At 44.4% G+C, this 71,541-nt stretch overlaps 3 protein-coding genes and 1 non-coding gene across 4 annotated transcripts; 2 read left to right on the top strand and 2 right to left on the bottom strand.

Moving 5' to 3' along the window:
• Positions 1–7,619: 7,619 nt before the first annotated feature.
• TRNAK-UUU (transfer RNA lysine (anticodon UUU)) lies at positions 7,620–7,692 on the bottom strand. The gene has a single exon. It is a non-coding gene; the product is annotated as a tRNA-Lys (tRNA).
• Positions 7,693–19,503: 11,811 nt separating this feature from the next.
• PLA2G2F (phospholipase A2 group IIF) lies at positions 19,504–25,510 on the top strand. Its single transcript, XM_049772517.1, has 4 exons — positions 19,504–19,543; positions 21,490–21,631; positions 22,464–22,570; positions 25,272–25,510. The coding sequence occupies exons 1-4, from the start codon at positions 19,504–19,506 to the stop codon at positions 25,508–25,510; spliced, it is 528 nt and encodes a 175-aa protein (XP_049628474.1).
• Positions 25,511–36,949: 11,439 nt separating this feature from the next.
• Positions 36,950–59,706, bottom strand: PLA2G2C (phospholipase A2 group IIC). Its single transcript, XM_049772516.1, has 5 exons — positions 59,643–59,706; positions 47,808–47,952; positions 45,984–46,008; positions 44,886–44,964; positions 36,950–37,116 (listed from the first exon to the last, which is right to left on the bottom strand). Exons 1-5 carry the CDS (start codon positions 59,704–59,706, stop codon positions 36,950–36,952), a joined length of 480 nt encoding a protein of 159 aa, XP_049628473.1.
• Positions 59,707–63,233: 3,527 nt separating this feature from the next.
• On the top strand, positions 63,234–64,070 carry UBXN10 (UBX domain protein 10). Its single transcript, XM_049772102.1, has one exon. The coding sequence runs from the start codon at positions 63,234–63,236 to the stop codon at positions 64,068–64,070; it is 837 nt and encodes a 278-aa protein (XP_049628059.1).
• Positions 64,071–71,541: the final 7,471 nt, after the last annotated feature.

Below are 71,541 nucleotides of genomic sequence, written 5' to 3'. Positions count from 1 at the left end.
ACAGAAGGCAGTGGAGTAAAAAGCCAAGAAAACTTGAGTGGAAGTCAGAATGAGATGCAGTCAACTCCAGAGTGGAAATCATCAAATGAGGAAAATTTCACCCCAGAATAGAAGAGTATGGGAGATTCCAACATTGAGAACACTAGACTTTGCTTTGGAAAGATGACTATATAGGTATTTTCTATTTCTTTTGTTGTTTTTTGAGTTTTGGGCCACATCTGAAGGTGGTCCGGATTTACTCCTAACTGCAGTCAGGAACATTCCTGTCAGTGCCTGGATTCAAACTGATTTTGGCAGCATACAAGCCTTTAAACCTCTGTTTTCCTCTCTGGCGTTCTGCAGGTCTTTTCCAAGCTGCATGAGTCTGGGACTCTCTGAGCAGATAAGAGTTCAAGGTTAGATCTTTGTCAAGGTCTTTGAAGTCTAGTGTCTTGTTTCCATTCAGCAGAATTTCAGTCTGTGGATTAGGGCTGGGTCAGTCACAGGCTGGTCTTAAATCCAGGACAGGTTGTTTTACCTTATTCCCAGGTTTGAAGAAAATTTGGATAATGCGGGGCCAGAGACATAGCACGGAGGTAAGGCATTTGCCTCGCATGCAGAAGGATGGTGGTTCGAATCCCAATATTCCATATGGTCTCCCGAGCCTGCCAGGAGCGATTTCTGAGTGTAGAGCCAGAAGTAACTTCTGAGCGTTGCCATGGAAGGAGAGAAATGGCAGGGGAAGCAAGCAGAGGCAGTCTGGAAGTTACATGGGGGCAATGATCAGTGGCTTTGTATTTAATTGTGAAATAAAAGTAGTTGTATCTGTATATAGCAAAGCCAGTAGACACACAAATATTGTAAGCACAACGCCTAAACTACAAAAATTAAACTTAACTATGTGTCTTTCAAAAAACATGTCAGGATATAGGAGGGAACCTTGGGTCATTGGTGGAATGATGCAGTTACTGATGGTGGTATTTGAGTTGCTATTGTATGCTGAAGTTCTATTGTCAATATCTTTGTAAAGCACAGTGTTTAAATAAAAATATGATAAAGAAAAAATGAAAATTAGGATAATGATTTTTTTCTCTTTCTAAAATTCATCGCCGTTGGGTCCTCCCTGACTGCCTATTTCATGAGACAAAATTTCAAAATTCTAAATATTGATGAATTTTGGGCCTGGAGAGATAGCATGGAGGTAAGGCATTTGCCTTGCATGCAGAAGGACAGTGTTTCAAATCCTGGCATCCATATGGTTCCCCGAGCTTGCCAGGAGCGATTTCTGAACATAAAGCCAAGAGTAACCCCTGAGTGCTGCCGGGTGTGACCCAAAAACCAATAAATAACTAAATAAATATTGATAAATTTTAATTTGCCATTTTACAAAAAATCATCACTTGAGCTTTTATTGTAGTTTTTAACTTATCACCTTCCCCAACATCTCAAAGATTTACTCTAACATCATTTGGGGAGGGCTTGTGGGGGTCACATCCAGCTATGCTCAGAATTACTCTTGGGGGTACTTGGGGGACCATATGGATGCCAAGGATCAAACCCAGGTTGGTTGCATGCAAGGCAAGGTTTTGGTTTTAGGGACACTGAGAGAAAAAAGGCAACATGAATGTGAGGTCAACTGCATTCAAGGCAAATGTGCTGTCTGCTGTATTATTATATGGCCTATTTTTAATTGCTTTAAATATATAACTTTAATTAGGAACTATGCAAAAAGAGAGATAATATATTTCTCTCTTAGGATACTAAGACAACTCAAAGAAAATAAGAAGGGAAATTGTATATCCTGAGCTAGATTGGGTAACTCCAGACAGATCACACCTTTTTTGTTTGTTTACATTTCACATATATGTGAGATCATGTGGTCAATATGTTTTCTTTGTCCATATATCCATCAGTAGTGGACTCATAGATAGCTAACATCACCCTGATACAAAAAAGCGGAGACTGCGCCAAAAAAGAGAATTACATGTCAATAACCTTAATGAATACAGATGTAAAGATGCTCAATAAAATACTAGCAAATAAAATCCAAGAATTCATCAAAAAGGTCATACACCGTGACCAAGTAGGATTAATCCCAGAGATGCAAGAATGGTTTGGCATATGCAAGTCTAACAATATAACACACAGTATCATTCAAAAAAAATGTAAAAACCATCTGCCCATGGCAATAGATGCACAGAAAGCTTTTGAGAAGGTCCAGCACTCATTCATGATATATATATGTATGTATGTATGTATATATATATATATATATATATATATATATATATATACACACACACACACACACACTTCTAACAAGATGGAAATTGTAGAAACTTTCCTCAATATAGTCAAAGCCATTTACCACAAGCCCATGGCAATTATTATACTTAATGGAATAAAACTAAAAGCCTTTCCTCTAAGATCTGGCACAGACAAAGTCACCCACTCTTGCCACTTCTATTCAATATAGTACTGGAAGTGCTTTCCATAGCAATTAAGCAAGAGAAAAATATCAATGGCATCTATGTCAACCCTCACTATTTGCAAATACAATATACTGCATGTCATATTTAAAAATCCTAAAGAATATACAAAAAATCTTCTAGAAACAATAGAATGTAAAGTGGCAGGCTACAAATCAATACACAAAATATTCATGGTTTTTTTATATACAAATAATGAAAGAGCAGAAAGAGATATATTTATATATATATATATATATATATATATATATATATATATATATATATATATATATATATATATATATATATTGGTTTTTGGGTCACACCCGCGTTGCTCAGGGGTTACTCCTGGCTGTCTGCTCAGAAATAACTCCTGGCAGGCACGGGGGACCATGTGGGACACCGGGATTCGAACCAACCACCTTTGGTCCTGGATTGCAAGGCAAACACTGCTGTGCCATCTCACGGGGCCCAGAAAGAGATTTTTTTTTTGTTTGTTTGTTTGTTTTGGGGCCACACCCGGCGGTGCTCAGGGGTTACTCCTGGCTGTCTGCTCAGAAATAGCTCCTGGCAGGCACGGGGGACCATATGGGACACCGGGATTCCAACCAACCACCTTTGGTCCTGGATCGGCTGCTTGCAAGGCAAACACCGCTATGCTATCTCACCGGGCCCAGAAAGAGATATTTTTTAAAAAATCTCATTCTCAATTGTGCAACAGAAAATCAGGTATCTTGTAGTCAACTTAACTAAAGAGATTAAAGACCTATATAAAGAAAACTACAAAATTTTGCTTCAAGAATTCAAAGAGGGGGCCGGGAAGGTGGTGCTACAGGTTAGGTGTCTGCCTTGCAAGCAGATGGACTGCGGTTCGATCCCCCGGTGTCCCATATGGTCCCCCCAAGCCAGGGGTGATTTCTGAGCACATAGCCAGGAGTAACCCCTGAGCATCAAATGGATGTGGCCCCCCCCAAACAAAAAGAATTCTAAGAGGACACAAGGAAATATAAACACATACTCTGTCCTTGGATTGGAAGGATTAACATCATTAAAATGTCAATACTTCCCAAAGCACTGTAGGAAGTGCTTTGTATAGGCTTTGTATTGGAGTATTGGCATTCCTTATAAGGATACTCACGCAATTTTTCAAAGAAATGTTTCAAACATTCTTGAAATTCATATAGAACAATATTCCAAGATTAGCTAAAGCAATCCTTACTATAATGCAGTAGTCATTAAAACACATGGTATCAGAATAAAGATAACCCTTCAGATAAATGGAATAAACTGGGATATCCTGAGACTAGCCCTCAGGTATATGAACCATTAATCTTTGATAAAGAGAAACAATATGAGGTGGAGCAAAGAAAGCCTTTCCAACAAGTGGTGTTGGGAAAACTGGCCAACTACATGCATAAAACTGAACTCAGACTTCTCTTTAACACCATGTGCAAAAGTCAAATAAAAATGGATTAAAGACCTTAATATCAAATCTGAAACCATATGGTACATAGAGGAAAATGTATGCAGAACGTTTCATGACATTAAAGCTAAAGGCACCTTCAAGGATGAAACACCACTGACCAAGCAAGTAGAAGCAAAAATAAACAAATGGAGCTACATTAAACTAAGAAGCTTTTGCACCTCAAAGGAAACAATGACTAGGATACAAATGGCTAGCATACAAAGACTACCCACAGAATGGGAGAAACTATTCACTCAATACCCATCTGTAAGAGGTTATTATCTTAGATATAAAAGGCATTGATAGAACTTAGCAAGAAAAAAAAATCTAACCCCATTCAAAAATGTGGAGAAGAAATGAACAGACATTTACTCAAAAAATTAGTCATCGTTGAGATGCAAATCAAAATATCAGTGAGATACCATCTCACACCACAGAAACTGGCACACATCACAAAGAACAAGAACAAACCAGTGCTTGTGTGGATGCAGGGAGAAAGGGATTTATATTCACTACTAGTGGGAATGTCAACAGGTCCAGCCTTTTTGGAAAATAATATGAGTATTCCTCAAAAAACTAGAAATTCAGCTTCCATATGACCCAGCAATACCACTTCTAGGAATATACCTACCCTAAGTGCCCAAAAATACAATGCAGAAAAGCCCTCTGCACCCATATGTTCATTGCAGCATTATTTACAATAACCAGAATCTGGAAACAACCCATGTGCCTGAGAACACATGAACAGATAAAAAAACTTTGTTATATCTACACAATGGAATATTATGCAACTGTTAGGATAAATGAAGTCATTGAATGTGATTATGTCTGGGTGGATATGGAGATATTATGCTGAGTGCAATGAATCAGAGGGAGAGAGACGGAATGATAACATTTATTTATAGGATATATAAAAAGATAGTATGGAGCTAGAGCACAGTGGTAGGGCATTTGCCTTGCCAAACCACAGCCAACCCATGACAGACCCAGATTCAATTCCCAGCATCCCATATGGTCCCCGAGCTTGCCAGGAGTAATTTCTGAACACAAAGCCAGGAGTAAACCTTGAGTGCCACTTGGTTTGGCCCCAAAACAAAAATAAAACCACACAAAAATGATAGTTTGGTAATAATATTGAGAGTCAACAAAGATGAGGACCAAGAGAATCCTTCTATGGTAGAAGTTTGCCACAAATAGCAAGAGAGTGCAGCTAGTGCAGAGAAGTATCCACTATGATAGTTGGAAATGATCTCTCTGGACAAGAATTGGGTGATGAAATAAGATAAAGTGATATACATGATACCCCTTCAGTAACAATATGCAAACCACAATATCTAAGGGGGGAACAGAGAGAGAAGAGAGAGAAAATAATAACTTCACAGAGGCAGGCAGTAGGGAGGGCAAGAACAAAAGTGGGACATTGGTCATGGGAAATGTACTCTATTGAAGGATATTGTACAGTGTATGTATGAAAAGCAATCATGAACAACTTTTTTTTCTGTTTTGGTTTTGGTTCTGGTTCTGGGTTATACCCAGCAGCACTCAGGGAATACTCCTGGCTCTATGTTCAGAAATCGCTCTTGGCAGGCTGGGGACTATATGGAATGCTGGGAATAGAACTGGGTCTGTCCCAGGTCCGCTGTGTGCAAAGCAAATGCCCTAATGCTGTGCTATCTCTCTGGCCCCATGAACAACTTTTTATCTATGGAAAAACACCAGCTGGGTTATAAACAAGCTTGTAACAATGGTGTTTAAATAAAGTAATTAATTTTTTTAAAAATTGTCCCCCCACCCAATTATTTTTTACTATAGGTGGATTGCTCTTTTCTGGGAGGAGTTTTGTTAAATTCCAGATAGAGTATTCATGATTTGTTTAACTCAGGTGTCTTAAACTTCTTAAACAGGGGGCCAGTTCAATGTTTCTCTGACCTTTGGAGGGCCAAACTACATTTAAAAAAAAAAAGCATTTATGAACTATAGTAGCCCATAGCCATAGTTTGAGGACCTCTGCCGGAGACTGAGAGGAGTCAAGAGACAAAGAGAAGGAGGGGAGTTGGAGAATGCTGTGCCCATTCCACACATGTGCACTGTGGCTTTCGACAAGTTAAACTACTAAGCAGGACAGGCAGCAGCAGCTAAACACCTGGCAGGCTGAATAAATGTCATTGGTTGGCTGCATCTGGTCCACAGGCTTTAGCTTGAGGACCCCAAGTTTAACCAATTCCCTCATTTAAATTATTTATTGGGGGCATCACTTAAAAATAGAATGCAGTATCCCTTTAATCTGTTTTGGGGAATCACTCAGGTTGACATCTTGATTTATAGTCCCAGAAGTGGAATTACTGGGCCAACCAGTTTATTATTGACTTCTAGTATGGAGCATGTTGTGCCAGGTAGGGGAGGCAGGAGAACAAAGAACCCATTATCCCCTGGGGGTTATTGTCTGCAGACTAGACCAACCAGAACCATCAGTGGAAGAAGATGACACATGGCAACTGGGCCATTCAGAGTCTCTTGGGGGTCCCCCACTCCAGCGATGTCTTCCTTGGAAGAGTGGCTCCTAGTTACAAGCACATTGGAGTACAGTTTTCAGTGTAGTTTGTACTGGGCCTTACTTGGTTCTTCATGCTTTGGATCATTAAGAGACATAGGTACAACAGGTTCATCTGTGCTTCATGCAAAAATGCATGAGGGCACACTCTAGTCCTCAGAACACCCTTGTCCCACAGGGAGTCTCTAGGATCTGGGTCTCTCTTTTCCTTTGGGATCCTCAGTTCTAAGTCACAAACCAAAACATATGCAGGTATCTATGAAAAAAAAAATCCCTCACACCCCACCCCTCATGTAGGGACAAATAATTAGATGCCATGGCTTTTTCTTTTCTTTCCTTTTTTTTTTTTTTTTTGATTTTTGGGCCACACCCAGCGGTGCTCAGGAGTTACTCCTGGCTGTCTGCTCAGAAATAGCTCCTGGCAGGCACGGGGGACCATATGGGACACTGGGATTCGAACCAACCACCTTTGGTCCTGGATCGGCTGCTTGCAAGGCAAACGCCGCTGTGCTATCTCTCCGGGCCCCTAGCCATGGCTTTTTCTAATAATTTCTTGAGAATAAAATGTGCCCAGTCATAGGGAAAACATGGGACTGAGGAAGTATGACACTGGGAAAAAGGACAATGACAGGAGGGAGGGATGGTTTGGTTTATTAGTTTGATAGAGTAGGAAGAGGATGTTGCAAAGAGCAGGATAGGAAGCAAAGCCCTAGGGCAGTGGTCGGCAACCTTTTTTTTTCAACTGAGCCAAATCTCGCCAAAACCACTGTAGCATATGAAAAAGTTTCCATAAGATGATTCTTGGAATTGTATTTAAAAGTGTTTCCTTAGGATTGTTCTGTGACTTTTGCCCCACCTAACCCTTCCAGGTGGGGCGCTGTGGAGTTGGCAATAAATAGCTTGAGGGACAGGAGTGAGGGTCCTTCTGTGAAAAAGCTGCTGGCTGCAGGAGGATTCTCTCTGGCTCTCCTTGCCCGATCTTTTAAACCCTATCGTTCTTGTCTGTGTGGATTATTATTTGCTGCGGATAAATATTACCAAGGTCTTCCCCCGAAAGGGGACAAGGGGATGGGAAGTAATTTCTCATTTTGGGGACTGTTCTTGGATTCACAAATACCCAGCCAAGATAACGGCGAAGATATCTTGCAGATGGCGCCCGAACAGGGACCTGAACCCTGGACCCTCAGATTAAAAGTCTGATGCTCTACCGACTGAGCTATCCGGGCTATATAATTTGGATTTCACACCCTCCGCATAGAACATCTCCCATTCCGTTCGCTGTTTAGATGGCAAGCATATTTCAGCTAGTTTTTGAAATTCATGCAGTGTCCAAAGTGATTTTCGACACCAAAGTCTTAGCGTTTCCACACAGTATGGAGAGGTTGGCCCAAATTCCTTACATGTTTTCTTAAACCGTTCCATGTCTTCTATTTCAAGGGGTTCGTAAATGGTTCTATATACTGTTTGTAACGGAACTGAGGCCGGATTAGCAGAAGTACTTTGCACCGGGCTCTGAGCCCTGACATGTGGAGCACTAGCCTGTGATTCGTCATCTGAGCCAGCACTATTTTGTGATTCCATTCTGTGTACAGAATCCGGACTCACTTGTGGACTTAGCACCGGGGGTTGGTCATCAGTGTTAATATTTTGATTTGGGTCCTGAGTTTCTAAATTATGTTTCCGAGTAGATTTTTTGTTGGGAAAAATGCCTATATTTTTGATGGTGGTGCTAGATTCATCAGCCTGCACTTTGGCCTGGATTTTCATTGGATAGATCTCCTTATTTTCCAGGCTGGTCTTAGCCTCACTTTTCCCACACTTTTTCCTTCCGAAATACCAGCCAATACCTATGCACGCCATAACAATATTAGCAACCACAGAGATTCCACAAACTATGGTTAATGGAGCCAACACAGGCGAGGCAAATATTTGAGTATCAATTGTCATTTGAACTATAGACCACAACCATCCAAAAGCAATGAATTTACCTATCATCCAGCCTATTTGTTTTAAATAGTATGGAAATATCCACTTGACAAATGCCAAACCAAAGAATTTGTAACAAGGTGGCACAATCAACACGGCTGACCATAGAAGCCATCCAAGGATCTCCAGAGGCAATTTCCAATAAAGCGTTTCACTTACAGTTATTGAGGGTCCAGGTCCACCTGTTCCCGGCGCCATCTGCAAGATATCTTCGCCGTTATCTTGGCTGGGTATTTGTGAATCCAAGAACAGTCCCCAAAATGAGAAATTACTTCCCATCCCCTTGTCCCCTTTCGGGGGAAGACCTTGGTAATATTTATCCGCAGCAAATAATAATCCACACAGACAAGAACGATAGGGTTTAAAAGATCGGGCAAGGAGAGCCAGAGAATCCTCCTGCAGCCAGCAGCTTTTTCACAGAAGGACCCTCACTCCTGTCCCTCAAGCTATTTATTGCCAACTCCACAGCGCCCCACCTGGAAGGGTTAGGTGGGGCAAAAGTCACAGAACAATCCTAAGGAAACACTTTTAAATACAATTCCAAGAATCATCTTATGGAAACTTTTTCATATGCTACAAACCACGATTGAAATTTATTTTGAGAACCACGGTTTTGTTTTTGTTTGTTTGGTTGGTTGGTTGTTTTTTTGGCAGCACTCAGGAGTTACTCCTGGCTCTATGCTCAGAAATCACTCCTAGCAGGCTCAGGAGACCATATGGGATGCCGGGATTTGAACCACCGACCTTCTGCATGAGAGGCAAACATCTTACCTCCATGCTATCTCTCTGGCCCTGAGAGCCATATTTTTAAAACCGAAAATACATAGGATGGTACACTGTTTTTAGTTTCAATAAGTTTTTATTGAGAATATTCTGCATGCAAGTATCCATATAATTCGGGAGTATACAAATAACACACTAATAAAACAAAAACTTTAGAACGATATTATTTATCAATAATGTTAAATTCCATAAAATTTGCCTTACAATGTAGAAAAAATTACATCCTGACAATGACTGACAAAGTCACACTAATGTGAACATTGGCCTTGCACTTCCTTGGATAATTTGAGTAAGTCAGATTTGTATGTTGTTTTTAATTTTAGGCATGATTCCAGGTTCTCATTGATGAGACAATTTCTCAATTTACTCTTGATGAGATTCATGCTTGAAAATGATTGTTCGCATAAATATGTAGACCCGAACAAGGAAAGAACAGCAAACTCTAGCTTATTTAGTTGATTATATGAGTCAGGAATACTATTCCTGGTGTTAAAAATCAACATATCTTCCTTCTCCAGGTCTTTCAAAGCAGACAACTTGTGCTGTGAACTAAGTTCATATTTGTGTTTCTCCAATCTTTCTAAATTAGCACAAAGACGTTCAAATTTTGAGCTCCACGGTTCTTTGTTTTTCAAATCCAGAAATTGCATTTCAAAGTTGCCAATGTCCATATTAAAGGGAGAAAAATTTAATTCTGTTACAGTGGCATCCAGAGGTTTTTTTTTTTTTTTTTTTTTTTAACAAAGGCCAACGTCGCTTTGCTGTTTCGGAAATCCTAAAACCTCTTGAGAAAAGCTTCCCTTATATTTAAAAGTGCTGTTTTAAAATAGGTAATATCAATATCAGAATTATTTTCTTGGCAATGTTTCAACAGGATTGGAAGGAGAATCAAAGTTTCTCTGTCAAAATCTTGAGCAAAAACAGATAATTTGTTTTTAAACAAAATAACTTCTTCTAACATCGAAAAAATTGTGTTTCCTTTCCCCTGTAGTTTATGATTAGGCTGATTTAGATGTGAAGTAACATCCACCATGAAATACAGTTTTTGAATCCACTGGTCATTTGTTAGTTCTGGATAGTGAACACCCTTCTTGTAGAAAAATGCTTTGATTTCTGATAATAAGGAATCAAAACGTTTCCTCTTGATAACCAAAATGTGCTGAAAATTTGAAAACCTACAATATGGAGATGAAACAGGTAAAAGAGAAAAACCTTTTAACAATCTTTAAAAGCAAGGACAGTGTTCCAGAGAAAAGTAGTGATTTCACTGAAAGGAAAAAAAATTATTGACACTTTAGTGTGTGCTGCAAGAAACCAAACTAAAAAACACACAAAAACAAAAACGGCACGTTGTTAAAGGCATATGATATATCACAAAGGAATTATGATAGAGTGCCTGAAACATTTTAAAAATAATTTTTCTTTAAGCATATTTGTTACAAAATTATTCATACTTGAGTTTCAATCATAGAACGTACACCACACTTCACCAGTGCACTTTCCCCACCACCAATGTCCCTTGTTTCCTTCCCTTTCATCCTCCTCTGCCTATGTCAGGGGCAGGTATTTTGCTTTTTTCTCTCTATCTGTCTTTTTCTTTATGACACCGAGGTTTGCAAAATTTTTTATGATACCATGGTTTGCAATATTGTTAATTAAAGGGTACCATGCATGTTACTTATCTATTTTCAGCATCCAATTCTTGTCCAGAGTGATATGTTCCAACTATCAATGTCATAATGTACTTTTCTCTATTCTAACTGAACTCACCACTTTTTATGGCAAGCTTCCTATCATGGACTAGTCCTCCTGTCCCTTATCCCTATTTTCTCTAGATATTGTTACCATATTGCCATTTATTATTCCTATATGCCACAAATGATTATTCTGTGTCTACACCTCTCCTTCTGACTCATTTCGCTTAGAATAATAATCTGATGTGTTGATGTATGTACAGATGATGCACTGTGCATGGCTCAGTGTTTTTGTGTAGTCACAAGAAACAGAAGTTGCACACCCGTACATTGTATCCACTCATTGTATGATAGACTGAATTCAAAAAAACTCCCTGATGAACTAAACTCTGTGACAGATGACACAGTAAAGATAATTTGTGAAATTCACAATTGTGATCAAATCCAGGCTATTCACCACCCTAGGTGAGAGTATGGATGCCCACTACTAGCATCTTCTCCATGAAGAAGTGAAGTGGCTATTCAGGGGAAGGGTGCTCTCTCGCCTTGTTGGCAAGAAGGAAGAAGTAGTGCAGTTCCTGTGAGAATAGAACTCTGACTTTGGACAGTTGGACAAGGAATGGGTAGCTAAGCTTGTGTATTTGGCAGACATTGTTCATTTTCTCTATGAATTTAACATTTCACTGCAGGGGGGTTTCACAAGTAGTTTTTACAGTGAGACATAAGATGGATGTGTTCAAAAAAATCTGATTCTGGGATAGCTGTGTCTGAGAAGGAGATATTGAAATGTTTCTACTCTTGCAAAAAATTTCTGATTGGCATTTATATTATTTAGAAAGTCATAATCAATATGAAAAACAGCATTTAAGGGCATTAGCTCACAACTTTAATCATGAGTACTCTGAACATGAGAATCCACGGAAAAGAAAACTCTGGGTTGAGAATCCCTTCATGGAAGATGCCCACTCTTGTGCAAAATAAAATATGTGTTTTACATCACTCCAGGCACTGTATTTATAAGCCCCACCCAACCTGGTCTGAAGAAGCAGGGTAGCAGAAAGAAATAATAAACCAAGCTAGCCAGGAAAGGATGATCATGGAGTCCACGGCCTTTTACCTTGTACTCTCTGCCTCGAGCCCAAAAAGCTAGAACACCTCTTTCTTTATTTAAAGCAACGAGAGAGAGAGAGAGAGAGAGAGAGAGAGACAGACAGACAGACAGACAGACAGACAGACAGACAGAGAGACAGAGACAGAGAGACAGAGAGAGAGAGAGAGAGAGAGACAGACAGACAGACAGACAGACAGAGAGACAGAGAGACAGAGACAGAGAGACAGAGAGAGAGAGAGAGAGAGAGAGAGAGAGAGAGAGAAGTACATATTCAGTGGACTTTTACATATCAAAGGAAGAGGTTTAAGAAAGGATGACGTTGGGAGAACACCTTTGTTTAGGGTCAATACTGGGTATCATCTTACACTTTTGGAGCCGGCTGCTGGGCTACACACAGGGCGCGCACTGACAGAGGCTAGGAGCAGAGGCCTGACTCCTGGAGCTACCGCCCGGCACACAGAAGAGCCAAATTAAAAGTGTAAAGAGCCACATGTGGCTCGCGAGCCGCAGGTTGCCGACCACTGCCCTAGGGGATCTCTGCAGATTCTTATTTTGGGAACACAGAGAGATCAAGATGAAAGTTAAGAGGATTGCATGAAGCTGCTTTTTCCTTTTAATTTTTAGTCATGAGGGCCTCTCAAGCTATGCTCAGGACACAGGGGAGACAGCCTCAAGATTCTTGGCCAACTGGATGGTTGTACACGAGGGGCCTGAAGCACCACCTCTTCAGAAACTACAGTGCTGGGGGCCACCAAAGCTATCCGCATCAGATCCCAGGAGTCTCCAAAGGCCATAGTTAGCAACCCAGATGTTCCTATGGCATCTTCCACGTGCTGAACTGAAGCCCCAGTGCTGTGAGTCAAGTTCTACTCAATGGCCTGGCTATTTCCATTTTACATTGGAGAACCAGAGCCCAGAGAACTAGCCCATTAGGCCAGAGCTAAGAAGGGTGGGCGGACTTGGGAAGTCCCTAGCAAAGCAGACTTTCAGGGGGTTTCCAGGGCTCCTGCCCCTTCCTTGACTCATTTTTCCAACATTTCCTGAGATTTCTGCCCTCAATCAGAGGGCATGGATAGTTTTCAGACATGTCTGGAGACTTTGGAGTCATCGCAGCTCATTTGCATGAGGGGAGAGGAACATGAAAGGATTATTCTGAGCATAGTGACTGGAAGCTAGGATGCTGTTCTGCTCTCTAGTTCCCGCAAGGAAGTCCTTTCCCACAGCCAGTGGGGGGCACATCACCAATGCTGGGCAGATGGTTCAGCATTTGATTCAAGATAGGAGCTTCCTGGGCTCTCTAGTGGGAGACAAATGTGGGCATCTATGTTTTACTTTTCTTAAAAAGATGGAATTTAGAGGCCGGAATTCAAGCACAGCAGTAGGGATTTTTGCCTTGTATGCGGCTAACCTGGGACAGAATCAGGTTTGATCTTCCCTCGGCATCCCATATGGTGCCCCAAGCCTGCCAGGAGTGATATCTGAGTGCAGAGCTAGGAGTAAGCCTTGAGTGAAGCTGGGTGTGGCCCCAAAACCAAACAAAAAATAATAAGATGGAATTTATTGATTGTATAAAAAAATAATTATCACCAACTTCTTTTTTCCTTTTAAATATATTCACACAAAAAGAGCAAGAAAGGAGAAAGCTATGGTCCTGGCTAGCAGGAAAATGATCATTGCATCTATCATTCTGTGGGGGTTTGGAAATGTGAGCTGATCAGCTGACATCCATAACACAAAAAAAAAATCCCAATTTCTTTTATAGTGTGAAGAAAATGGCTCCCCACGGCAGCTCCCTTTGGCATGGGATTTATTGGCAGCTCAGGTCAGTTAGGTCCTACTGACTCAGGAAAAGTATTTAATTATGTGGAAAATGGAAATTGGGGATCTCATCCAGAATTAGACTCAGCACTAGAAATAAACTTTCTGTCTGAGAAATGCATCTTCCTGGCAGGGCAAATATCTCATTAATCTCCACTCTTTGTCATGTAATCATCCTCTCCTTTTTAAAAACATTAATTATTCAAGATTGAGTTTCAGGTATACAATGTTTTAATACTAACCCTTCACCAGTGCCCACTTCCATCCACCAATGCTTGCCCCTGCCATGCACACACATACATTTGCCTTTCACCAGCTTGCAACCTGCTTTTACAAGAGGTTTATATGTGTGTGTGTATACATATATATACTAAACACACATATATACATATATATATATATATATATATATGTGTGTGTGTGTTTTTGCACTGTGGTTTAAATACTGTTGCTGATAGGGTTTCATACATAACACTTGACTACTTTCAACATCACTTCCTCCTTCTGTTTGAATACTTTCCGTACCAAAGGCATTTTCCACCTCCACTCTCATCTCCTCACATCCTATCCAGTTCTCATGTTCTTTGTTTCCATTCATTATTTCAACAGTTTGTTTATTTCTATCCTATAAATGACAGCTATCATGTGTGAAGGTCTCACTCCCTCTAACTAACTTGTCTGGGCATGATATTTTCTACAACCCTCCATTCAGTAGCAAATGGCATGACTTTATCTTTTCTTATAGATGGGTGGTATTGCATTGTGTATATGTACCATAGATTCATTATTCAATTATTATTCTTGGATGCCTGGGTTGTTTCCAGATTTGTGCTATTGTGAATAATACTTCAAGAAACATAGGATTGCAAGTATCTTTTCTCTATTTTGTTTTGGTGTCCTTAGGGAGAAGTACATTTACTGGACACAAATAGAAGCTCAATTCCCAGGCTTTTTAGGAATGTCTATTGTTTTCCAGAAAGCCTGGACTGTATTCCCATCATCAGTGAATGAAAGTCCCTTTCTCTCTGAATCCATGACAGCACTGGTTATTCTTATTCTTTTTTGGTGTTTACCAGTCTCTATGGTGTGAGATGACATCTCATTGTTTTGATTGGTATATCCCTGATAATTAGTGATGATGAGTATTTTTCACCTATCTTTTGACTATTTTAGATTTTCTTTTTTTGGGGCAGTTCACACCTGGCAATGCTTAGGGGTCATTCCTGGCAGTGTTTAGGGGACCATATGGGATATCTGGGAATGAACTCGGATCAGTCATATGCAAGGCAAATCCTTACCCATTGTACTATTACCCTCCCCACTTGTATTTTTTCTTTGAGGAAGATTCTGTTCATCTCTTCTCCCCATTTTTGATGGAGCTGGAAAATCACCCTCTTCTTATCAACTGAGTCCCCCACTACTTGATTGAAACCCGAGTCTCATCCCCTCCTTAACTCAGGTTGTATAATCTCTATTTTGCTTCAATCTTTGAAGTGCTCATGCCTATGAGAGTTTCATATAATCTTTTAATTAAACCGCAATTTAAGTAAGTAACCTTTATTTAAATTTTGGACCAGTCCAAGAAGAATCCAGAGAGATTGGGGGGGGGGGAGCAATGCTCCTCTTCTACCTTACCTGTAAATCCAGAACCTCAAATATGATATTCTGCGTTTTGTGATAAGCAGGAACTCATCTCTTCTAAAGGACTCTCTTTTTCTCACTTTAATTTTATTATTTTTAAGCTATAACACCTGTTTCACAAGGTTTACAAGGTTGTTCATAGTTGTTTTAGGTACTTGATCTTCCAATGCCCGTCCACCATTAGTGTGTTCTTCTATCTACCAATGTCCCCAGTTTCTCATCCACCACCCAAGACTGTCCTTTAGAAAGCATAAATAATATTTTTCATATTGCTTGTCACAAAAAAGGCAAATGGAATTAAAAATGCATCAAAATACATCAATAAGAATCAATTTGTGATAATTGTTGTCTAAGATTTACTGAGCTGGTTGGTCTGAGCCTTTCATGTTATTGTTTTTGCTCATTGAGCTTGGTGATATTCTATGTGATTTTCCTATCCAATTTTCTGAGTCGTCATTACTATAAAATTTGAAGGTGTCGCAAGACCACATACAGAGCTGTGCTCTCCAGGTACTATGGAGTTGAAATGATTTTGTGGCTTCGTGGCTGATGAGGTTCAGTTGTGGAGCTGGACCATTTCTATGCCGGAAGATGCCAGTGTGAGTGGTGGGTGTTGAAACTTTGGGCAAAAAGGGGGAAGCTGCCTGCCTCCATTCCAGTAAACCTCCAAAATTATCAACCTGGACTGGTTAATCTGGGATGAGTTTTCATGCTCTTTTTAAGATTATTCATGGAGCTGGGACATTTTCATGCTGTTAGAGGTTAGGTGTGGGCTGCGAATGCTGGTTCCCTGTTTAATTTTAAATGAAGTTAATTTAGTTTACTTTTTTTAGGTCACACCTGATAATGCTCAGGGCTTACTCCTGAATCTGTTCTCAGGAATCAATCCTAGCAGTGTCGGAGATCACACCCTGTTTAACATGTACAAGGCGATTACCTTAATCCTGTACTGTCTCTATTTCCTTATACCCAATTTTTTGTTTATTTTTGCAGGGCTTCACAGGGCAGTGTTCAGGACTTACTTCTGGCTCTAGACTCAGAAATTACTTCTGGCAGGGCTTGGAGGACCAATTGGGGTGCCAAGAATTGACTCATTGGGGTGCAGGTCTGCCTCAAGATAAATGTCTAACCCACTGTATTATCTCTCTGAATCCTACACCCCCACTTTTTAATAAATTATTCAAATAGATTGTTTTCCTTCTGTTTTGTCACAGAGATTACACATATATTCCCATTTCCAGTTCAAGGCCTAAGAGGAAGAAACTCAACTTACAGCCCATCACAAAGATGGAGGAGGTATTCATAAACCAAATATTCTAGCAGTGATTTGCATTTAGGGAAGATTTTAATTTTTATTTTTAAAAAAGCTACAACAGTTACTGAAAATGCCACTACAACTAATACAGTAAGACTAATAAAATAAATAGGTGATCATCAAATAAAATTAACTCAAAGACCTTAATTTAGGATAAAAAAGTATCTGTGGATTTGTCATTCTAATAAATGTAGACAAAAGTAAGTCTCCCAAAGAATGGCTTAGCAGACCCTGGTTCGAATCCCGGCATCCCATATGGTCCCCAGAGCCTGCCTGGAGTGACTTCTGAGCATTGAGCCAGGAGTAACTCCTGAGCACTGCTGAGTGTGACCCAAAAAAAAAAAAAAAAAAAAAAAGAATGACTTAGCAATAAATAATACCTTCTGATAAGTCAAAACAGATCATTTTGATTGGTGCACAGTGGCAAGGAAAATCATTGCTTTCCTGTTTCTAAAAGTTCTTTGAAGTTTAAAACCCAAGGGGAAAAGTCTGATGGGAGCCCTATAAGAAAAATTTTCAGGTAAAAATCCATGAAAATGATCTCCAGACCTGGGAATGGTGAGGGTCTGTCGGCAGGTCCTACACTAACCTTTGCAGTAATGTACAGTACCTGCAGATTTGGGCAGGTGTCTCCCTGCCCACACCACCATATACAGGACCTTACTGATGTTCTCTCCAGGGCCCAAATCTACTCAACTCCCATGAACTTTTTTCCCCAACTAAATCTTGGTTTGGAGAGCTCTGTATTAATTTCTGCATTGTCCTATTTTAGCAAGCAGTCAGCTAGTCCATTCAGACAGAATACTCCATCCTTAATATCTCATAAACCTCTTTATCTGATGGGGTTCCTTATCCCCCACCCGTCAAGGATAATGTCTGTTTGCCTGCCACAATTAATACAGGTGTCTCTGGGTGTGTGCTATGCATGAATGTAAATATATACCCTGCCCCAAATAATTTAAACCAGAACCTTCTACTGTTTATATTTCTCCTTGATAGGCTTCCAACCGCTGATTCAATCCTATTTCTTGGCCACATGTTCCCACTTTTCTTTGTTATATTTTAATTTACATACTTTTTTTGTGGGGGGTATGCCCAGTTGTTCTCAGGCTGAGCCTCTATGCTCAGGGATCACTCCTTATAAGACTTGGAGGACCTTCTGGGATACTGTAGATCAAATCCAGGCCAGACCTGTGCAAGCAAGCATCTCACTCTCTATACTGTGGCTTGGCTACTTCCTCTTTGTTCTATTTGGATATGAGTCTAACCTCCCCTGTGGCAGACTCCTTAAGAACCATGGAACTAGGTCATATGGTAGAACACATGCTAGCTCATGAGAGTCCTGAAGTTGATCCAAAACACTGCACAGTACCATAAGCACCACCAGGTATAGCCAGAATGGCATGCAAGCAGGCCTAAGCACAAAGTCATTAGTCCTGTGCAATTAGGCTGAGCACCACTGGTAGTGACTCTTCAAGCACCACTGGGTGCTCCTATAAAGAAGATCCCATTGCATTGGTCCCTGCACTCCTGTAGGTCCTCCTCCATCTTATGGACCTCCTGAAATATATTCCATTGCTTTAACAAGTGTCACTGTTTTCATTTAGCACTCTCTTAGTGGGGCTAATTTTCCTTCGGATGTTGTGGGGCAGGATGGGGCAACTCCTGGTCGGATGCATCATCTCCTACCTGCATAGGTCACATTACCCTGGGGTGGGTACATCCCCAGGCAGCTATGGGCAGGGCAATGGCAGTGGGAGGGAGGAGGTGGAGCCTCCTCTTTTTAGGGCATGTGTCATTTGCCTCCTGCCTAGGGGCACATCCCTAGCACTGCCCTGCCACTCTAAGTGGCAGCGTGAAGCTGGGGCCTGCTGCCTGAAGCCTTTGGAGTGGATCTCATATTTTGGAACCTATGTCACTGGACTTCCAGAACCTAGAACATGGTAGATGGAGTTCAGGCCAATACCAAAAGGTTCAAGAAAAAGATGCTGGTTAGACACCCCTTGGAGTGGAGGGTCCCAAGCCTCAGAACACCTTCTCCTTTGAAAATGTCCAGGTATGTTCCTGCGACCCTGGGCTGGAATCCTTGGTGAAGAGGAGTGGGAGTGGGAGTGAAGGGAATCTGTTTATTTGGAAAGAAGCTCTGAGTCTCTGGCAATGGTTGAGACATGCCACTACATTAGCAGGACTAGAAAAGGCTTGAGGCTCCTCAGATCAATCATTGGGAGACACTTGAGGTAAAGGAATGTCTGAGGACACTCAACATTTTAGGTAGAGGTGAAACTAGAAGTTGCAAATGCAGGTTTCTGGGCTCTGGGCTCTGACCTAGCCAGCAGGTCTCGTCAAGTGGCTCCTCGGTGTGTGTGCAGCAGGGAGTTACCTCTGATCTGCCACAGGGCCATCGCCCACAGACACGAAGGTCTCTGGGAGGTTGATGGATGGAGAGGAGGGTTATTCCTGTCCCTGAGAGAAAGAAGCTTCTAGTGCTTCCAGCTCTGCCATCCTCTTGGAAGTGTAGGGTGAGTGAAAGATGCTAATCTCAGGGCTGGGGAGCAGCAGCCTGGGAATCAGGGGATGACACTGATGGCACCCATGCTAAGGGACAGCAGGGAGGTAGGAGTGCCAAATTGCAGGCCAGGAGAAGGTATGGAATCAGTATCAGATCTTTCTCCTTAGATCCATCCTGGCTATGAAGAAATTCTTCATTATTACCTTCGTGCTTGGCTGTGGTGAGTAAAGGCTCCTGAAAAGTGGGGGGGGTGTTCTACTGTCTTCCCAACTTTCAGCCTTTCTCTGGAGCCTCAAGCACCTGCGCTCTCCATATACTGATGCCCAGCAGGACTTTGCTTGTTCTTCCTCTCTGGGCTTCCATTTCCTGTCCAGACTCTGCCAGGCTACACTCTCTTCTCTGAACTGTTTACTTCTGATGCCACCTGTAAACACCCCAGGGCGCTAGGTATTTATGAGCCTCAGAGTGGCAGGCCCAGAGCTGAGTCATAAAATGGAGCTGTTTGCTGGGTTTCTGGGCATCCCTGCAAAACCTGAGTGTTTTTGTCCATAAGAATGTGTGTCTGTGCACATATATAATGTAAGTCAGGGGGTTGTACATGTGGGAAAAGACATTTAGGAAGGAATTCTGGGATGGGTCCATGTGTGTATGTATGAACATATGTATGTATGTATATATGTCATATCCTTGTATAATACATAATGTATATATGTATATATATAATACATACCCAGAGACTCTTGCATTGACTTTGGTGGTTTATGCTAGTGTGTATAAGAATGTGAGATGCCTGGTTCTTCCTCTAAGGGTGTGGCTATTGTGTGAGTGTGCCAGGAAACTATGAGACCACTCTGGGCCCCTTTCTCAGGGATGGTTCTTTTAGCATATGGATCAGAAGGGCCCAACCCCGGTTCACCCTCAACCCTCAGGCACAGTAGGAGGCGGAGGACTACACTTGCTGTTGACCTTTCCTCTGGTCTTCTCATCATATCTCTGTCTCCTTTGAGGAAAAGGAAAATAAAACAAAGTTGAATGATGCTCAACAGGAGAAATTGTTAGTTGAAGTCAGGTAAAGTGACCTGTTATTTAGAAAACCACCACTTCCATTCAGCCAAGTCGCTGACTACGGAAGTCGCCGTCTCTAGTCTGACAGTGAACACAGACTTGGTTTCCTTTGGTTGGAAGATGATATCGATGTGGGCTGTTCCAGGTACCACGTATAACTGAATGTGTATGATGTGAAAGCATACACAAACATATTGTATTGGTGTGTGCAGTTATTGTAGGTCTGTGAGTACTATAGATGTTTGTGGGTGAGTACATATCTGAATATGAGGTTGGTAACTTTGAGAGAATGCACCTACGTGCGAGGTGTGTGGGTGTGTTTGTGAGGTGTGAATGCAGGCAATTTGTAGACAAGTGTGAGTACATGCCCATGTGGGCATGCTATATGTGAGATATATGTCTGTGTAGGAGTGTATGTGTGTGATATTTAGAAGTTGTGTGTGAACTGAACGTGTCTGTGTGTGATTTTAGCTAGTACAAAAATATATGTGTGTGCATGAGGCAAATGCGGATGACTGTGTTTGAGGGTCACTCTGTATTTGATGGTGCAGTATATGGGGAAAATTGGAGGTGGGCTTGTGCGTGCGTGCATGTGTGTGTGTGTGTGTGTGTATGTGTGTGTGTGTGTGTGTGTAATAGTAGCTTTATAAGTGTAAGGTGCCTGTGCATATGAATGTTCATCCTGTGTGGGCTCAGTGGATTTTTTTCTTTTCTTGCAAAACAAAAGAGCTCATGGACAGGGGGCCCTGTGAACAGAAGTTCCCCACCCCTAGAGTGTGGGGCTAGTAGGTAAGTGGAAGTAAGATGTGGTGGTGGTGGTGGTATGTGTAAGTGCATTTATGTGTATGCAAAATTCAGGAAGACCTTAGGGAAGTGCCAGGCCCAGAAAAGTCCTCAACAATCTAAGACCATATTCTTGGGTATATCTATGACCATATATTCTTGGGGTATAGTGCTCAGTAGAAGATGTGTCATGCTCTGCTTTTTCTTCCATTCTCCTTTGCATCCCTTTTACTCCCTATTTCCTGGCTCCTGGTGTTGGGTCTTTGTGCTGGGGTGCTTCCCTGGGTGGGGAGCTCACTTCATCCAGTTTTCTTGCAGTCTTGTCCACGGCACACAGCAGCCTGATCAACCTGAATTTCATGGTGAAAACCATCACTGGGAGAAACGCCATCATGTATGTGGGCTATGGCTGCTACTGCGGACTAGGTGGGAGTGGTGAGCCCAAGGATTTGATGGACTGGTAAGTTCTGAAGTGCCTGGTTGGCTGTTGGGACCAGGTGGGGAGCAATCAGATTAGTGCTGATAAGATGTGGGAGAGGATCCTTTCCACAAAAGATTAGGCTGGGTGGCTGAGTTACTAACCCAGAATCTCCCCTACTGTTTTGGGGCCCCTCTATGGCCCATCCACCTAATCTTGGGCTGGGAGCCATTTGGACTCCCATTCTCTCTAGAAAGGACTGTAAGACATCTCCCAAACACACTCATACAGCAGCCACTGACTCGTGCTATTCTCTCTCCCCCAAGATTGGAGGGTCAGAGCACAGGGTTCACCCCCTCTCCTGGGATGGAAGACAACAGTCCTTGCTCAGTTTCCACTCCTGGCCCCACAAAGCAGGCAAGTTGGCTTTTACTGGGGCTGAAGCAGACCTTCCCATTTCCAGTTGGACGAATGCACTTCACACTGCTCCCTCCTCAAACACACTCAACCCTCCAGATCTCTGCCCCTTTCGGCCAGTACACAAAACTGAATTGAGCTTCTGCATGTGGTCACTCTCCTGCCCCCTGGGTTTAACCCAAATCCTCCCTCCCACGTGAGCTCTGCTGCTGAACCATCTGGTCTGTCTTTGCAGCTGCAGACCTGGCTCTAAGGGGCCAGATGGCAGCTCTAGGCAGAGGACAAGGAGGATGGGAGGAGAACAAGAACCTGGGACACTGAATCCTGCCTACCTGGGCAACTGCTGACAAGTCACTGTCACTCTCAGGGTTTCAGTCTGATTGTAAGAGGCTGGGGTGGGGATATCTCTGCAAGTGGCAGAATCTGGCACTCCTGCCATTCTCTCACCTGCCCCCAGGTGCTGCCATGAACATGATTGCTGCTACCAGAAGCTCTTTGACCATGGCTGCCATCCCTTTTTGGACCCCTATGAGTACACCATTGAGAACAAGGAGGTCATGTGCAGTAAGTTCCTTGTCTGCCCTCCACACCTCCAGAGCCAAGGGGAAGACCTTGTGGTGGCTCTAATCACCAACCTTCACTGTGCCAGGGACATAGAAGAAACAAGTTCAAGTGGCAGGGGGAAAAAGAAACACACTCAAGTTTTACATAAGGAAGTTCCAAATATTGCACAGGTGATGCAGTTCATGAGTCTGAATTTGATATTGCTTGTCGTATTTGGGACCTACTTATGCAGAAGCATTTTTTTTGTTGAAATTCACACAAAGCAAGACCCTTGCTTTGCCTTGTTCAAACCAGCTCCCTTGGCTACGGTGTGAGCACATCTGGCCCTGTGCTCTGATCCACTGAGCATGGATTGGCACTTGGTTCTAGCACCCATAATCCTTATGCTTATTGGGATCTGTGGGAAGGAATCTCAAGCAGTGGGCTCAGGAGTTGGTCTTCAGCCAGACTCTCAGGTGATTTTGAAACTCTCATGGTAGGGGCTGGAGAGATAGCAGAGTGGTAGGGCATTTGCATTGCATGCAGCCAACCCAGAATGCACCTGGGTTCAATTCCCAGCATCCCACATGGTCCCCCAGCCTGCCAGGAGCAACTTTTTATTTTTTAATATAATGTCTTTATTTAAACATCGTGATTACAAACATGTTTGTAGCTGGGTTTCAGTCATACAAAGAATGCCCCCCCCCCTTCACCAGTGCAACATTCCCACCACCAATGCCCTCGATATTCCTCCTCTCCCACCCCTGCCTGTATTCAAGACAGGCATTCTACTTCTCTCACTCATTAACATTGTCATGGTAGTTGTTTGTGTAGTTATTTTTCTAACTGCACTCACCACTCTTTGTGGTAAGCTTCATATCATGAGCCAGTCCTTCCAGCCCTCATCTCTGGGCATTATAATGAGCGACTTCTGAGCACAGAGCCAGGAGTAACACCTGAGTGCTGCTGGGTATAGTCCAAAAAACAGAAAGAGAAAAACAAAAGAAACTGAACTGGTGGCCAGTGAATCAGAACTGCCTCCTTTTTATGGTTCTTCCGGAGCTGTGACAGGCAGCATCCAAGGTAAGGGCTCATGTGCTGGCCTCCCCTTAGTGCTCTTGGTTGGTGCATCAGGAGCCTCCTGCTTCCCTTTCTCTCCTCATCTTACCAGACTCTAAATGTTGTCCTCACTCACATCTGACTTGCAAACCCAGCCTTGTAAAGATCTCATGTCTACTACTCCCTAAGAGCAGGGCATATATAGAGTGACTTGAAAACTTGGGTCATATAGTCCTCATATTCTGCTGTTCAAACTTGGGGTACAGGGGCTGGTTTGAGAGAAAAGGTGTCCCCTTATTAAAGCAGATCTTGGAGAGAAATCGCCCAGCCCTCCCCTGAGGGTAATGGACCAATTTAAGCAGTAATTTTCACTTAAAGTTCTGGGTTGCCCATGGGCATTCTAGCCAGGTGTGTGTGTGTGTGTGTGTGTGTGTGTGTGTGTGTGTGTGTGTGTGTGTGTGTGTATGAGAGAGACAGAGAGAGACAGAGAGACAGAGACAGAGAGAGAGAAGAGAGAGGGAGAGGGAGAGGAAAGGAGAGAGAGAGGGAGGGAGAGAGGGAGAATGAGAGACCATGAGAGAGAGGAGGAAGAGAGAGAGGGAGAGAGAGAGGAAAGAGGAAAAGAGAGAGGAAGAGGGAGAGAGAGTAGGTTGAGTGGTCAATAGCACTTTAACATATTTTGTGGTATGTGTAGCTCTTCTTTCAGTTGCTTTCCTAACTTCATGCAGAGTTTAAGAAGCCTGCACACATATTCTGAAACCAGGGAGAAAGGGCCAAAGCATATGCCTGGCATGAAAGAACCTGAATTCTATCCTGAGAGTTTCCTCCTCCCTGCCCACCATACAAGGTGTTTGGGTGGGAGCGTTATCATCAAAAAGAGAAATTCAAATCCTCAGACTCTACTAAGACATCCTGAGTCTGTATCTCTGGAGGCCAGCTGGGCTGTCTGTTTTAACAAGACCCTGGTTGTTCCAATGGCTGAGGAAGGCTGAGAATCAACCCTTTAGTAAAATAACCAGAGAGATAGTACACTGGGTAAGATACTTGCTTGCCTTGCATGTGGTTGACCCTACTTTAATCTCTAGCACCATATATGCTCCCCTGAAACCTTCAGGAGTGATCTATGAACACAAGCCAGTAGTAAGTTCTTAGCATTGGCAGATGTGACCCCAAAAACCAAACCTAAAAACAGCAACGACAATTAGTAAAATAGCAAGCAAAGAAAATCATAACAGCCACTCAATATTGCACACTCAGTCTTCTGCAGAGATCTTTAGCTGAGGTTTTATTGGCTGGATCTTGACAGCAAACTCCCTTTAGTGTAGGGAGATATATGAGTCTGTAACTAGGGATGGTAGAAAGTTGCTGGCTAGAGTGAGGAGAGTTTCTGTTCTAGTTCTACCTTTGGTTCATGGGGTGGGAGTGGAAGGTGCTAGCCTTAAGTGAATAAACTCCCTTTCTGGGCCTCAGTTTCACCAACTATGCAATGATAATGTCAGACATTTCTGAATCTCTGATTCACACCCACTGAAAGTTCATTATCATAAATTTCTGGGTCTGGTCAAACATTTCTGAGGACATAGGCCCAGGCCATCTCTGCAAGGGTACTGGGGCCACAGCCGGGACTACTGGCCTCAAAGCCCATGTGCTCCTTTCCCCACAGAGACGGTCAACGTGACGGAGTGTGACCAGATGACATGCGAGTGTGATAAGAATATAGCTCAGTGCTTCCAGAACAACCGGTACAACTATGATTATCGCAACTATTCCAACTTCCACTGCACTGGCCCCATGCCCAACTGTAGCATCTATGAACCGCCCCCTGAGATGCCCCCTGAGATGTCCCCTGAGATATTTACCTGCCCGCCACCCCTCTCTCCAGGGTCTTCTGTACTTCCCTAATGTCCTCTGAGGCCCCACCTCTGGAGGTGTTGATTCTGAGGAGTGCTGGATGGAGCAGATTGAAAGGAGGCAGATGGGGAGCTGAATTTGTCCTATGCCTCCTCCCAAAACACCTGCCCCCACAAGGCTCAGGAAGACCTGTCCCTGACTGTGCCCCCTGTACCTGTACCCTAACCCTCGCATGACTGTGCTATACTGTGAGTCCTGGATTTGATAGGAAACAGGCTTCTGGGCATCTCTTCCAAGTGTGGAAAGCCAGGATGAGACACGGAGGGCAGAGGTGCTGTCACTGGTCTTAGCTTTACTTCCTCAGCCTGACCCTGAGACTATATCTCTGGGCCTTAGAGATGTAGCTAATCCTAGTATTCTGTGACATAGGACCAAGATCACAGGCAGATAGGGGTGCTGGTTATCTCGGAGATACACAGAGGAGGAGCTTAGGTGGGATGAGGGAACCCTCAGCCAGGTTCCATCCCCAACATTACACGGTCCTCAACACCATTGGAAGAGCCCCACCAAAGAGAAACCCCAAGATACTGATCACAAGGTTCTAGGAGACCCCAAACTATCCCTCCACTCCCTGCAGAATTCCTCAGGAGAATTTTTTCACTTGAAGAATGTCATGGCTCCCAAATCAGATACAGTCAATGGCTAAACTCTGGCGTCCTGTCCAAAGTGTGGCATCAGACAGTCAGTGGGCCTCACACAAGCTGACAGGAACTGAAACAGGGTGCATTTGAAGATGCTCCCCAGCACTCTCACACTATTCCCCACCTCTAATGCTCTCTATCTACCCTGCACCATCCACATTGACCCATTCTAGGAAGAGATGCATATTCAGGCCCTTACTGCTCAAGTCACCAAGTCTCTGAGGGCTTTATAGTATTTTCCAAACTATTTTTCATAACTTTCAATATTAGAATTAAAAAAATAAATATGAATAAAATATCTAGATCATTTCAAAATAAGATCAACTCCTGAAAGTTAATTAATAAGCCTATATTTAATCTTATAGACTGCTTTCTTAATTTTTTATAGCATAGGAAAGCGAAGTATCTTTATTGTGTTAATAAAGTTAATTAAGAGGAAACTTATTTCTAAAATCTTAGATGTCATATTCAAAAAATTATTCATCATGGAGAGCAGAAAGATAGTAAAGGGATAAGGTTCTTCTTACCTAGCATGTGGTTAATCCTAGTTCAGTCATTGGCTCCACCTATGGGACCTGGATCACTAACCCAGAATGATCCTTGTGCACAGAGCCTAGAATAAGCCCTGAACACCACTAGCTATGGCCCAAAATACAAACACCAAATTAAAAACAAAGTTATTTCTTTTCTACTATAGAATATCAATAAGTGATAAATAAGCAATGATCTACTTTCTCATTTTCTTTGGAAGTTAATGTGGTTAAGGTTAAGAATTCTGATCAAGGGGCAGAGAGATTACAGGGTATTTGCTTTGCCAACCTGGGTTTGATCCATGGCATCACACGTGGTCCCTTGAATTCTCTATGAGTGATCCCTGAGCACTGTCAAAGGGGCCCCAAAATCAAGCAAAAATTTTTAAATCAATATTTAGAAATTGAACTATTCGGAATAGTAAAGAGGAAAAAAAATCTCTGTGAAAGATATGCCAAATTATTTACAATGCCAAAACATTGGAATAACCTTGATGTCTAGTAATGGATGCTGACTGCATAAAGAATTTGTGGTATTTATACTCAATGGATGCTAAGGCCATGAAAGAATGATGAAACATTTTAACAAAATGGTTGCAATGGTTGGGAGTGATTATGTTAAATGAAGTAACTGAGGAAACAAAAGACAATTTCATGCTTACTTTTCTCATGTGGAATATAAATATTCAAAATCAACCAACTACATAACACTTAGAACCTGTGAAAATGATTGTGATTTCCTGAGGGCAAGTGGAAGAAGAATGGGAGGGTCCTTGGATGGCTCACTTAAATAAAGTTAAGGAACTAGAACTTTAGAGGTGACACTTTTTGACACATAGAAGTATGTTGATGTATTCTGGAAAATGAACAGTACTGGAAACCAATTAAACTTTGTGTTTTTGAATAAGAAAAGCCTTTGAGAGGTTTCATGTTTTCATTTTTTCCCCTAAGATTAAACAAATCATTTTTCCCTAAAAACATTGGCTAAAAAAATAATTGTCCCAGAATGAAAAGAGAAAAACATAGGACAAAGTTTTTGAGTGGCTATAGAATGTTCTAGTATATTTGTGTCAGGGAAATGCTATGTGTAGTCAAGTGAGCTGAGATTGAATGGGCCTATTTATAAGGGTTTATAAAATTAAGTCAATAGTGTGCTGGCATAAAATTAGAACACCAAGCTTTTGTGGTGACTAGTCAACCTTTAGCAAGAGATTATGGAGGGATTTTCTTTACCTTTTGAGTAACTGACCCAGGGAACAGAGATCTCTGTGTTTTATCACATGTCCTAAACTATGCTAACCATCTCTCATGCTGTTGACTATTTAAAAAATTTCAGATTCCAGGCCTGGAGAGATAGCACAGCGGCGTTTGCCTTGCAAGCAGCCGATCCAGCACCAAAGGTGGTTGGTTCGAATCCCGGTGTCCCATATGGTCCCCCGTGCCTGCCAGGAGCTATTTCTGAGCAGATAGCCAGGAGTAAACCCTGAGCACCGCCGGGTGTGGCCCCAAAACAAAATAACAACAACAACAAAATTCAGATTCCTACTCAATTTTAAATGTTTTTTGTTTAGAACATTGCTGGTTCTTCAATCTTCTATTTTCTGGGTTTAAGAGGCTCCCTTCTCTTTTATCTTGCTCTTACCTTGTTTTGCTTGGATTTTTCATTTTCGACCCTTTCAAATCAAATCCTAAATGCAAATCTTGACCTTGAACAGCTTTTTCCAAAGGATCCCTGGAAAATCTCAAAGGATTTGTTCTTTTACTGAGTAAAACAAGCAATGTTAAAAATAATTCGGTTTATTTGACATGTTCAATCGCATGAAAGATATTTCAAATAAGAAGGAATGCCTGAACTTTTCCAGCGTTGCATTTGTACAAGTAAACTTTTTAATATAAATATTTAAACACTTGTGTGAAATTCATAGAAACTTGTCCTTATTGTAATGCTGAGTCATACTTCTAGTTAAATTATCTCAATCTGTCCTGACAGAAATAACTGAATTTCCTTATTAATAATGTCGTAAAGAACCCTCATCAAGTCAGATTAAATCTCTTGTCATTCACCTTTAATCTCCACTGATATTGTTCTGAACATTCCTGCAATCTATGAATGGCTAGAATGTGCATCTTCATCAGCTAAGACCAGAGACTCATGGAAGGGACATAACTCTGGGGTACAGGCTTCTTCTAACAACATTGAGTAGGGATTTCCGCAACTAGTAGGGAAACTTATGGGTTCAACAAGCTGTTAACTCTAGCCTTCCTTGGCAATGTAAGAATTAATTACCTGAGAATAAATTAACTGAAAAAGGGTGATATTGATTTTGCTAGAACATTGTCGATTGGGGCCAGAGTGATAGCACAGCTGTACGGTGTTTGCCTTGTACTTAGTCAAACTGGGACGGACCCACCCAGGTTCAATCCCCAGCATCCCATATAGTTCCCTGAGCTTGCCAGGAGCGATTTCTGAGTGCAGAACCATGAGTAACCGCTGAGTGACACCAAGTGAGGCTCACAAACAAAACAAAACAAAAAATAGAACATTACTGGTTCTTCCATCTTCTATTTTCTGGATTTAAGAAGCTACCTTCTCTTTTATCTTAAGCAATTTATTACTTATGACAATTTAGTATATTATGCTTATAAATAGAAATAAAAACATTTTTTCTTTCCCCTCCTGTATTCCTTCAAAATTGAAATATCTTATGGAGTGCTTTTCTTTCATGGTGCTATAATTATTTGCATAACGTCAACAAGGGTCAGTTATCTTAAAGCAGGACCTAATTGAAAACGCTGGTTAAATTATCATGACTTTGACTAAAATATCCTATTTGAGACTGATGTGCCTAGAATCCAATTGAATGAATTAATGGGGCTAATACTTATAAAACTCTCTTAGAAACATTCACCTCGTATCTAGTTTCCAGTGATCTCAGTCTTACAGCTGAGAAATTTCCTGGTAGGAACAGAAGGCTTACATCATGGGTAGCTGAATAAAAGAAAAATGTACCCCAATCTATAAGTATTTTTTTAAATCTAACAGTGAGTTCTTGTCTTGGCATCATAACAAGAAGCTTTTATTTTTATTTTTTGTTTGGGGGCCACACCTGGCAGCTCTCGGGGGTTACTTCTGGCTCTGCACTCAGAAATCACTCCTAGCAGGCTCGGAGGATCATATGGGAGGCTGGGAATCGAATCCGGGTTCCAGCAAAGCAAATCCATAAAGGTTTAGGTAGGACTGAGCAGATGATTCAAAGGATTTCTGTGTGTGTTTTGCATGCCAGAGAACTTAATTCAATCCTCAGCCCTACATGGCTTCCCGACATTGCTGGGGGAAACCCCTGAGCAGTGATCTTGGAATAACTCTTGAGAACTTGTAGGTGTGTCATTCCAGAAAGCAAACAGACAAAAGTCCTATGTAGTCAGTTATTGTCTTTGCTGCCATGTGCACGGAATCATGCCAAACTGTTGTGAATAGACGTACTTTGCAAGGAGCAATCAAACAGAACACACAAGGTGGGCCAGAGAGGTAATACAATTGTTAATGCAGTCGCCTTGCATGCAGCTGACCTGGGTTTGATCCCCATCACCACATGTGGTCCCCCTAATCCTGCCTGGAGTGATTTCTGAGTGTAGATCCAGGAGTAAGCTTTGAGCATTGGCAGGTGAGACAATCTCTCCCCCCAAGAAAATTCAAAAAGGACCATTAAAGATGGGAAAGATTGTACAGAGGTACATGCTTTGCATGTGGTCTATCCAATCTGACCACTGACCACATATTGTTCCTGGAGCACTACCAGGAGTGATTTCTGAGCACAGAAAAGCCTAAATATAAAAATAAAACAAAAAGGATGAGGGTCAATTAGTGTGGTAAATGTAAAGGTAAATGTTAAGCTTCAATGGGAAACAATTTCATAAATTATTAATCCAAGACCTATCTACAACTCTCCAAACCAATGTTTCTCGCTTTGCTCCTACCCTCCTCACATAGCTGTCAAGACTCTCTAAGATGCCCTGTGAACTTAAAGAGACATGTCCATGCTTTTCTCAGAGAAGCAAACATGATGGGGACCTGAAGTACCCCCATTGCAAATCAGCTGCACTGGGCTGTGCTACTGCTTTTGCATCACTGGAAGGGGCTTAAGCTCGGCTCATAGGGATCATAGCAGATTATCCCCTGGGCTCAGAAACTCTGCTCCCATTGCTTGTCTTTGTTTTTCCCTGGTTTTCATAGAAACTTTATATGGATGCCTGTGTTTCACCAGCCTCAAACTTCCCGCAGAGTCTCTGCCACTAGATTTTTATAAACTGTTTTGTGTCTCTTTTGTACAACTGTGTACGTGTGTTTGTGTATTGGTGTTTGGTTTTTCTAAGGACATCTAGCTGCACTCAAAGATCACTCTAGAGGTGTTTAAGGACCACATAGGGTAGAGAGGATCAAATCTAAGCTGACCATATGCAAGACAATCACCCTACCTGTTGTACTATCATTCCAGCCCCACAGCCTGGGGCTGGGGCTTCTGTATTCACTCTGCACCACCCAGCTTTAACAAGAATCCAGCTACGTTAAATTCAGTAACTCCACCCTCCCTCTATATTGAATTACATTTTGCTTCACCTGCCCCAACTACCCAGTTAATCACTGATCATTGCCCTGACCTTACTTCTGCAAGAATCCTAATGAATTGGTTACCAGGAATCCAACTGCTCTCTTTGGATTTTTCCATATACCAACTGGTACCCTATCCTGCTCCCACAAGTCATTACCCTCCTTATGTGATTCAGAACTGAGAACTGAGTCCTGTTTGATACTAAGAACTCTTTCCGGGGCTGGAGAGATAGCATGGAGGTAAGGCATTTTGCCTTGCATACAGAGAATGGTGGTTCGAATCCCGGCATCCCATATGGTCCTCCGAACCTGCCAGGAGCGATTTCTGAGCGTAGAGCCAGGAGTAACTCCTGAGCGCTGCCGGGTGTGACCCAAAAAAAACCCCAAAAAAACAAACAAACAAAAATAGAACTCTTTCCCCTTATGGAAATAGATCTTGAATAACATCTATTTTTACCACATTAGCTTCTCTATTTTCTACAATACCCTCTCTGCCCAGGTCACAGTTACCTTTCTCCACCCCTGGAGAATGTTCATCCCAATTTCCCAGAACCCGCTGAAGTGGCCGCCAACTCTTTTCTAGAACTCGAGTGACACCTAGTGGTCACCACAATTCAACCCTTACTGAAGCCTTGCACAAATTCTGTTCCTCTGCTCCTGGCTCTAAACACAAAAGTATCCTTCCCCTCGGTAATGCTCAGGAGGATGCTTCGGAGGGCCAGAGGAACTGATGAGCAGCAGCAGCATTTGATTTTATCCTTGCCAATCCCACTGCCTCTCTACAGGAGCAGATGGATGCAATGCTGACTTCTGCTACTCCTGGGCAGATTCACCTTGAGCAATTTTACTTTGACCTTGACCTTGAGTACATGACTCCACCCTCTGCCTCCTGTTTCCCCTACTCTGTCATGTGGCCATGAAGGAAGAGTGCACTGTGAAGGTGGAGGATGAAAGGAGGTCATGGATGTGAATTCCCCCAGCAAGGCACCTGGTGTGCAGAATGGAAAATTCCATTGTCCCAGCGTTGGTAACCAGTGCCCTGGGCTAGCATGTTGGGCTACAGGCCCTTGGGGCCAGATTGGCAGATAAGCAACAACCATAGAGGGCAGGAAAGAGGACCTGGGGAATTTGTGTAGGAACATCCTTTCTCCATGGAAAGCAGACAGAAGCAAAGCTGTGATTTAGCAAAAAAGAAAAAAAAATGTCTGCTACATGTAGAAGCAAGTGGCCACAGGAGAGAAGGGAAGGAGGAAGGGAAGGAGTCCAGATTGTTTTATGGGTACTTATCACCTCAAGCCCCCAGACAGGCCCTGGCACCTGCCCAACACAGGTCTCAGCGGGGCCTGGGAGCTACCACTACTGGCACAAGGACTGAACACAGAGGTGACCCTTTATCTCCCTCGAAAGTACAGGTAGTCTGGCTATGAAGGTGCTAACTGTTACTCCTAATCACCACCACCATGACAACCACCAACTTCCCCCCCTGGAAGCAGGCATGAACAATACAATGCACAAGGCCTTGAAGGCACTCCATGCTCTTCCTGGACAGGAGCTCCTGGGTTGTGAGCCTTAGGGCACAGGAAGAAGAGCAGCATTTATTCAGCACCTTTCAACTGCTGAGCACTGTGCATGGAGCTATGTATGTGCCCACCAGGGTTAATCCTCTCAGCATCCCTTTAGGAGGGTTGGGAATTGCCTCATTGGGGAGAGGAAGATCTAGGCTCTTAGTCCAGCATGGAACACCAATCCTAAATTTGAGTACCAATTCCTAGCCTTGCCTTCTTTTGAACCCCTCATGCTGTAAAAGAGGGTTAAGTTTAAATTTAGGAGATAGGGCTTAAGTGCAGGCAGTCTTACTTGCCTTCTAAAGCTCTCTGTTTTCACCTGTGAAATGGGGAAGAATAACTTCTGGGCTCCCTGTGATAAGCCCAAGGAACATATGGAGAAAGAATGCCCAAAGTGATCCACAAAGACAGGGCTTTTGTTCCAGGGACAAGACCAGGGGTTGGGAGTGGGTGGGGTGGCAGGAGGTCTTGTTCAAAGTTAGCATCTCTCTACTGCTGGCCCTAAGAAAAGGTCTCTCTGACCTCTTGTCCTCTTACTTCCTAGCTCCATCCAGCCTCACTCTTGCATCGCACTATCCCCTCTCCAGTCCCGAGGATGGCCCATCTGCTACCTATTATTCCTTTACTGCCTTTACTCAAGCAAAGACCTAGCCTTGCCCCTCCAACTCCACTCAGCCTCCAGCTCCAAAGTGCTTGCTCTGCTCTCTGCCCCTCTAGCCTGTTTCAATCTCCACTCCTGGTAGGGCAGGGGCTCCCAGGCTTCCTCTTTGGGAAATATGAATCAAAACACACAATTCTGGTTTGACCAGATGCAGAACCTAGCCATTCCTTCCGTGGCTAGCAGAACATCTGGCGTTACCCACCCAGTCTTTCTTTCCCAGGTTCCTTTTGCACTACTGAGCCTCAAATCCCTGCTCTGCAACCAGCAAACTGGATAGCCTGAGCCAGCTCTACCCCTACTGAGCCTGACTAACTGGGGACTTTACCAGTCTCTGCCTGTAGGGAGTGCAGAAGCCCAAAAGTAATCTGGGTGCAGAGACCCAGAAGTAATCTATCTGGGCCTGATGAGAGTTCAGAGCCTGTGAGCTGTATGGTCTAGCTACTAATATTGGAGTCATCTGGATTCCCCATCTCCTTCCTCAGAGCCTCAGGGCCTAGGGCACACCCTCAACCCCAGCTCTTTGCTGTCCAGATCTGTTCCTGTACTTCATTTGAAGTGTTTGCATATCCCTAGCTGAAATGTACTAGAAAGAATGCAATCTGTCTCAATACCAGAGCTCCTGCACAACAGAGCTGCCAGAACCTCACTTGGAACATTTATACACCTGTAGCCTCACACAGACAAGGTAGATGCTTATTGCCACAGAGCCATTCTGGGTGTGGTTGGGACTTCCACCACACATCCTGATGCTTGAATATCCCAGGAACCACCAGCCTATGCACTCGTGACCCACAAACCCAGTCACCTCACTTCCCACTGCACCCCAGATGGCTGCCCTTTCACGGCTCACTGCCACACCCATGTCACCACATGCCACACACCTCACATCTGCTTTGCACCGGCTTTGCAGACACTCTGGAAGTGTGAATGGAGGAAGGAAACCCTGTGGCCTGCTCAGCCACACAAAGTTGGCCCAAAGCAGTGACAGCATTGGAGGGAGGCCTGAAGCCCAACACTGCTCCCTTCCCCAAGAACCTGATGTTTGAAACCCAACTAGATCTTAGGAAGCACAGCTGATGGCAATTGCAGCCAGATGTATAAAACAACATCAGTTCTCAATCTTGTAGAATGCAAGTGTCCAGGGCAAAGGGAAAGAACATGACTAAGTCTGTAGCATTGCCAAGCTGTTTCCTGTGTGGATTCTGCCGTTCCTTTGGCCCATGATGGTTCCTACTGGTGAAAGTGGAGAGTTGCTTAGAGCTTTGGGAATACCCCATCCTCTCAAACCACAGTTACCAAGATGGAACCCATCCTTTTAGGAGTGCCCATGTGGTTCTCATAGGCCTGGTTTTTCTCTGCTTAATTTACTTTGTCTCTCTAAAAGCAGTGCTCCTCCTATCCCCATTTTGAGCTACTTAAAATCTTCCTTCATAATCCATTCTCGTATGACTTCACATCATTCAACATAGGCAACAGTGATGGAGGAAAAACTGGTGAAGAACAAAGATTATTGCCTTCCTGAGCTTACATCATAGTCTGGGTAGATGATGGATCTGAGTGACCATTTTGACAGAAGAAAGATCCAGAAGGGTAGGCTCATGAAGGCAGGAAATGCCAGGGGAAGCAGCAGAACTGAGCAGAGAAAGGTGATGGCTAAATTAGTTAAGAAGGCGAGACTCCAGGGGCCAGAGAGATAGTAAGATACTAAGATAGTACAAGGCCTGCAGATTGATTGCTGAGTTCAGTGCTCTGAGCATTTCCAGGTGTCCTCTATCTCCAGCCTCCTGCCCTTCTTTCCCCCACTAAAAAAATAAATGAAAGAAAAAAAGAAAAGAAAAAGAAAAGTGAAATTCCAGAGGCAGGACTAGGCTAAATGTGAGCCCTTTCTAGGCAGAGGGAATAGACAAAGTAGCCCCAAACTGGGGTGCTGTATCAAGGACAGTGAGAGGACAGGGCCAGGGGTGAAAATGAGGAGTTCAGAAGCAAGTCAGGGAGTCCAAGTTAAGGAAGGGGGTAGATGTGAGGGCTTTCGGAGATGGGCAGGAGCTTTGGCTCTCATTCAGGATAATAGGAACCTACTGGGAATGTGAACCAAGGAGTGATGTGGTCAGATGCCAGGCATGGGGCCAGCCAGCTGTTGTGTTGGCGGTTACAGAGTCCAATGCTGACAGCTTGAGGACAGGATGGCTCGGGTCACCCGCGTGTGAGGTTATGGTAATCACCAAGGTGGGGACATACTGTCAGAGTGTAGCTTTTCCCCATGTTGCTTATTTTTTAATATGTATACTTGCCTGAGCTATTTTATAAACACAGAATCTAAGTATATTTTGAAGGTAGTGTAGACAGATTGGGCGTGGGTGGTGGGCTCTGAAAAAAAGACATGCAGGTTGTGAGGGGGGAGGCCAAGATGGATATGAGCCTCTCACATAGTAGGTGGGAGGCAGAGCCACTGGCCAGAGCTTGTGTTGACTCTCCATCATTCGACCTGGAACCCCACACACCCTGTGTGCCCTCCCCAATTCCTTTCAGTTCTCAGAGGAAGTGGCAGAGTGCAGCATTTCCCTGGGAAGCCCTGACAAACCTCCCAAACATTCCCAGGGTTCTTAGCCCCCAAAACAACCCCAATGCCAGCATTTCCCCAGCTAGCTTCACAATCTGCAGTTGATTTGTTCCCCCTGGTTTGACAGCAACTTGATTTTTGCTGCATTTTTATTTTCGGGGAAAAAAAAAAACTCACCAGAATCCACCCTGGTCAGATCACGTTCATATTTATTATAAATTTAACTCAGTGGAACCAGGGACTGGGAAGTTTGAGAAGTTCAGTCTCTCTCCCATGCTCTATCTCCATTTCTTTGGTATTCCAGACCCTGATGTCCAGTGACAGCAAGCGGTCATGCTGTATTGTGATTCTAGAAAATAAGGTAGCACTTTTCCATGAGAGGCCAGAACTCAAGCCAACAAAAAAAATCACTTCTCCATGAAGACATAAAGGACTATGATGAGGATACCTGTTTTTGCTCCCAGCTAGATCTGGATTTGGGACCTGCTCCTCAAGTTCACTTTTCATTTTGACTTTGGCTTTATGAATAGAGCTTGAGCCTCCCACTTCAGGGACACATATTTGGATAGGTGAGACATTTCCCTGAATTGCCAGCTTGTTTCCCAGCATGCCCTATTCTCAGAATGCAGCATCTATTTTTCTCTGTTTATGGTGCAGGGATTTTGTCTTTTCATGTTGTTGATCTCTAGCCCCAACTTCCCCCTCTCTAGTGATGAGTAACAAAGGAGCGCCCTAGGCCTGGAGAAGAAGTGAGAGCTACAGGAACCAGAAACTATTGGAGATGGGAGAAATTTTAAAATCTTTCTCACAAGAGGTCTCCAGAGTAGGGGCTGGCCAACAGATGACAGGTGACCTATGGCTTCTCTAGCACTGGAACCGCTTGGAACCACAATAGGGACGGCGGGAGAACTGGGTGAAGCTTCTCTTGTAGGTGAGCAAGTTCTCTCTGAAGCAATACACGGACTGCTTATCACACTCGCAGGCCCTCAGCCCACAAAGGCAGCCGGTGTTGGAGCTGAAGGCACATTTACCTGGGGAGAGATACCGGATCATGAATAACGCCTGGGCCACCACTGGAGTCTGGCTCTAAGATTTACTAGAATGAGGCACTTGCTGCAATGAGGTGAAGGGCTGAAATAGTGAAAAAAGAAAGGAATAAAACTGGAAGAGCCGAGAGCTAACTAGACAGGAATCTGGTTCATGCCTTGCCTCTCTCTGAACCAGGTTTCATTCTGGCAACACACAGCTTCTCATAAATCATTGGGTGCAATCCTAGAGGCTCCCAGCATTACAAAATGTGGCCTTAGAAACCCCTACATTGCCAGACCCCTAGCATTGCAAACTGGGACAGGTGAGATCTAGAACATTGCCAATGGTGACCCTGGAGACCCCCAGCATTGCCAGGTATGTCCCCAGATGTTGGATTACTGGTTCCACCCTAGTGAATATTCATACTCTGCCCTAAGGTGTGATCTGGCCATTATTAGGTTATTAGGTTATTCCCTACTTGGTATTTCTCTCCCACCCTAGGGTGTGGCCTGGTTCTTGTGAATAAAAGCAGGGGTCAGAGGAAGGCAGGTCCTCATTCTTCAGTCTTCCTCCACTAAGCTTCATTCTTTCTTAGGAGCAAGCTTGTGTGATGAGATTCCTGGCTTGAGTGCTGGATTTCCTGAACCCGTTCTTGTACCTTTTCACTATGTGGATTGTTTCCTGCATCAACGTTGGTTTTCAGACTGGCATCTCACCAGATCCTCATTTTAAAGCCTGGGGTTCCGATTATACCAAGAAATCCCAGCATTACCCTGGAGAATCCAGCCCTGCCAGTGTTAACCCCTGGTGGTTCTAGGCACCACAGGATGCAAGCAACATCACACCATAAACCTAGTACAGAACCACAGCCCCTGCACTCAAATAAGTGAAACTGGGTCCTTTTCCCTCATTCCCAGGCCCTTACCCATCCTCATATGAAAGAGTCACACATAGCAGTCAGAGAGGCTGTATGGGGAGAGGCTGGACCACACAGCACGACCCACTCAGAACTGTCTGCTCACCATGTCTCTCTCAGGCCTAGTAGTTGCCTTGCCAGCCTGCTTGGGCCTTGCCAACTTACCACATTTAGCAGGGAATTCTGGATGCCATTGATCCTTCTGGTCACCCACACTCTCATACTGGGACTGCCAGGCTATTAGCAGCACATAGCTCCTAGCCCTTTGCTCTCCACAGCCAGCCCCAAGCACACCATGCTGCCACCTCAGCAATTCGGCAGTGAATAGTCATATTCTGTCCTCTTGAGTCTTGCCCCACCCACCTACTCCAGCCAACACCCAGCTTGTCATAGCAGATTCTTCCATGAACCTCCTTTTTTTTTTGTTTCTTCTTATATTAGGGGTCACCCCAACATTGCTGAGTGACCCGACTCAACTCCTGGTAAGGCTCCTGACTAGAAATACTTAAGGCCACTAGGTACCCCAATGGTAAACAACACCTTAATATTGGAGTGGGGTCTCCCCAACACAACTTAGTGGCTCTGGAGCCTGACAGTTTGGTGCTTCATCCCAGCAATGCAGTGCATCTCAGGGGCTATGGATGTTATCTTTGGTGGTGCTGAGAGTGAGGACGGGGTCCATGTAGTGCTGGGGGCCATAGGGCCAAACTCGAGGCCTTGTATCTGTAAAGCTTGTGCTGCAACTCCTCAAGCTTTCTTCCCCCACTCAACTGGGACCATGTGAGGAGGAACAGCACCATATTCTCGCTCTTTCTTGAAGCCCTGTGTTGGTTTCCACTCTCTGGAGGAGATGGCCCAGATTCTTGATGCAGGCCCCATAGCAGACTTGTGCCCGGCCCTGGCCAACTTCTCCATCTTCTCTACTGGCCATGCCCAGCTTTCCCTGCCTCAGGTATTACTCTGTCCTGTTCCAGGCAGGGTCTTTGCTCTTCTCTCCTCTAAAACACTTCTCTTCAAGGGCTTCAAGTGGCCTGCATCATTCCATTCTTTGGCTCTTGGTCAAATCTCTCACTGACTATCTGATCTAAGGTTCTTTTCCTTTTTTTTAAGAGAGATAGCTTTTGAGCAGGGAAGGAGACAATCTGATCTAAAGTTCTTTCTAGGTAAAGCATTTGCCTTGCATGCAGCTGATCCCAGATCAGTCCCTGATTCCCTGGCACAGCCTACTTGCCCCCCCCTTCCCAAATCCCACTAGGGGTAACTCCTGGCACAGAGCCAGGAATAGCTCTAAGTATCACCAGATGTAACTGAAACATCCCCTCTCCCACATTAAGCAAGTAAACCAAGTTCTCTCTCCAGCCACCCTTCCTCAGGCGTCCCTTATTTTACTAGCATTTCCCTTTGCATGATCTCATATTTTCCTATCTAATTGCTTGTGTCTCCTCTATGGAGTGTAAATTCTGTCAGACTGTGGATTTTTCTTGTTCATCAGGATCACAGAAGCATCTAAAACAGGAAGAGCACATGGTAGGACCTCAATGTCCTTCAATACCGGATGGATGGAAATGGAAACTAGTATGCTGAGTGAAATAAGTCAGAGGGAGAGAGATAGACACAGAATAGTCTCACTCATCCATAGGATTTAGGAAAAAATAAAAGACATTATTGTAATAACACCCAGAGACAACAGAGATGAGGGCTGGAAAGACTATATGAAGCTTACCACAAAGAGTGGTGAGTGCGATTAGAGAAATAACCACCCTAACAAGTATCATGACAGTGGTAGTGAGAGAAGTAGAATGCTGTCTCAATACCTTGGTGGTGGAAAGATTGCACTGGTGAAGGGGATTATTCTTTTTTTATAACCGAAACTCAACTACAAACATATTTGTGATCCTGGTGCTTAAATAAAAATATTATTAAAAACAAGAAAATTCATTTTAAAACTTAATTAATTAAAAATTAAATTTTAATTTAAATCAAAAATAAAATTTCAAAATTAATTTAAAATAATTTTGAATTAATTTATAAACAAACAAACAAATGCCGGGATGGAAACCTTTCCTGGCTTCTGGGAAAGTGTCCGCCCTTCAAGAGTGTTATCACTAGGTGGCGCTCTTGAACCTAGACGTCAGGGCTCCTCTTTGAGAGCCTATGTGCTTTGCCTGTGAGCCTGCCCGTCTGTCTAAGGCACAATGTCCCCTTCTTAGATGGATTGACTCCAGCCCAGTTCCACTCTCCTTGGAGGTGATGGCGTGAGGATGGGAGGCGACCAAACTTCCTGGGGTTTTGACTTGAGTTAAATCAACCTCAGCCTCCTCATTTACAAAGCAGTGATGCAAATAAAAGCCTCAAAAGCCAGCAGGTGCAGGAGTCCTTGAGAGGCTTCTCTATTGTTTGCTTAGCACAGACTGTGATATGGGGGAAAAGCAGTGTGGTGGGTGATGAGGAGGGAGCCTGCACTCGACAATCAGGAGAAACATTGCACCCTCTGAAGTTGGCCGGGTGCTGGCTAGAATGTCTATTTGTTTGCCTCCCTCCCTTTCTCTCCTGAGTCCACATTTTCTCTGAACGCTGTTCGCCCACATCTCCTTGGTGACTTGATTCCTTAAGACACGTTGACACCCACCCCCCTCCGCTCCAGCTGCACCGTCCACTCACCCTCAGGAAATGTGTTGGGGTGTTCAGGCCTCTAGCCTCAGTTCCTGCTATTCCTGGAGCCTGAAGCACCTTTGGCCTCCCACTCCCCCCTCACCATCTGTGAAGATCTTACACCATCCATCAAGCCCCAGATCCCCAACTCTCTCCTTTTGCATCTCTTTCCCCTGTTGACCCCAGAGCCTCATCTGGGGTTTATCAGGACTCACTAGCTTCTGAGAAGGGTTCTGTCAGGGTCAGGACCTGACCACCCCATTTACTTAACCAGAGGGGCTGACCCATGTGTGGTCACAGCTTCTACCTCTCTAGAGACCCATAAGGCTTTATGGTCTTTATGCCTTGAAGTCCGCCACCCCTCCTTTTTCTCTGATTCCTCTTTAAATTCTGCTTTTGTTTTGTTTTATTTTAAGGCCACACCCAGAGATGCCCAGGGTTATTCCTAGTTCTGAACTCAGTATTTACACCTGACTGTGCTTGAAGGACCATATGGGATGCCGGGAATCAAACCTGGGTTAGGCGTATGCAACACAAGCTTGACCTAACTCTCTAACCTCCATTTCTGTTCCTTTTATCATTGTCTTTCCCTTCTCTTCTTCCTTCCTCTCACCTCACTCCTCCTTTCTTGCTTTGTTTTTGGTCCTTTTCTTTTTTTTTTCTTTTTTTTTTTTGGGGTTTTTGGGCCACACCCAGCAGTGCTCAGGGGTTACTCCTGGCTGTCTGTTCAGAAATAGCTCCTGGCAGACACGGGGGACCATATGGGACACCAGGATTCGAACCAACCACCTTAGGTCCTGGATCAGCTGCTTGCAAGGCAAACACCGCTGTGCTATCTCTCCGGGCCCTTTGGTCTTTTTCAATGTGGAGTTATCTCCTGCCAATCAGTGCTCCTCAGGTTGCTGACCCCATCAACAAGTCTCCTGGGCTGATATGGAGGTGTGGAAAAGAAGATCAAGGCCTGAGAAAAAGCCATCTTTGAAAACCTGCCTAACTCCAGACCCATCTCTTCTACTTTGCAAATGGAGAAACTAAAACAGAAAGGAAGATCTGGACTGTTTTTGAGCGTTCTTTCTCCTTCCCCGAAAGTCTCTTCTATGAGGACACCAAGGAAGAAGGCTGTTCCATGCACCCCACCTGCCTAAATTTAGCCTCCAACTTGGACTCTGAGGCCTCTCATGGGTTTAAGCATCATCCTTAAAGAGCTGAATCTCTGGTTCTCATCCCCCTGCCCCCTAATCCCGAGTCACAACTCTGCCTTGATCTCCTGATTCCTGCCTGCCTGATGTAGCCAGCATTGGAGAATTAATATGCAGCTCAAAAACAAAAGGCTCAGGCCAACTATCCCCCATCTGGGCAAGTCCAACAGACAACAAGATTCTCTGGCTGTTGGAATTTTGCTTCCCATTTTATCCTGTCTCCCCCATTCGCAAGTCCTTTCATTCACCTTCGAACAGACCTAGCAGCTGATGCTTCCCTCCACTTCTTCAGCCCCATCCCAAGGAGGTCCATGTCCTCCACTGCTCAGGAAACAGCCCACCAGGCTCCCTGCTCACTTTCTCTCCAGAGGGCTCCATAAAGCATATTGTGAACATATGCTCCTCTCATGCTTAGGAAGGGACCCCATGACCAAAAGGAAGGCAGCCCAGTCTTAGTCCACTCCCCCACCTACTCTGCTCTGGTGCATCAATTCTGCCTTCCACTGCCTTCCTGTACCCTCTTCTCCCACCCTGTATGGCACTGAAGCCTCTGGCCCAGATACCATCTCCTGAGACTGGTCTTCCTCTGTTACCCCTATCCCCCATTCTTCTTGTGTGTCCATTTCTGGGAGGGGTCCTTGGCAGGTAAAAAAAGGATTGCCTCAGGGGCAGAAAGGGGATTGATTCAAGGATTGAGGGAGATTTAGCAAGGGAGAAGGCAGAGAGCTGGCAGGATGGAGGTAGAAGAAACATGTTAAGATGACAGGGCAGCTGGAATAGGCTGCTTAAAGGTTAGCCTACATGGCTAGGGCCTTGAATAAAACTTCATGTCTCCTGAAACCTGACTGTCTGTGGATCATTTCCTCACCACCACCCTAAGATGCGCCAACTGGAAGGAAGAAGTTGAAGGCCTGTGACCTGGACCGACAGAGAAAGGCCTCATCTTCCATCCATCTTACCATCATCCACAATTATCCAGGACTCCATAATTAATATCTTATTCTACATTCTTCCATACCTAAAGCAGCCTCCTTCCCCTCTCTACTTTATAGCTTGCTCCTAACCTAAATGTAGCTTAATTTATGGCCTATTGGAGTCTGTCTTGCACCCTACACACCAGTTCCTTCTTAGCAATGGAGCTGTTTACCACAGCTGATCCTCCACCCCAGACATGCAGCAAATGCTCATTTCCTAGGAATCTCTAGTCCCCTAGAAACAGTAAAGGCTCTGCCCCTGTGCAGCCTGGCATGGGGTTATTCAAGGAGTCAGGGAGGCAGCTCTCCTTCCAGATGTGCTGTTTGCAGGTGTTAGGGGCTTAGGTAAGTGGCTTCTCTTTCCTATGCCTGTTTGTTCCCTTGCAAAATGGGCTGGAGATGGTGCCTGCAAGGCAACACTGTGCCTCTCCTGTTCATTCTCTCTCCAAGCAGATACTGAGTTCTTCATATGCTCCTGACTTCTTGTAAGGAACTGGGGAAGCAGATCTGAGCATGCCAACCCCAGACTGCATTGCCTAAGAGTCCCCATCTCTGTAGACTCTCTGGGAATCAGCACCCCAAATCGGACACCTGCTTTCTACTCTCACCCATTGGACTCATATTCTATATGCTTGGGGACAGAATGGGCATGTAAACAAACGCACACTTAAAGGAGATCACTTCAGATGGAGATAACAGTTCAGGGGAAAAAAGGGAAGGTGGGAAGAGAGAAAGACTTTTGCACAGTGTCTACTCTAGGTTTGTGCCACTGTTTTCACCTCCCACCCTCTTGAAGGCAGCTGGAGAAGCCAGCAGGGTAAAGGGAATAGTGGAACCTGCTGGTTGGAACCCTGCTAAGCCTCCCACACCCAGTGCCACCCCAGCAACACATGCATGGGTATGTGGGTACAGTGGGGGTGTCACCGCTGGCTGATCTCAAAGTCCCTCACAAATGCCACATACTTATGTAAGCCCCCTCAAAGTGGGAATCACAACCTCAATGATTGCCTGAGGGCAGTGATTACCTCCCCCATCCGGGGCTCAGCTTCCAGATTCTTCTCTACACTGATCTCTTGGGACCTTTAGAGACAGAAATGGACCCGTTGCCTTTCTCCTCTCCTCCTGCTCTCTGAATGCACCCCAGCAGCCACTAGTTGCTAGGCAACCTGGGACGGGGCTTGGGTGCAAGATTTCAGAACTCTCAGTGGGTTAACCCTTGCAGGAAGGGTAGGTCTTGGCCACACTGTGTCACAGCAATGAGAGGGCAGAGGGGGCAGCAGAAAGACCCTTGACTCTCTGAGGGATTCACAACCTTAGCCAGGGGAGAGGCACTGCAAAGGTATTGGAGTTGCTTGAAAGAAATTCCCCCATCACAATAAAGAAAATAAAACAGGTTCTTTCTCACCAAGGCTCTGTCTCTGTGCCTCCCAGGGTTCCTGCTCTGTAGGGCAACTTGCTCTATTCACACCCACACCCCGATCGTCTCAGATCATGCCTGAGGTGTTGGGGGCCACACTCTTGTGTGGACTCTTATTCTTTTGAGCATTCTCATCCTTCGTCCTTTTCCTTGAATAGCCTCCATGGCAAACTTTCTGCCTCACCTGTTTATCGCAATCATGGATCTCCCATGTTGCCTATACAGTATTCACCATGCAGCCACCCTTGACAAACATTTGTACAACTCTAAGACAACTGAGCTGCCTTGTAGACACATGAAAGATCTAAGGAGGGATGTTTCCAAGAGCAACTGTTGTCAAGCGAAGCTGAAAGGCTGGAGTTTGCCTTAAGGCAATACCTATTTACTAAGCACCTACTATACCCCAAGACTGGATGAGCCTTGGGGAGATTGGGGGCACAGGCAGGAGAGACCAGAGGATAGAATCAGAATTCCAGCTCTGGATTTCTGAAGGACTACTTCCCATCTTGAACACTTGTGGGGAGAAATTCATTTCTGATTTCTTGGGTCACTTGTGAAGAGACAGCTTGACAGAAAGGTCTAGCTTTAAGGCATTTCCCTCCAGGCAACTCACAGAGCACAGAGCCATTGGTCACGTAGAAATGGTAGCTGTTTAGCATAGGTTGGCAGCCTCCCTGCTTCAGCTTCTCATAGCAGCAATCATGGGCTAAGCAGCACCTGGGACAAGATAGGAGATATGGACTTGACCTGGAGTTGGACTCTGGGGAAATAAAGTGGGGAGGGGGGAGCACTTAGGTGGGAGTCCCTCTTCTGGGTAAGAAGGCAGGGAAGGAAGTAATCCCTGATAGAGTTAAAGATAACAGTAAGGGGGTTTAGTGTCTGGAGTGATAGCATAGTGGGCTGGGCATTGCCTGGCCCAGGTTTGATCCCCGGCACCCTATATGGTACCTTGTGCCTGCCAAAAGTATTTCTGAGCACAGAGCCAGATGTAACCCCTGAGCATCACTGAGACTGGTCCTAAAAACTAACAACAACAACAAAAAGATAACACTATAGCCTGGAGCTATAGCTCAGCTGTAGGGAAGGGGTTTGCCTTGTACATGGACAAGCCAGGACAAACCTGAGTTCTATCCCCAGTCTCCCATATGCCCCCCCCCCCCCGAGCTTGCAGAGCCAGGAGTAACCCCTGAGCGTCACTAGATGCGCTCCCCACGAAAAGATAAGACTGAAGGGTTTGAGAGGAAGAAAATAAGGTTAAGTTTCTTGCCTTTCACCTGACTGACCCCAAAGCTCTGAGAATAGAACCAGAAATTATCCTGAGCACTGCCTGGTGTGGCCTAACCTTTCCCCACCAAAAAAAAATAGAACTAAGATCTCATTATCACTTTCTTTCTTCTTTGCTCCTCACAGACCCTTGCAAGTGAGAACTGTCCCCACTCTGTAAGGTGAGAAATGAGATTCAGAAAGGGAACTTGGCCAAATGAAATACATCTAGGATGCTGACCAAGGTCCTTTCATTCATTCATGACTTTTCACTGAGTACCACTGTAAGTCTCAGAGATTGGGTTGCAATATCACATACAGCTTTGCTTCTGCAGTGCTCAGTGTGTGTGTGTGTGTGTGTGTGTGTGTGTGTGTGTGTGTGTGTGTGTGTGTGTGTGTGTGTGTGTGTGTAAGACAGGAAATTGAGAGATGGTCTCAGCTCATTTCCTTGGCTTGGGGATGCAGGAGACTGGCTATTAAGATGAAAAAACGAGGGGAAAAAAATCACTGGCTAATGCCCTAGGCAGATGATTCTTCTCCTGTCTCCTACCCTATCCACACCCCATCTCTTATCTGCCTGTTCCCTTCCATTGACAGAAAAAACTGCTCAGTTGTTTGTACCCTTGGAAAGAGAAATTGTGGGACATTGAGGGAAGACCCAGAATGTGAACAAGCAAGTTGTTTGTTGTTTTTTTTAGATTATACCTGGTTCTGGCTTAGAGGTTATTCCTGGCTTTATGATCACTCCTGGAAGCCTCAGGGGACCATAAGAGAAGCCAAGGATCAAGCACGAGTCAGCCATGTGCAGGAAGAGTGCCTTATCCTCTATACTATCGCCCTTGCCCCCAAACAGGAAAATTCTTGCTCCATTCCTGACCTTGCCGCTTAAAGACTAAATGTTGGGGGTGTTTCATGGGCCCCTCACTGTCTTCACCTGTAATAGAAGAATAAGCACTCCGTGGGTCATTATGAGGATAAAAGTAAGGCCCCCTGCAGTCACCAATCTTGGTATCAGCAGTAATGAGGGTGTTGGAAGTATCATTTTCCCTCCAGGCCTCTGAGGTCCTTAGACTGGAATGTTCCACAGTCTCCTGAGCCCTGTTAGGAGGAATCAAGCTCCAGGAGTGATATTTAAGCTGCTCTATCTGGCTGACTTACCGACGTTAGTGACAAGGTGATGGGTGGCATTCTCTAATGCACAGATGAAAGGGCCCACAAATAACCCTGCTTTCTTCATGGTCCACCCCAGATGCCACTATCCTCCATTAATTCAAGAACCCTGTATTCTCCCAACCTCCCTTGAACATGATAAGGCTGGCGGCCAGGTTGGCACCATGTGACCCCATCCAGATTGGACATTTATTTTCCAAGCCAGGCAACTCAGATTCTCTGTCCTGGAGCCTCCTTGCATTTGGACCAGGAGACATCGAGTCAATTTGGTGGTGTGTGTAATTAATGTTCCACTTGGCAAGCTGAGAAAAGGGCGCATTTGCCACAGCGTTTAAAAACTGGAAAGGTTTCCAGCACTTAGGACTGGACTGAGTGCAGAATTGTTGAGGCCTACTGTTAAAAGAAAACATAGTACCCCTTGTTTTAAATTAAGAATTTAGGGGTACAGAGCCAGAGCGATGGCACAGCAGTAGGGCATTTGCCTTGCATGCAACTGACCCAGGATGGACCACAGTTTGATCCCCAAATGGTCCCCCAAGCCAGAAGTGATTTCTGAGTGCATAGCCAGGAGTAACCCCAAAGTGTCATCAGGTGTGGCCAAACAAAAACTGTTAAAAAAATTTAGGGGTATGTGTGGAAGTAGGCTCCACAGTCAGAGGTACATGCTTAGTAAGTATGGGATCTAAGTTTGGACCTAGGCACCACCTGGCACCATGAAACACTTCTGGATGTGGCCCTGATGGCTTGAACAGTGAATAGTCTGGCCAGGTTGGCTGAGTATGAGCCAAGTGTCCTGGACCCTTGACCACTGTTTGGGAAGCCCCAAAACTCCAAAAATGGAATTTCCAGATGGTGACAGTAATAGCCAAGCAGTAAGTCTACATGTGACTCTAGGAAAGCCACTGCACAAGCATACTGCCAACTGCTATGCTAGCTCTGCATTGCCCACTCTCTTACCACCTTTCCACTTTTGCCAGCCCTCACTGGCAGTGTTTTGGACACCTGCATGCAAGAGTCCTCACATCCTCTCTAACTTTGGGTCCAAATCCAGTGCAAAGGGGTGGCCTGTGTCAATGGGACACCTGGGTGACTTTTCACTCACTTGTCAGTGTTATCCACTGGGGTCCCTCTGCCCCCAAGTCCACAGTAGCAGCCGTATCCATAATAGGAGAAGAAGGCGCTGCGCCCCGTCACCTGTTTGACCATCCGCTGAAACTGCCAGAAGCTGCCATGGCAGTGACCCAGCACTGCCAAAGAGAAAACACAGAAGAGGACAGGGTGCCCTGGCACCCCAACTGAGAGCACAATCAACGCCTACACAGCTGAGGTCTTCCGTCTCTTCAGCAGAGGTCTGAGGGTTCTATTTACTCTGAACCTTGAGTGACCCATTCTGGGGCAAAGATGAATAGGTCACAAATCACAAAGTACTGACCAGAACAGAACAGGTAAACAGATCTGCTCAGGTTGCTTGAAAAGGAACTGGGGCATAAAGATAATTAGTAAATGTTCATATGGAACTTAAAACTAATTGTAATAATTACTGACTGTACCAATTATTGTACCTGTTGACAACCATTGTATATGTTAAATAATACCCTTTGTGAGTAGCATATAAAAACTTTGGGTGAACTGTATTCAGAGCTCAACCCTTTTAGGTGATATCCTGGTCCAGTCAGGAGGAGAGAGGGTGAGAAGAAAACAGGAACTTTAGTGGTAGGAAATGGGCACTGGTGAAGGGTATTTGGATATTGTATGATTGAAACTCAATCATGAACAACTTTGTAACTGTGTATCTCATGGTGATTCAATTAAAGAATTTATTATATGAAAAAAATATAAATTGAGGGTTTTTTCCTCTTCTCTTTCCAAGTACAAATCTGTTTCTTGGTGAGATTTCTGTGACACTTGCAGGATAGGAACTCAGTTTCTATGATACTTAGGACAATATGGCCCATGCTATAGCTGACAAGAGAAAAGAACAGCCATCCTAGACAAAGACCACTTTTGGAGCCCAAGATAAACCTAGGAGCGTGTTCTCTACAAATACTATCAGGGTTTTACCAGCTCATACGAGAGACCAGATTTATCAGGGATAAGAGAAAGTGTCTCCATTCATGGAGCCAGCAATTTTTACTTCTACAGAACCCAAGAAAGCAGGGCAGGGTGGAGGTGGGAAATACATAAATACAGGGATATTTGCTGCAATATTATTTATAATATCAACAAATGGGGAACTCCCACCTGTGCACCAACAGGGGATAATCACTGACTGATGCCTTGTAAACATCCCGCCTCTACCAGCAGTATCTCTAGGCAATGAATTTGGAGTAGGTGGAGAAATAAAAACAACATGAATTTAGCTTACTATCATGCTGTCTGATTTTTTCTTTTGTAATGAACACAATTTCCTTCTCTATTATAGTGTCTTAAGTGTGTGTGTGTGTGTGTGTGTGTGTGTGTGTGTGTGTGTGTGTGTGTGTGTGATGAAATCTAGACAGATGTATGCCAAACTTTTAGGAGTAGCTATATTTGGTGGAAGCAAAGGATTGAGGTCTGGAAGAATGTCAGGAGCTGTACCATTTTATTCTACACTTACTTATTTCACTTTTTATATGAGCATATATTAATTTTGCAATGAACTGAAAATCAAAGATGAAACTTGAGGAAGGAAATCAGAGAGGAGAGTTTCAGGAAATTCCCCAAGAGCCTTCCCATCTCACTTTGGTTTGGGGAGTAGGCCCTGGAGAGAGGTTAGAGTTGCAAGCTATGCTCTTCTCCAGAGCATCTCAGGAGCAACCAATAGTATAGCCTGCATATGTTTCACTAACATGTCCTCAGCACTGTCCCCATCATCAGTTGGTAAGTTTCATCATTAAGGGGAAAAAGGAATCCTGTTTTTGTCATGTTGACCTAGGAAACCAACAGTTGTTCCTACAGCGTTGAAAATCTTACTCCAGGAATTATACCCAAGATCCAGCACAACTTCCAAACAGGTTTGTGGCCATGATGCAAAGAATTCAGTGGGAATGTAAGCATTTCCCCATATTACATAGTTATTCCAGAAGTCACCTGTACATGTGACAAATTATAGACAATGAGCATCCAAAGGAAAAAGAAGGCCCCTCACATGTGTCTGCATGTGCATGTATGGTATCAAATGGCAGTCAAGTGCCCTCTCTTCCCAGATGGTTAGCAACCTTGGCTTTTAGAAAGCTTTCTGTGATCCCAAGACTTCGACCAGCTCAGTTTAACAAAACAACAACAACAAAAAAGCAGGAAGACAATAGGGGGAATCCCTGGGTGCTCCAAAGAGGTCAGGAGAGGTGACATCCTGAGGTTGTCCCCTTTCCCTTCATCACTTACAGATGATGATTACCAGGAGTTCGAGGGTCTTCATTGCCATGAGACAGGGGTTCGAGCACCACACTCACAGCCTCCTCTGCTTGTGGGGTCAATTAGCAGAACAACTGTTTGGGGGAGAAATGCTCAGAGTGAGGCAAGGCCATGTGGGTGGGAAACCCCCAGCTGTAGTATCAGTCTGGAAAGCCGGAGAGAAGTCAGAGTTCAATCTGTACTCTTTCTGTGTTTAGACTTTAGTACATAATTAATACACAATTAAAAAGTATCCTTTTTTTTTTCAAAAGGTTTAAGTATGGTAGTTGTTAATCATTTTTGCTTTGGAGGGGAAACTGGAGAGATGGTATAGCTTACCCTGCATGTGGGTGACCTTGTTTCAATCCCTTAGTGTTCCATATGGTTCCCGGAAGTTCACCAGTGGTGATCTTTTAAATATAGAGCCAGGTGTAGCCTGGAGCACCACTGAGTGTCCCCCGCCACAAAAATATAGGGGGCATGATGGCCCCCTAAGCCATATTTCCACCCAGGGAAATTGGGTCTAGAGCAAGGGTCATTGTAGGAAATAACCCAAACAAAACTGAGAGTGAAATATGGGTGTCCAAATAGCAATCTGTCTTGTCAAACCGAGAGTATATACCTGCCAGACTACAGTTTTTATTGAGTACAGGGACCACCCCTGGGCAGGAGAGTAAGGATAGAAGGCCTATGCTGAGCTAGTTCTGCCCAGTTTGTTTGAAACATTCTTTTTTTTTTTTTTTTTTGAAAACACCCATAATATACCCTTGGCTCATCACAAATTTAATTGCAAGTGAAAAACTCCAAAGTAGTAGTGGATTAAACATGATAGAAATTTATTTCCCTTTTGCAAAAACTTAGAGCTTACGTAAACTAATCAGGTCTAATATATTCCCTCCATAAACATTATTTTCTGTATAAATATCTATTTTATTTTATGTATGATTGATATATTCTAAATCAGGAAAAAAAAATCTCTGTTTTGAGTAAAACCAAGTTGTAGCCAAACAAATACAAAGAAACCAGGGATGATCTTTGTTTTGGGTGGAACCAAGTTGTAAACTGTAAACCGACAGTGAGGTGGTGTGTGTGTGTGTGTGTGTGTGTGTGTGTGTGTGTGTGTGTGTGTGTGTGTGTGTGTTAATTAGGGCCAAAGAGATACTTAGTAGGAAGGACACCTGCCTTGCATGAGTCTAACCCAGGTTTGGTCTCCTTGCCCTTGTGATTTCTGAGTGCAGAGCCTATAGTAAACCCCGAGCTGAGTATGGCCCCCAAAACAAAAGTTATGTTAAATAATTAATTTTTTGGCAACCTTATTCAGTAACCACCACCTCCCTTATTTTGTGGTACTGAGGATAGAACCCAGTACATCCATCATACATGCAAACCAAGTATTCTACAGCTGAGCCCCATTCGCAGACCTCATTCATCCTCCCCACCCCCCTTTTATTTTGGGGAGTACACATTTCCTTGACTGGTTCACAATGGAAATCCAGCTCAGGAAAGACTGACCCTTTGGGCTGGTAGGCAACCTCCCTCCCATTCCACATCTCCTCCCATGTCTCCTTTCCTTGCTCCCAGATTTGTATTCATCAACTGAGCATCTCTGCTTCCTCTTCTCTACAGTGAGACTGAAAGTACATGTTAGTCATTTCAAGTATTTATTAAGAAATGACTAAACACCAGGAGCTGTTTTTTATTAAAACCTTCACGGTTTACTTCATCCTCAACACCTCCAGAGACTAATGTTATTTTAGAGACGGAGAAACACAACAGGACCTAGAGAGCTGGAACAATTTCCTCATGCTCATGGTGTGACCTCCTCCCCCAGATCTCCGAGTCTTTTTTATTTGTTTATTTGTTTTTGTGTCAAACCCAGCAATGCTTAGGGATTACTCCTGGCTCTGCACTCAGCAGTCCTTTCTAGTGGTGCTCAAAAGACCATATGGGATGGCTGATTTCAAACCTAGGTGGGCTGCATGCAAGACAAGCTCCCTATCAGAGGGACTATCACTCCGGCTTCAGTTCCCCCAGCCTTATACAAGTTAAACTTCTCAGTGCCATGCAGGGTGGGCTCAACAGAGCCTCTTGGTTCTGCTGGTGGCAACCACCTCAGACACTCTTGCTGTCGGGGTAGAGGGTGGACACAGAGCCCCTATGATCACATGCAACCACATTGCTCAACCACTCTCTTTTTTGTTGTTGTGATTCTGGGGTCAATAAGGCTCCAAACCATGGTGTTCAGCAAGCCAAACAGTGCCAGAGCTTGAAGTTGGGGTCCTGTGCATGCCAGACCTGTGCTCCTGCCCCTGTTTCTCCCCTAAACTAGCAACAACACTCTTTAACCACAGTTAATCTTTCTACACCCTGCCCTGACTTTAGCTGGTTTTGATCAACTCATGCTTAGAGCATGATATTGGCTGAGCTAGGGAATGTGGCTGAGGTAGGTAGAATTTTGACTCCCTTGATATCTTGTGATAAAGTTTCCCAGGAAAACTTTAGGACAGTCATCTGCAAGTGGGCCTAGGAGTGTTCAGTTCCCTCGTCTATTAACTATTTTGGCCGCTGGCAAAATTCTGGTGGTGATTGCCTGCCTGGAGGCCTTCATCAGGCCTGGTCCCAGTCAATCTCCTTCTGAAATGCTGCTGCTTCTGCTACTAATGAGTTCCCATCTCTACAGGCTGGCAATGCCAAGGCAGTCCATGAGGAAAACTCTCATATCTTTCAGACACGCAGAGGTGAGTCTTTGGAGAAACAGAAGGGGTTTGGGGTGACAGAGAAGTCTCACAGATGTCTAATAGGAATTGATTCAGACCAGGGCTTCTCTAATAGGCAAGATCCTGGGCCTTGGAGGACTGCGGGCTAGCAGGGAAACCAAAAGCCCACTGTGAGCAGAAATGGTGTTTGTTTGACCACTGTTTCCTGGATGCTTGACACAGTCCTTGCAGATCATATCAGCAGGGACAGACTCCAGCTGCCCTGATTCTCTCCTTCCCTGAGAAGTACACTGGATGAGGGTGCTGTGAGAATCTGGCCCTTCCCTTGGAGGGGTATAGAATCCCCTAGCCACCGCCTGACTGGAGTGATGATTTAAAGAAACATTCCTGGCCTTCCTCAGGACAACTCTTCCCTATGAGGATTCTCCCAACTTAGAGCCATGAAGGTCAGTGTCTGGTAAAGGCTGTATCACCACCCTAAATGTGGCACCTGCATACCAGGGCTCCAGGAAACCTAGGGTATGGCAGAAAGAATGTTGGATTTGGAGTTAGGGGCAAGAGTTGGAGTCTTGCCTTGTCATATGATATCTTGGTGGATCTTTGACTAGTTGTTGGTTCTCTCTGAACCTTGGTTTCCTCCACTACCCAAATGGGGAGTGAGACTCCCCTGATGACTTTGTTGTGATGAGAAGTAAACTGGCAAATTCTGTCTGGGGAAGGCCTCAGTTTAAGAAAGCCCACTGATGGGGCCAGAGAGATAGTACAGTATACAAGAAGCTTAGCTTGCAGGCAGCCGATTTTGATCTACAACATCCCATATGGTCACCTGAATATCACTCATTCTTGAGTGCAGAACCAGGAGTAACCCCTAAGCATCACCATGTGTGCTCTCCCCCCAAAATGAGTGTTGCAGGGTGGTCTCAGATAAAACATAATGCTAGGAGAAGCAAACTCCAGGCTGGGAGAGCTTACACAAAGGAGGTTGCTGAAGTCTTGAGGAGCTGTGACTAGTCAACTAGTCAAAGATTCACCCAGATACCACACAGAGGCAATTTACTTAAGCAGAAAGAAATCTGGTCTTGAGCCCATCCCCAAGGGAGGTCATTTAACTTCTAGTCAGATATCCTTGCAGACATTTCCCATTGACAGCTTGCTGGATCTCTCTGTAGACAAGCCAACTTGGAACCAACACCAGCATCCATTGAATTATCATTTGCTGAACACTTACCACAAAGCAGGCACTGACTAAACCAAGTGAGAACTTAAATATAGGCAAGTTTCTGTCCACGAAGATCTTCTGCCACAGTGAAGGAGATGTGCTCTGTCAGACAAAGACAACATGGTACGGTACTGGATAGTTAACCTCTCCAAGCCCTCAGAGTATGCCAGATCTAGTACCAAAACCTTTTTATGCATGGTCTCATCTCACCCTCACCACAATCCTGTTCTTGCCATATTTATACTACAGGGAGAAGAAAAGGCTGAGGCCCAGAGATATTAAATCAGTTCCCCAGGGTCATCTATAAGCATAGCAATGGGGCCAGGATTCAAACTGAAGCTTTGCCTTAGAGAGGTCACCACGCTTGCAACCCCAGGACCCACACAATAGGTAGGAACAAAGTAATGCTGGGATAGGAGACTCTAAGGTACATGATGGATGTTGAAATCAGCCATAAAAATTCTCTGCCTTTCATTAACAAAAAGCCCTGGTGTTCAGGGCTTTTCTATGGCATGGGGTCAATGCTAGTCAGGGGAGAGAGTCATCCAAATAAGGGGTGCTGGTACGAGAAAGGAAGGCAGAAATGTACCACATGGGGCATATTCTACTGCACCAAATGGAAGCAGAAAAAGCATTTAGACGTGGGAAAGGCCTTTATGGAAAATACACCTTGGAACATCAATGAGTTTGGGGGAACTTTCAGGAAGAGAACAGAGTGGGATGGGCATGAACACATGCTGGACATGAAAAGGCCAAGAGAGAGCTGGGAAGTGGAGAGAGCATGGAAGGAAGGAAGGAAGGAAGGAAGGAAGGAAGGAAGGAAGGAAGGAAGGAAGGAAGGAAGGAAGGAAGGAAGGAAGGAAGGAAGGAAGGAAGGAAGGAAGGAAGGAAGGAAGGAAGGAAGGAAGGAAGGAAGGAAGGAAGGAAGGAAGGAAGGAAGAGCCACCACTCTGCCAGCAGGCTGGGTCGTTGATGATGTTTCCTGAGATTCCATTTGCAAGCTGCTTGACTTTTCCAGGTAGGCTCTAGAACTAATCAGATCTGCCTGGCTTCCCTCAGCCTCCTTCTGCCTTCTGTGTGTTCTAAGACCAGGGCACCAGGGAAACAAAGGTGTAGGTGTTGAAAATGAAGCAGGGCCTGGTGCATTCCATGTGGGCATACAAATGCACACTGAAGGATTGAGGAGGCAATTTGATTTTCTAAAGGATTGCATAATCCCTATTAAAATAGCTGATGAAGAACCTACTTTAATCTTTTGGGTGGGTGTTGAAGGGCTGAAGAGCAGTACTTAGATATTTCTGACAAGATCATTTACAAGAAATAGGCCACTGAGCACAGAGCTGCCAAACCACCATCTCCTGAACCCCCTTGAGGCTTCAGTGGCCTCTGAGTATACAGATAACAGAGGGGCAACCTTGGGGGGAGTAGGTGTCTGTCCAGTCCAGGCTTTCACCAGCAGCTCCTATCGGTCAGGAGTCTCTGAGGCAGGCAAAGACATCCCATGGATTCTGCTCTTCCTTCCCAACTCTGAGAGGTCATCATGTCCAATCTGCTCTTCAACCCTTGGCTTAAAGTGTAAACCGAATTTACAGTTGGGATGTGATGGGAAATAACCTTCTTTGTAACTACACGTGTACAGTTTCTCGGCAAACTGAACATCTTTAAGCTTTGAGGAACAGCATTGTGTTCCTCTATCAATATCCTTCTGTCCATGTGTCCAGGACAGACAAGATAGCAGATTGCAACAGTGCTAAGTAACTGACTCCTAATTCTTCCTTCTGATAGTGCTTGAAGATCTGCAAATAACCTTTTTGGGGCATGCAGATACTAACCCATTCATCTGCAAGCTCTGAAAAGCTAGCAAGGTGCTTGGCAGACAATGCCTAGGCAAAGCTTTCTGGGAAGCTATCCTTACTCCACCTTGGAAGAAAGCTTTCATTCTCTAAGTTGGTACCAGAAAGCTAAATGGAAAAGGCTGAGTTAAGAATCTTCGGGACAATGAGGTCAGCAGAAACAAAGGCCTGAAGTTTGAGAGTGTGAGAATGTGAGAATGTATTCTTTTGAGGCTCAATGGCAGGAAGTGGGGCATCAGGCAATGGTGAAAGAACAGTCTGTCCTGGACAGAATCCAAACACACAACCAGGGACCTCCCACTCAAATAGGGGGAAAAGACAAGTAGGAGAGCAAGTAGACATTTATCAAACCTAAGGGCAGAGAGCTCCAAGTGTTTCCAAGTGATGGCTTTTATGATCTCTCTGAAGAAGGAGGAAGTTATCTTCTCAGTGGGAGTATGGGGGAGAGAAGACAAAGTTTGAAATAGCCATCTATGAGAAAGAAGACAGAGTTGGGGAAGGTGGAAGGATTTTTATACAGAGTTGGGGAGTGTCCAGCTGAAATAGGTGATCACGTATTTCCATGATTCCACCCGTGTCTGGTCAAGCTTTCTTCAGTATCTGAGTATAGAGTGGCTGGTAGGTGGGTGGTGGTGTTACACCCAGTGGTGGTTGGAGAGAGAGCAGAACAAAGAGGGAGCAGATCTTGTGAAAGAACAGCTGGGATGTGGATATTCGGCCATGAAAAAGGAGAAGAACGGGTAGACAGACAGGCAAGGAGAGAGGAAAGAGGGGAGTGCGCTGGGCATTTCCTGGTGTTGAACCTTCAACTGCGAGCACTGTGACTAGGAGCAGGAGGTTGACAGGGAAATCAAGTCAGGTGTTTCAAGAGGGGTGCATTGAAACAGACAAGGAAACAAATGGTTCCAAACTTAAATAGATCCCCTAAAAGCAGCCATCCAGGTTCGGGATGCCTAGGAATCTCTTAAAAATCAAAGGCACTAAGATACTGTCCAAGTCAGAACTAAGGCCAGAGTTGGGAGGTAAGGGGGGGACTGCTCCTGCTTCCGGCCTCCCAAACCCCCAGGCCCTCTAGTTGGAGGGGATGGTGGCCAGTGGGGTGAAGTGGGGGCAGCTGGGGTCCTGGAAAGGTTCCAGATCCCACCTCATTGCCTCCACACAATCCCCAACCCCCACTCACCAAGCCAGGGCAGGTCGGTTCCGGTCAGGCAGGAAGCACGTGGCCCCCCACGATTTGGTTGCCCCGGAGACCTGGGCTGTTTACCAGCAGGAATGAGCAGCGCAGAGAAGGCAGCGGATGGAGCAAGCGGCCAGGTGAGAGCTGCCCTGGCTAGGGCCTCCCTCTCCTCCTTGTTAGGGTCTTTCACTCTGGAGGCTAAATCTGAGCCCTCCAGCAGGGCCTCTCACAGGTCTTCCTGCCCAAGACCTAGGGATATTTCCCCTGAAAGCAGATCGGCCTTGAAAGAAAAGTGGCCACTCCCTAAGGCAAAGCCAGGCAAGCCAGAGCTATGGGCTAGAACACAATTAGGGACTTCCAGGCTGTGCTGAAAGCATTGGGTCATGCCCCTATTGTGGGGTACAGATAGACCTAGGCATAGGCCCAGAGGGACTGTAAGGTGTCCCAAACACAGAAAAAGACAGGAATCCAGAATTAAGCTCCCCAAAGACCCTTCCACCCTGTCACCTGAGTATACTCTTCTGCTAGAAGCTCTTTTTTATTTCTCTTCCTCCTGACTTTTAACTTTATTTCCTTCTAGAACATTCTGTATTTGGAAATAATTAAGCTTTCCCCCTCCCACAACACCCCTTCCCCTGCTGTTGGAATCATTCCCAATCTCGCTTGCAAAGCTTTGCTCACTCTGTGGCTTTGTGGCCCAGTTTCTTCAACTCCCCCTTTCAAATCATTAGTCCTGGGTAGAACTGGGACTCAGACCAACATTTTCCTGATTCTAAGACCAACTTCCAACTTTTGTTGGTTCTTCTGAGTATTTTTTATCCAGAAGGCTTCACAAGGAGTGGATTTGCAGGGATAGGAACTAATGGATAAACATTTGTAAAAGGCCAATTCAGATGTATGTGTCCTTGGTCTATATTAGCAGATGGTAGTGGGCGATTATAGTTAACTGCCTTCATTGGGATTCCGAATGACATAGGGTGGTCTGACCCTGGGGGATGCAGAAACATGACTTTAGCATCTACCCAATTTTTTCCTCCTTTCTAACTCAGTTGCCGAATCTTATGTAATGGGCACCTGCCCCGTTGTCGACTCCCTGGAAACAGTGATCTGTGTTTGTTTCCTGGCTCCTAGCAGGCTTCTGAGGTGCAGCTCACATGTTTAAGTAAACAGACCACTTGCCTATGGAGCTGGCAGCTTGATAGATGCCTACGCACAGACCTTGTCAAATCACTTTATGGTTGAGAGGCTGCCAAGGCCCGAAGGTGGTGAAAGGGGCCGAGCAGGGATTCTGGAGGGTTAAGAAGGCTGCAAAGTCCTTTCCAGAAAGGGAGCAGACAAAGGTTAAGACCCTAAGGGAGGACCAGGATGATGTGGTGCCGTTGGCCCCAGTCCCTAAACACCTGTGTCCACCCCTTCCCCTGTCCAGTGGTCGGTGCAGGAGGAGTCTGTGATGCCTGCCAGAGCAGATGGTCCCCGCACTCAGGAGGAGGCAGCGGGTTATGAAAGGAGGTTCGATGGAACGCTTTTACCTGAAGGAGGTGTTAGTCTCTAAATAACCGCGAGTGGGCTCTGAAAAATTAGTCATAATTGAGGTTTTTCTCTGAGTGAGCTTGCAGTCATGTTATCTTATGACCAGAGTGTCTTTACTATGACACCCCGAGCATGGATAATTATATAGCACCACAAGGTATGGAAAGTGCCTGCACAGACTCCAGTGCGGGAGTTAAAAATAATCCCGCAGAGAGGCCGGAAAGAACACATGACTTTCCTCATCAAAGTTGTTAAGGAAGAGGTTTCTAAGTTACCAAACTTACTGACAGTGAAGCCTTCCTGAGGCAAGTGTGGGAGGTGGAAGGCAAGCCTGGCATGATTTTGTAGAAGCTGTGGCAAATTAATAACCATTCTTCAAGGGGGCTGGGGGTGTGGAGGCTGGACAGGGAGGGGGAGTTGGTTGGCTGATGAAGGGAGCTTGCTTGGGGCAGGATTGCAGGCCAATTATGACCTTCTCAAACCATCCTGAGTTTATAGGACAGAACTTTTTCAGGGAAAGTTAGAGCTTGACTCAAATAAAAAGAAAGGGGCCCTAAAAACGTATATAGACACACCTTATATTCCTGGCTGGGGAAAAAATCCTGCCCATTCCTGTGGATATATATATATATGTACATATATATTAGGTATATATAATATATATCACTAGGTGTGAGAAAGTTGTAAAGTGGGGAAAAGAGTGGAATGTCTGGGCAAGGGAGCCTACCCCAGCCTTTCCAAGACCAGGAGCTGTATAAGTCGGCCTCAAGACCTGAGAGGACAACTGGTTTTTATCTCTATGCACTTGTGGTTCCGGTTTTAGTGTGAGGGCCAGGGCCAGGGGTAAAGAGTGTCTGTCCATACAGTGTCTGTTAGAGGACAGAATTGAGGGGCTCCAGCCGTCCTTCAGGACTTCGAGGGGCAAGAAGCCTGCTGTTAGTGAGTGTGAGGTATATAGAAGGACCAGAATAGGGCAAGAGAAAGGAAGAAGCTTTTATAGCACATTTTTTTCTTTCCTTATATGCTGGGAATGATGAACTAGGTGCCCACCCAAGGATGTGGGGCTCACCGATGGCTGAAAACCAGGTGGCAATGCGTGCCCATGTATTTGGATGACGCTTTTCAGTTGTCATGTTTCTGCGAGATCTGATGCCTATGTGGTGCTCATTTGTGCTTGGGGAAGCATCCCTGACTGCAGTCTCTGTGCATCTTCAGGTATATTGCCCACAAGGTTCTCTCACTTCAGCCATCGTACTCTCAGGGTTTGTTATCTCAGCTATGGGTTCTCTCAAGGATTGTCACCGCAGCTGTTGTTCTCTCAGGGATTGTCACCACAACTCTTGTTCTCTCAGAGATTGTCGCCACAGCTGTTGTTCTCTCAGGGATTGTCACTTCAGCTGTTCTCTCAGGGATTGCCACCTCTGCTGTGGTTCTCTCAGGGATTGTCATGTCAGCTGTAGTTCAGTTAGGGTTTGTCACCTCAGCTGTTGTTTTTGCAGGGATTGTCACCACAGATGTTGTTCTCTCAGGGATTCTCACCTAAATTCTAGTGCTGTCAGGGATTGTCACCTAAACTGTGGTGCTCTTAGAGCTAGTGCACCACAGTTGTGTTGCTCACCAGGGATTGTGTGCCTCAGTTGTGCTTGCACACGTGGTTGTGACCCAGGAACTTTAAACACCATCAAGGACAGAGATTCACAAAGGACAAAATGGGGAAAAGCTTGGAATCTCCTAGTGAGACTTTAGGACCTGAAATTATAGAAAGCATTTTAAACAAACTGGAAACCTAAAAGCATTTTAAAAAATGGATGAAGTACAAAACCCCACTGTCTTCACTTGGCACCAATCCCAGTTCTTCTGGCCTTTTCTTCATGATTTCATTTACCGTCTTCATGCTAGAGAGACATTTACATCCTGCCTTCAAGGTCCTGGAACTAATTTTCAAATTGTGAAGAAAAGGATTGTACCAGAAAAGTAGGTTGATTGCTCCCAGCCATAGACATATGGCTAAGCTTGTGGCAGAGCCTGAAATAGAAGCCACTTCTTAGGACATCACATAGCATGTCCTTTGCACTCAAACGTGGTGCTTCGTGGGGTCTAAAAGGCATTAGGAATGACCAGAAGATATGTGGGGGATGCGAGCTGAAGGAGATCTGAGCAGAGAAGAGCAGTGGTCCCAGGATGCAGAATTCAAAGAGAAACAGCTGTGACTGTGCTATGTCCTGAGAGAAATGTCACTGAACACTGAGAGAAGAAGGTGGGGTGGTGACCATGGTGATGAAGGCACTACTGAGACACCCATGAACAGGAAGAAAACCTGGACTGGCAGTTCTGGACCTGCTTGAAGCAGTGCTCTGCTTGCCTGTGCTTCAGAGTCTTGCTTCAGCAGGTTTGCCCTATACCCAAGAGTTCAACTTGCAGGTGCAGATACAGGGATAGAGTAGGCCAGAAGGGGAACAACCAACAGAGACAGATGTGCTGGTAATGGTCCCCTTAGCATCAGTCTGGGACAGTTTCGTCAATCAAGTTCCACAGGCCTTCTCTGAGATCCAATCCAACTCCCATTTTGGTATGGCTGGACAACTAAGACTCATTTTTATATTTTTAAATGATTGGGATGGAGGTAGAGGAGACAACAAAGAACTCTATTTTGTGTCATGACAAAATCAGATGACATTAAAAATTCGGGGTCTTCAGCTATACCACTCCTAGGAACACAAAAACGCAATACAAAAATCTTTTCCTCACACCTATTTTCATTGCAGCGCTATTTACAACAGCTAGAATCTGGAAACAATCAAGATGCTCTTCAACAGATGAATGGCTAAAGAAAGTGGTATTACATATACACAATGGAATATTATGCAGCTATTAGGATAGATGGAGGCATAAAATTTTCTTATACATGGATGTACATGGAATCTATTATGCTGAGTTAAGTAAGTCAGAGAGAGCCACATACAGAGTATAGTCTCACTCATCTCTGGGTTTTAAGAAAAATAAAAGAGGGGCCAGAGTGGTGGCACGAACCGTAAGGCGTCTGCCTTGCATGCGCTAGCCTAGGACGGAGAACAGTTGGATCCCCTGGTGTCCCATATGGACCCCCAAGCCAGGAGCGATTTCTGAGCACATAGCCAGGAGTAACCCCTGAGCGTCACTGAGTGTGGCCCAAAAAACAAACAAACAAAAACCCCTGAAACTAAAAAAGAAAAATAAAAGATATTATTGAAATAATTCCCAGAGATGAAGGCCAGAAGGACCTGCTCACAATATGAAGCTCACCACAAAGAGTGGTGAGTGCAGTTAGAGAAATAACCACACTGAGAACTATCATAATAATGTCAATGAGTAAAGGAAGTAGAAAGCCTGTCTCGAATATAATCTGGTGAGGGGGGAGATGGGGGCATTGGTGATGTGTATTTTGCACTGGTGAAGGGGGGCGTGTCCTTTTTTATGACTGAAACTCAACTACAATCATGTTTGTAATCATGGTGTTTAAATAAAGATGATACTTTAAAATTTTGGGGGTCTGTAAGTGAAGCTCTATTTCATAACAGACACACCCATTATTCCTTTACTCTTGAGGTGTATCTGGTAGCTTTCACCTACATGGATGGAAGGCAGAAAGCCTCCAAATCCCAATCCTGGACACACAAGTTTGTGAGACATAAGGAAATATGTGTCTATCTCTGAGTGCCTACAGGTCTTGAGGGGAAGCTGTGGGGATCCCCAGCGCTGCTGCAAGGGGTTGTGTCTGGGGTCCTACCAGCTGACTTGAAAAGGATGATTTGGGGTCCTGAGAGTACAGGCAGCTATAGGCTCACCAAATCCAGATCACTGCTGCCCAAGGACCGGGTACTGTCTTTGTCCAATATGTGTGAGATGGCCCAGGACAATCCCCTGATAGAACCCTGTATTCTGGTGGAAAGTACCCAAGTATTCCCTGCCTCAGGACTTTTCCATGTATTTTCTTCATCTACACAATTGCCCTAGTACCACTCTGATCAAGGTTTGGGATCTGAGAAGGGAAACAGTCCAAAGCAGGTCCATTTTTGTCTTTCTAACAAAGATTTATTATAACACAATAACAATGTTATATTTTCATATGAACCAAGGCTGATTTTGTGCTTTAATGGCAGGGTTGAGTAGCTTGAACAGAGAACCCATGGCATATAATTTTGTAAAATATTTCAAGGAAAAATCACTCTCTACTCTAGATTATCACATGGCAAATTCCAGTTCTCAGCTTTTCAGCTCTTCCACCCAGACACTCTTCTGGTGTGAGACTTTATTTCATTGACTCAGAGTGATTAATATTCTTAGAAAAGACCATTTACTTTCTGAATTAACATGTGTCTTTCCTCACTATAATAATATAAGTTACAAGAACTTTGGTTTACTGATATATTCTAGGTTCCTGAAACGAATAAATGTTTGTTTGTGTTCCTTACTGCTGATGCACTGAAATATTTCAGATTCCTGAAATGAATGAATGCCTTGCTTTTCCAGATGCCAGGAATCCAAGGAGGATGTCCCCCATCCCAAGGTCTGGTTGGTGTTGTTCCTTGTGCTTGCGGGGTAAGGACTCAGACCTAGGAATCCCAGGAAGTTTAACACGGCTCCTCTCTTTTCTCATGCCTCCTAGGGGTCTTAAGAAGCAATGGCCACAGAAGTCCCTGCAAACAGAGCCCCCGCTGATCACAGCTCTGTTGTCCTCAGTGCAGCTGATAGCTACATCTGGGAACCAAACTCTCGAAACATGCATGTCATAAGGCCTAAGTCTGCCAAGGGACGAACTCGGCCAAGCTTGCATAGGCCTCCCAGTTCAGGACCTAGCACTCATGACTCCCCACCTCCTCCACCCTCAGCCATTCCCTCTGAGCCGACATTGAACAATCAGAAGCCCAGAACCTGTACCCCCAAATCTTTGCCTCAGGGAACTTCTGATGAGATCCCTGAGCTGCTGCAGCAGGTACCTCTTGGGACTTCCTCCTCCCTCAATCGGTACCCAGTTCTTCCGTCCATCAACAGGAGGATCCCAGAGGAGAGGCAGGTGGAAATCATAGCAAAAAAGGCCGGATTGCTGCAACTGGACAGCCTGCAGGCTGACTACCATAAGGCTGGCACTGTGAAAACAAGTGAAGAAGACCCTGGGGCTCAAGGAAATTATTCCCTGGGAAGGAAATCTGATCCCCAATCCCAGAAACAGATTGGGGATCTGGAGGAACCCTCAGATTGTGAGCCGAGACTGCTTCTCGCCATCCGATCACCATCTGGCCGAAGATTTGTCCGACACTTCCGGCCCACTGATAACTTGCAGACGGTGCTGGCTGTGGCCGAACACAGGAATCAAACTACCTACCAACATTGCAGCTTTGTGACCCTAGAGATGCCCAGGAAGTGCTTCTCAGACCTCACCAAGTCCCTGCAAGAGTGCAGAATCCTCCACAAGTCGGTGTTGAGCATCTCACAGCAGCACAGGGAGGGGCGACCCTGAATCCTCTACCCTGAATGGGGTCTTCAGTCTCTGACAGAGAGCTACAATGAGGTGCCACCTTCCCCCACCCCCACCCCAAGCAGCTGAGCTACAAGTGCCACATGAACCAGGTGCTCCCATAATTCATGGGATTCTCCCTTCAGAACTCCTTATTGGAGAATTGACATTTCTTACGTGCACAGGGGAGTATAGAAGAGCCCCTTCCAAGATGTATAAGTCTCTTCCCTCTCCCCCTCCCACAACTGCAGTGGCTCAGAGGTTCTGTATTAGCCTGGCTGTACTGTCTCCTTTGCAGAGTCTGGGTCCCTGCTTATCTTCACAATGAACTTCACAATGAACAAGGCAGGTGGCTTGTCATGGCGGCTGGTGAAGGATGAAACACTTTGTAGAGAGACTTCTGGTCTGGTAGATCACCAGGGTTTGGGAAACCCATACCTGGATCTTGCATTTCTTGTAAGAGTGTCTTTCTGAAACAGTCACTGGTTTCTGACTAGAAGGCCGCTCCCTTGTGGGCTGGAGTGGTTATGGTTTTTATGGGGGGGGGGGGGTGTCTCTGCATACCAGGAGTGTCTTCAGAAAAAAGAATAAGCCTCTGCTCAGATGAAAGCAACCCACCACCACCCCTTGCCCAGCATTTCCCAAGCCACTGAGAGCTGGCAAGCCCTTTTTACTACTTCTCGATAAATACCAGTCAGGTCACAACTTCCGGCAGATGTGTGCAAAATCCTGCCTCAGCTGAGGAAAGCCAGTGCGAGCTGATTTCCTTTGCTTCTATCAGTAATGAAATCTTTTGATTCTAAGCCATACAACCCTAAATTGTTCTGAAGAGCACCAAGCTTATCTGGGCATAGATACCTTGTTTTGAAGCCTGGTTCAACACCCTCCGCCCTTTGAGAGCCCTCACAAAAAACACTGGCCACCCTGACTGGATGGACTTGGGGTTATATTGCTTTATGGAAGGTGGGGAAGGTGGCCTGTGGTGTGAAGACTGAGGACTGGCTGATTGGCTGACAGTACAGTCACAGCCATGTCAGAGGCTACAAAGGCTGGTTTTTCCAAAAATTAAATGGTGTTCTGTGCAGTTTGCCAAAGTTTTCTTGCGTTGCAATTTAAATGAGACTCCCCTCCTCCAATATCATCCGGACCCCCTTTATGATTAAATCTCCCTTTAGAGTCAGAGATTGACCACTATTAAATCCTGAGTGTTGAACAGCACCTAGGTACATGGGTACTAGGTACTCCATGGCAACAGGAGTTCTAGCAGCATGACAGGACTGCTCTCTCAGTGACGAATGCCCCTGGTGTATACATAAGGAAGGTGTAGGAAATGTTACTTGCAGCAGATCAGTACTTAGTTGTGGAGATTATCACCCTAGTGATTCAATTAATTCAGGCATGCCTTGTTCTCACCATGTCCCACACCACCCAGCCCATTCTACAACAGTTTTTTGTTTCTAAAGGTTTTACTGGCATTTCATAACACTTTTCTAACTAGGGCAAGTCACACAACTGGCCACCTTTCTCAGATGTGGCCAAGAAGATTGGCAGGTGTAGCTGGTCTTCACAGGAAGGCATCTCCTTTCTTGTCCAGAATCCCAGCCCAGAACCCTGATCTAGGAGGTTGGGGAAAGAGTCTCCCATCAAATCACACCACTTTGTGGTAAGACTAAAATTCTACACACCCAGGACCTGCTCATTTCTCCAGACAGGCAGTCTTTGTGGGACATAAGTGAAATGGGACAGTGCTTAAAGGAATTGGGTACTCTTTTGCACTTGGGGTTTTTCTCCTTGCTTTCAGCATAGAATTGGGAATGAAAAATAATGAAGGGCAAGCAGCATCAAAAGATGATAGCTATTTTAGAGTTGTGTCAATAAAACGAGATTCGAACCATCATAATCAGCTGGTTTTGCATTTTCCTTCAGGATAAAAGATGATGACACCTTCAATAAAATCTGATGTGTGTGGAGCCGAGTTGGTGGAGAAAAGCATCCTCTGTTCAGGTCTAGCAATGTCACACACTGATGGACAGAGGCTCTATGACACCTGAGATGAGCCTCCAGTTCCTTTTTTGGATGATTACTTGTCACTGCCACAGGGTCTGAGCCCTCTTACCCAAACCACTCCCTGCCCACTCTCCCCCTAACTTCCACTTTTAGTTGATGACTCTGGGGGAGAGAGTCCCAAATTTCTCCTAAGTATTAATGGTACCTGCTCTTCTGTTGAGGTTAGCCAGATTCAGTACTCAACCCAAAATAGCAGTTTTTGATGGTTAGGTCAGTTCGCTTCCTTGGACTGGCGAGCTAAACTAGGACTAGCACTCTAGTTTTGGTGGGCTAGATAATGTTGGCTTATCCCTTTTAGGGTTCAGACCTCAGTCAGCATTTAACCAGCAGTCATTAAGGACCTACCTCGAGCCACTAATGGGGGCAAATACTGGTCTTGAAACCGAAAAGTGTTGGCAATAAAATGTGGGACCTCCTGGTGGCCTCTCAAATCAAATCCAACAGGTGTCAGTGGTTGTGGCATTATCATAAAGATACCGATAGGAGACTTAGGCTAGATCACAATGTTGTTTTCTCACCATCTTTTGTAGAGATGGTGCCAGGAAGATGAGTCCTTAAGATATTAACTTCACACACAGCAAAGCTTCCTGACTCATTCCAGCATATCCTCCTGATAGAGTACTATAGGTGAATCTGTCCCAATAACAGACGGAACAGCAGGAGAAATAAGTGATTCATCATGGAGAATCTAAAAAATTTTCACCAACAGATGGCAGGTGGTTTAACACAGCAGTCTGTGCCTTGAATACACTTGGGGACTCAGCCAACAGCTATCAAACCAGGACAGCCCAGTGTGAGTTGGTCTGTGGGCCAGAATCACTCAGAGCACCTGAAAAAAAATACTTCACAGACAGCCTCAGACCAGCTCTGTCTGTTCTAATTAGAAACCTTAACAACCAGTAACTGCTCGCTACTGCTATCTGGGATTACAGAAATAGGCAGAACAGGTTCTCAACTTTCTTACCGTTTCTCTTATCTGCCATTTTAAATGGGTTTCTAATATTAAACAAAGTTACATGGCCCCAGGGGGGGGGCAAAAATCACGTTTCTCTTTACACACTTTTTTAAAAGTCTTCATAATAAGTTGAGATAAAAGGGTGACCAGTTTTTATTATTTGGGGCTTATTTTAGATGAGTATGTTTAATGGCAAGAGGGGCTTCTTTTCTTTTTAAATCATTGCAGAGAAAATGAATTTATTTTATTTTTACATGCGTTTGAAAATCTAGCTATTTTTTAATCCCCTAAAGGGCCACACCACAATCTAGAACAAGCCCCTAGGAGCTTGAAATTCAGAGACTAAGGTGTTTGCCTTGCATTTGGCTCACCTGAATTAGTTCGTTGGCATTTATATAATCCCCCAAGCACTTGCAGGAAGGATCTCTGAGCACAGAGCCAGAATTAAGGCATGAGCATCACTGGGTGTGGTCCCAAGCCAAGACAAAACTCTCCTCTATTTACCCTCACCCCAAACCAGAACCAATCAAAACTCATAAGACAAGACAAGAAGGCTGGGACCATGCAGGCAAGTTAGCAATCTAAGTGGAGCAGACGAGGTATTTCAGTGGCACAAAAGAAAGTTTCATTTGGGGTCTACTCTGGCAATATTACATTTTCCTTTCTTTTTTTAATTTTTAATTATTATTATTATTAATTATTATTATTATTTTGGTTTTGGGGCCACACCCGCCGGTGCTCAGGGGTTACTCCTGGCTGTCTGGTCAGAAATAGCTCCTGGCAGGCGCGGGGGACCATATGGGACACCTGGATTCAAACCAACCACCTTTGGTCCTGGATTGGCTGCTTGCAAGGCAAACACCGCTGTGCTATCTCTCTGGGCCCACATTTTTCTTTCTTGATCAATGCAGCTTCCACCAGTCTGTCCTGATGTCCCTCTGTGTCCCTCTACCTTCAAAGCTTTAGGAGCAGAAACACTCCTGAGCAATCGTGAGCAAGAACAAATCTCTGAAGCTATTTCTGGACACATTTAGATCTATTCTGACCAAGAGTTTGAGCAACTGATGTAATACCTGCCCTTGGGCCCCATTAGACCTCATTCTGATGGACCTCCTCACAGGTGCCCTCTGCCATCTAATAGAGAGTAGTTTGGGATGCCTGGGAGAGAGATGGGCTACTCAACTGTGGGAGGTTGACAGTATCCAGGGGATAGAGACTAGGCTGAGGCTTGGGTCAGGCTAGTGGCCATAGTTCTCAGGACATGTTCGGATCCTGAGCACACAGTAACTTTTCTTAAAGGGAAAAAAGGCAGGATATTTTTAATGAATTGAGATGGACCCAAGACTTAACTTGATTATGTCACCATAGTGACATAGGGAACTTTTTCTGCAAAAACAAGCAGCCAATCATCAATCTCACACAACAGCCATAACATAAGCCTCTCAAAGCTGGGGAAAGTACTGCCCAACAGCAATGTCCAGAGGCAGGAAACACAAATGTTTTTGAACAAAATGGGGGCTTAACCCTTCACCACAAGTATTGACTGCTTTTAATAAAAAGAGATAAAACTTAAAATGTCACAATTTTAAGTCAGAGAGATAATACAGTGGGTTAATTGGCCCTTGAACTCTACCAGGGGTCCCTCCTGAGCACAGAACAAGAAATAGTCTCAGTACTTCTGGGTGTGACCCACAAAACAAAAAAAAGAAAAGAGATAAAGGAGAAAGAAAAGAGGGAAAAAAGAAGAAAGAAAGTAAGAAAAAAAGAGAATTTAGGAAGAAATAATGAGAAGGAAGGGAGGAATAAATAAAGAGAAAATAAAAGGTCAAATTTTATTTAATGGCTAGGTTAAACAAAATGGATTATCAATTTAACTTTTCATGTAAATCAAGATAACTTAATAAGCAATCCTTGTTCTAAAGCAAATCACATTGTCTCTATTTCCCCCACCCCCTACTTTCTCTCTGGCCTCCCTTTATTCCATATACTTAAATCCAGCAACTGATTAGTGATGAATTTCTTCTTGAGTTTTATTTTGGTTTCTTTAGGGAGGAGGAATTGGGGAATATACCTGTGTTCAAGAGTGACCCCTGGTGGTGCTCATGGGAGCATATATGGTGCTGGGGTTTGAATTCCAGTAACCATATATATGCAAAGCAAGCCATCTTTTTGAGAGAGCAAGCAAAGCTACTGTCCATTGGCCTGATTTACCAAGCTTTTAATTCTATACTATTCATGTTCACCTGTTCTTTATAGCGAGGAGATGATTTAGTCAGGGCTTTGATTCTTTCAGTGACCATCTCTGAAATCAGCTCTCTTGGACAGAGAGGAAGAGCTCGCTAGTCTCCTCTGGTTGGTGACAACAGTTGGCCTGGGTCAGTTCTCTAGCCATTGTTCACAATAATGGCCAGAGAACTACTAGTAGCAAACTCAGGGAAATGGCAGCCCCATTGTGAGCTGGGAAGCACCAGGCTGTCCCATCTGACTCCCCATCTGTTACCAATTCCTCAGCCAGCTCAGAATACAGGCCCCAGGCATCAGAGACTTTGTATTCTGACTCTCTAAAGGGTTCCCAAATCCAGACCTGGGCCTCTGCTCACTCGTTTCTTTTTCAATGATTCCTAGCAGACCCCCCACCCCTTTTAATTCAAATCATGGATAATACATTCATTCAACAAATACTCTTCAGTGCCATATGCCAGGGACACCATTAATAGAGAAGAACTTAATTCTTGCCTTTATGGAGTCTAAAGTGGGGAGAAGAAGAGAAACAATTATGTGATAAATGAATGAAAGTATGAAAGAAGAGCTGCATGGATAGAAGACAAGATCAGAGCAGGAATGAGATCCTGGGGTTGTCTGCATGGTGCTGGAGGAGAAAGAAGGGTTCTGACATGCATGGCCAAGGTGGACTATTCACCAAGAAGCCCCTGAATGGAGAACTTAAAACAAGTTGAGAGTCAGTGTGTGTTATGTTGGGGAAGCATGTTTTTGGGAGAGAGGGTGCAAGGAGGGAGAATATCTAGCCTGTTAGAAGACCAACACCCAATATAGATGGAGCAAGGTAGAGGTAAAATCATTCAGAAATGAGACCTCTGTGTAGCTGGGTCAATGGGGGACCACTGCAAGGTGCTGGAGCAGATATACGCTTGACATGTGTTTCCATCAGCACTCTGGCCAGCAGGCTGAATTCAGTGAGTATGAAAGATAGAAGTCAAATGAAAATTGTTACTTCTAAGAGATGAGTGAGATAGGAGGGCAGGGGTCATGAGAAAGAACCATCTTCAGGGGTCCTCAAACTTTTTAAACAGGGGGCCAGTTCACTGTCCTTCAGACTGTTGGAGGACCAGATTATAGTAAAAACAAAAATTATGAACAAATTTCTATGCACACTGCATATATCATATTTAGAAGTGAAGAAACAAAATGGGAATAAATACAATATGTGGCCCACGGGCCGTAAACAATGGTTCGTTATTTATTTATTTATTTATTTATTTATTTTTGTTTTGGGGTCACACTTGGCAGCGGTCAGGGGTTACTCCTGGCTACAGGCTCAGAAATTGCCCCTGGAAGGTTCGGGGGACCATATGGGATGCCAGGATTCTAACTACTGTCCTTCTCCATGTAAGGCAAACGCCCTACCACTGTGCTATTTCTCTGGCCCTGGTCCATTATTTTTAAAGCAATTGTTTTTTTTGGGGGGGGCACACCCGTTTGATGCTCAGGGGTTACTCCTGGCTAAGCACTCAGAAATTGCCCCTGGCTTGGGGGGCTATATGGGTCGCCGGGGAATTGAACCGCTGTCCTTTCTTGGCTAGTGCTTGCAAGGCAGATACCTTACCTCTAGTGCCACCTCATCGGTCCCTAAAGCAATTGTTTTATTGTAAAAATAATATTAAAGGAAATAGTACCCCATAACATGAACCATCATCATCATAAACTAATTTTTCAGGCTCATTCATAGAATCTATAACACTACAGATCCCAAATACTTGATTTTTTTTTATGGAAATCTTCGAAAAAAAGAAATTAAAAAGGAAAAGAAACTGTCTACAATCTGTCCACAACCCAGTCATAGATATGGATTGTTAATATTTGGGCATAGATTGTTTCATTCATAGAAATTACATTTCTCATCACTTTATTGACACTCAGCACACACACATATTTTTAACATTTGTATTTCCAACAAAAACAGTTTTAGAATCTTTTTCCAAGTTTCTACAGCTTTCATCATTATTTTCAGAATGAGTAATAGTTCAACATATTGATATACTGAGATTTATTAAACTATTCCCTTTTATGGAACATTTTATGTCTTCCAGGTTTTTTTCTCCGTGGAAGTAAAAGATAAAATCTTGTTCTCTTTTTACAATTTTAAATGCTCTTCCTTTTTTCCTTCCTTTCTCTCTTCCTTCCGTTCTCCTTTCTCTCTTTCTTCCTTTATTT

This window comes from Suncus etruscus, chromosome 4 (assembly GCF_024139225.1).
Source record: "Suncus etruscus isolate mSunEtr1 chromosome 4, mSunEtr1.pri.cur, whole genome shotgun sequence".
In the NCBI taxonomy this organism is placed as follows: domain Eukaryota; kingdom Metazoa; phylum Chordata; class Mammalia; order Eulipotyphla; family Soricidae; genus Suncus; species Suncus etruscus.
The sequence above is the reverse complement of the archived record's forward strand: the minus strand, read 5'-3'. Positions and strand labels throughout refer to the sequence as shown.

Coding starts and splice junctions, on each gene's coding strand:
- PLA2G2F (XM_049772517.1), top strand. CDS start 19,504: ATGAAGAAATTCTTCATTATTACCTTCGTGCTTGGCTGTG. Junction 19,544..21,489: donor TACCTTCGTGCTTGGCTGTG/GTGAGTAAAGGC, acceptor GTTTTCTTGCAG/TCTTGTCCACGGCACACAGC. Junction 22,571..25,271: donor GAACAAGGAGGTCATGTGCA/GTAAGTTCCTTG, acceptor CTTTCCCCACAG/AGACGGTCAACGTGACGGAG.
- PLA2G2C (XM_049772516.1), bottom strand. CDS start 59,706: ATGACAACTGAAAAGCGTCATCCAAATACATGGGCACGCATTGCCACC. Junction 47,953..59,642: donor CACCTGGTTTTCAGCCATCG/GTGAGCCCCACA, acceptor TCTCTTTGGCAG/TGCTGGGTCACTGCCATGGC. Junction 44,965..45,983: donor CTCCTGCATCCCCAAGCCAA/GGAAATGAGCTG, acceptor CATGATTGCTGC/TATGAGAAGCTGAAGCAGGG.
- UBXN10 (XM_049772102.1), top strand. CDS start 63,234: ATGGCCACAGAAGTCCCTGCAAACAGAGCCCCCGCTGATCACAGCTCT.